Below are 72,089 nucleotides of genomic sequence, written 5' to 3'. Positions count from 1 at the left end.
GGATGAACAGTCAAGGGTTTCCATAAGTTGAAGTGCTGGTGAATTAGATGGCACATCAGTAGGCTGTACCACAGAACTGTGACTGATGTGGCATCTTGGTGATTTTTGATAAACTATTTGGCTGGCCTTAGAGTCAATTGGCCACTGTCAGAGGGTCTATTTAAAATTAAGTAGTTTTAACACTGGAAGTGAGCCATGTTTGGAGACAGTAGGTTATGAATGCTGAAACTGCAAGTAATGGATAACTGCAAGATAACTGGACACATTCTTTTGAGTGTGAGGAGACCAGAAATCTGGGGAAATGTGAGTAAGGCTGCTATTCCAATGAGTTGAGGTGAGTCCTGTTTGGATACTTGCACCCTGAGCATTTCCCATGAATAGTGACTAGCAATGCCCACTGTGAGGATGCCCAGGAGTGAACACAGTATACACTATAAAGATTCTGTCTCAGAGTGCCTGAGAATACTGGTTTGGATACCACAGGAAGAGCTAAAGACTGCTGCTGGTGATAGGAAATGACACTGGTCAGCTTGTCACTGCCACGTCTTTCTCTAGGACCAATGAATGGATTACTGACATGTACAATGGTGCCATATGATGCCTTTCTTTCAGCAATTGTTAAGATTGTGATCCATCTCTGCAGTTATAGAAATTGTATTCTTCAGCATTTCAAAGTTTACAGGTGCTTAATAGACTGGTTTGTTTTCAAGTCGATAGAGTACTGCTGCTATGGGCAGTTAGCAATGTTACTCATGTAATGGGCAGTTAGCAGTGCTACCTATGTAATTACTACTCATTCAGCAGATCTTCCACTGCTAGACATGCACACAGACACTCTGATCACACTCCAGATAATATGGTTGAAATGTGCTGTAAAATCTTTTTCTTATGAGCAGCCTCCCACATCGCATTTGCAGCCTGTGATCATTTATCCATAAACTGAAGCATGAATGTGAATAGTTATGAGAACTTGAAGGAATGTATGTCTGAACATAGAACACCAAATCTAAACATCTACTTCAGAAATCCAGTTGCAGGATCCTTTTAAAAGGTTTTCATGATTCAAAATCTTAGGGTGTGAAATGGAATTGTAATAAATGCCAAACCAAGGGTACTTCCCTCTAAACTCTTCAAACCTGTTAATATGTTTAACTCAAGAATGGTCTCCTAACTGCCATTAGAAAGGCAGTTGAAGAGGCATCTCTTGCTTTTAATGATACATGCTGAGTATGTTGTGATTGATGCTTTCATCTTAAAAGGCACTATATAAATATAATCTGACAGAGAACTATAGGTGGGGTCTTTTTCTTCCACACTTATTACACAGGACCACTGAGTACGTTGGAGTAATCCAATTTAAACAGCCCATTCTTACCCCCACTAGAGGTAACAACATCCTTGATCTGGTCATTACTAACATGGGCGACCTTTGCTCTACACCAGTAGTCAACTCCTCCCTGGTTAGATCTGACCACAAACTAATCACCTTGGAAATCCACATCCCTCCCACCCTCCTCACAAAGGTAGCGACCATGAAAAACTTCTCTAAAATTAACTTTGGGCTCTTGAAAACAGAGGTGGCTAACTTTACTGCACCCATGCAAATGAGAATAGTTGCATGACAGCCGAATCATACACCAATGCACTGTATGAACACATACACAAATGCATGGATCTCGCAATACCCAATAGAACCAAGATGCTCTCCTCAAATAAAGGAAGCCAGTCTGGTGGTCCCCTGCCATAAATAACTCTACAACAGAAGGAGGAAACTGATGCAAATAAGGTGAAGTCTCATGACTGGAAAAACTCCCTTATCAGCCTCAACAAAAAGTTGAGATCTCTCATCAAATCCTCTAAAGCTAGCTATGAAAATAGAATTGCAGCAGATAGTAAAGACAACCACAATGCCTTCTATAGTTATGTAAAGAATCTCCACGGCAATACCCAGATTTTCTCTGAGCTACTGCACAATGGTACCTCCTATACTGAGCCAACAGATATTGCCAATATAATGGCAGACAGATTCAGTGTCAACTTTACCCCTCCCCCCAAGGCCCAATCATAATATCAGTATATTGCCAGGCACCCAGTATTCCTGCTGCACAGATTAAAACAGCACTGCCCAAGGCCAAGAATACAGCTTCTATGGGACCTGACAATATCTCTGTCTGTGTTCTACATGAACTACAGAGTGAACTGGCAACTCACCTGTGTGCCCTGTTTAATCACAACCTCACCTCAGACTTTGTCCCTACCGAATGGCACACTGCTATAGTCATCCCTCTCCACAAAGGAGGAGCAACTACAGACCCTGGGAACTATCGCCCCATTAGCCTGACAAGTCTGATATGCAAAGCTATGGAATGCATCATCATGGACCTAATAAACAAGGATATAGGGAATCTCCAAACTCTGCATCCCACATAGTTCAGTTTTGTGAAGGGTAGTTCAAGCTTGCTCAACTTGGTCGACTTCTTTGAGTCAATCACCAGAGCTGTGGATTAATGCAAGGTGGTTCATACAGCCTACCTTGATCTGGCCAAGGCCTTTGATACCATTCCTCACTCAGGAATCATAAAAAAACTCACTAAGCTAGGCATCAACCCCTATATGACTAAGTGGGTTGCAAACTGGCTCACAGATAGAACCCACAGTGTGAAAGTAGCTGACTCCAAATCAGACTGCTGACCAGTCATGAGTGAAGTCACACAGGGATTGGTCCTGGGTCCTCTCCTGTTTGGTATCTACTTCTCAGAAGTCCAGGCCAACACAAAGGGACTCCGGCTGACAAAGTTCACAGACAATTGCAAGTTGGCAGCCATTATTAACTCCCCAAGGAATGTTGACATCCTACAGAAAGGACTCACTGAGACCAACGACTGTTGTCAGAACCATGGCCTTAAGCTCAATGCCAAAAAATGTGTTGTCATCCCCTTTGGAAAAAAAACAGTTCCTATGAATTACCACATCAATGGTAGTCCACTGAACACAGAAGGCGTTATAAGAGATCTGGGAACACAGGTTGACAGCAACCTCTCTTTTGACCACCACATTGCCACTGTGGTCAGAAAGTCCTTTTTTGTGGCACATCTCATTACTAAGGATTTTGCATCCAGGAAGAAAAAGGTCATTGTCTCACTCTACTCTTTCCTCGTTAGGCCAATCAACCTGCAACAACTGGAGAGGCCACAAAAGTACCTCACAAAGAGGATCCTAGGCTTTAAACACTTGTCCTATATGGACAGACTCAAAAACCTCCAACTATTCTCTGTCTCATATTACCTACTTAGAGGTGTTCGCTGCTTGACATAGAAAGCCATGTCTGACCCAGCTCTGTTAGAAACGTTACATCTAAAGAAATCCCAATCCCTCCCCATCACGCACTCCAGAGACCTCAACCTCATTATCACAATCTCCAGAACATGCTGGAGGGACAGGTTCATAACCCAGAGACTGCTCATGCTATGGAATAGACTTCCCATACATGTCAAACAGAGCACCTCACTGGCCCTCTTCAAGAGAAATCTTGATGAGTGGATGGGAAATAGAAAATTCACCCCAGGGATCACTCCATTGGCTCTACTCAACAGAGGCACTGGGAACTAAGGTCAGGTGTCACAATGCCAGGGTAATCCTATGGGCTATGCTTGTAAAGTCTCCAGGGCCATTAGCCTAGTACACACCTATGAACCTATGAACCTATGAGAGACAATGTCAAAGGCTTCAGCAAAGTCCAAATTAGCAGACTGGACTGTATGCCAATTATCCATGGCCTCAATAACCCTTACATAGAACTCAGTCAGGTTGAGTAAGCAAGCTCTGCCTTTTACAAAGCTAAACTGCATTACTAAAAGTATGAGATACAAACTAAGTATGTTATTTCAGCTTCAAAAGAATACCACTTGGGACAAAAGAGGACTTGTGATAAGTGCCATTAAAACTCTGAAGTGCATAAAAGACTTCAAATACGGAATAATGGCTTACTCAAAGTTAATTCCTAAATTACCATATTAGGCTTAGACATGCACGCAAATACTTTAATAAAATTAACACTTAGTTTCTTTTGCTTATTTATATCAAGTGAAGAAAGCATTTCGTACCTAAAGCAGCTCAGCTACTGTGGCTGTATAGATTAAGGATAGGACTTTACTGATGCTTGTAGAAGAATAATTTCTAAACAAATAAATTCTGATGAAAAAGTGCATATACTGTTTTCTAGTTTCTGTATATTAATTTGGTATTAAACAAAGTGAAATATACAGGTACAAGCTGCAATGAACTGCATAATTCATGTTACAGAAAAGTTATCCTAAAATTATTTGATAAGTTCAACAACAACAAAAACAACCTTATTGTGTATTATATCCGAGAATTTCATACATAGCAGATTAACTGAATTCTTTATATGTTAAGGGGATTTATAACTTTAGTGTTTTTGTTTGTGGATTATTTCTTAAAAGTGCAAAATATGTAATATGCATGCATGTATGTATGATATTGCCAGTTACTAAATGTGTCAAAATTACATAAGTCATATTTCAAGTACAATGTTTACAATGTAATCGTGCTGACTAAATGCAAATAACTAATCTATGTGTCTTAACCATTTTGCATACTCATGATATTAATGGGGAATATAAGTGGATAGTTATATGCCATTTACCATGAGAACGTCTACGCTTTGTCAAGTCAAAAAAGGGGTAATCTTGAGAAATCTTTGCAGATACAATAAGTTTAAGTTATAAAGCAGTTAAATAAACAGTTAAAAGTCTGAACAACACAGCAGGAAGCAAAGCAGTAAAACAGTCCTTTATATCCATGCACCAATGGTTTAGATGGTCAAAGCTCTGACTATGTCCCTAGTGACCTGAGTTCAAATTGCAGCTCAGACACTTGACAGCATAGACAGAGATGATGGGCGTGCCTGTCCTGGTGTGTACACATACTCAAACTCATCCTTGTGTAGGTTGGAGACATGCAGAGGCAGTGTCTTCAGGGGCAGGCCTGAGGCTGAGTCACACACAAAAGTGTGGATAATATGCCTGTGTGTCCCATTCCATGCCTTTTCCTAGGACAGCATGTGTACACAGAGGGAGTAGGTCCTTAGGAAGAAAACACTCTTCGGCATCAGTATGACACTATCCCATGACACTCTTTGGCATCAGTATGACACTATCCCATGATGAGTCAATCAGCTGGCAGGCCTTAACTATAGCTTGATGTTACTCCAGAGGAAGCTAGTTAGGTTCTATAGACCTGGTGAATGAGGACAAACCCTGGCAACATCCCATCATCAGTTGCTAGGAGCCAAAAGTGATGCAAAAAATGTCCTTTGCAAGGGATCAAGTCATGTTTCTGTATGTAAAGCAGATAGCACCCAGTTTTGTTCACCCCTGATACTTTTGCCTGTATTTAATATAGGATGATAAATCATTTGAGGCACTAGTTTCAAGTTACATTTTTCACCTTATAGCCCATTTCTTACCACAGAATAACCAAGAAGCATATAACTAAATTGATTTCAGGAGATTAGGACTCTAAAGACTAAATCTTATCCCAATACACTTTCATTTTCCAAAAAGTGAAAATTCCATAGATGGTTGCTAAATGTTCCTTAAAGTGGCAACTTTTGATCAATGACATGTAAACGCCTGCTGGCAGAGGAGGCTTACACACTAAAAATATGATTAGAATCCTGTGTGAGAAACCTCTTATCTTAAAACAACTATGCATGCCGATGCTCCCTTGTATTGCATGAAGATCCAGCAGAATTCCATATGTAACGGAAGATCACATGTGTTAATGCCTCAGGTTTTTCAAAATGGTGTGCCTGCAAATCAACTAAAAGTAATGAAAAAATTCTTGAGTATTTTAAACATGGCTGACATGAGGTGACTGGAAATTTGAAAACCTAGCAGTCTGCATATAGTCTTAATAAATGTTATTACTGTAACAGTTTATGTAAAAACTGTAACTGTTTAACATGGCAAAACTATCAAAATGTTGAAATTCATATGGTCGATGATCATAACATCAAAATCATTACATCGAACATTCAAAATACTGAAAATAAAAATGCCAAAGTTCAAATGGTCGACAAATACCTGCAAACTAACACTAGTGTTTTTGTAGGGGGGCTGCACCCCCCTGCAACCCCGACACCCCCTGCTACTTATATATTGCAACTCTGAGATCACACAACAGTGCTGACAAGGGTAAATCCTTGCCTGTTGTCAACATAATGTCGACAGGTAATTTGCATGCACTTTCTGTCGACCAAATGAACTACTTAATATTCGTGTCGACCATATGTGTCGATGAAATGAACGTTAGACCATATGAATTTCAACATTTTGATAGTAAACTGGCAAAACAACATAATGAAGGACCATACCAAAAATCTGTGAAGAAGATGTGGTAAAGTTTTATTGGTGCTAATTCAGCCTAAAATCTCCCTTACGAGCCTCAGTAAGAAGCTGAGATCCCTCATAAAATCTTCCAAAGCTAGTTACAAAAATAAAATTGCCAAAGATTCCAAAGGCAACCACAAGGCATTCTATAACTATGTCAAGAATCTAAATGGCAATGCTCAGATCTGCACTGAGCTGTAACAGAATGGCATTAAATATACTGATCCCAAGGATATTGCCAATATCCTGGCAGATCAATTCAGTGCCAACTTCACCCCCCCACCCCCTAAATGGCCCATCTCAATACCAGAAGATTGACAAATTCCAGTAATAACGGCCACACAGGTAAAAAACACACTCTCCAAAGCTAAGAATACAGCATCCATGGGACCAGATGACATCCCAGACTGTGTACTACATGAACTACAAAATGAACTGGCACCTCACCTAAGTGTCATGTTTAATCATACCCTCACCTCAGGCTTCGTGCCCACTGAGTGGAGCACAGCTACAGTTATCCCACTCTACAAGGGGGATCGACCTTGGATCCCGGGAACTACCGCCACATCAGTCTGACGAGCCTTATCTGCAAGGCCATGGAACGTATTATCATGGAACTTATAAATAAAGACATTGACAACCTTAAAACACTGGACCCCACCCAGTTTGGGTTCGTGAAGGGCCAATCTTGTCTGCTGAACCTGACTGACTTTGTCGAATGAGTCTCCAGAGCCGTGGACGAGGGTAAGGCAGTCCACACAGCCAATCTGGACCTCACTAAAGCCTTTGACACCATCCCCCCACTCCGGAATCATAGATAAACTTACTAAGCTGGGCATTAATCCCTACATCACTCGATGGGTTGCCAACTGGCTTACTGACAGAACCCACGTGTAAAAGTAGCTAACTCCAAATCCAGCTCCAGACAAGTGACAAGTGAAGTACCTCAGGGTTCAGTCCTGGGACCTCTCTTGTTTGGCATCTACTTCTCTGAAGTACAGGCCAACACTAAGGGACTCTGGCTAACAAAGTTCACATATGACTGCAAACTGGGAGCCATTATTGAATCCTCAAATGATGTGGATACGCTACAAAAGGGCCTTACAGAAACAGATGCTTGGTGTAAGAGCCTTGGGTTCAAGCTCAATGCCAAGAAATGTATAGTTATCCCCTTTGTGAAAAAACATGTACCCATGAATTACCACATAGGTGGCAGTACACTAAACACTGAAAGTGTGATAAGAGACTTAGGGACACAGGTGGACAGTGGTCTCACCTTCAATAACCACATTGCCACAACAGTCAGGAAATCCTAATATGTGGCACACCTCAAAACTAAGGGCTTTTCATCCAGAAAAAAATAGGTAATTGTCCCACTGTACTCATCCCTCATTAGACCCATTCTATCCCACTGTACTCATCCCTCATTAGACCCATTATAGAATACAACACCTCATTAGGTATGTACCTCTCTAGACATCTGCAATAACTGGAAAGGCCGCAGAAATACCTCACTAAAAGAATTACAGACCTAAAGCAGATGCCCTATGCTGACCGCCTTAAAAAACTCCAGCTATACTCTGTTGCATATCGTCTATTCTGAGGCGATCTTTGCTTAGCATACAAGGCCATGTCAAACCCAGAGCTGTTGGACATTCTACACTTAAAGAAATCCCAATCCCTCAGAGCCACATGCTCCAGGGATCTAAACCTTGTCATCACAATAAACAAAACATGCTGGAGGGATAGGTTCCTGACCCAGGGACTCCCCAGACTCTGGAATAGACTGCCCTATGTCAAGCAGAGCACCTCTCTGGCCCTCTTCAAAAGGAACCTTGATGACTGGATGGTAGAAAAGAAATTCACCCCAGGGATCATGTCAGTTGCCCTGCTAGACAGGGGTCCAGGGAAGTAAAATGTGTGGGAAGAAATAGCCAGGGAATTGTTATGGCTAGGCTTGTATAGGCCCTAGGGCCGATAGCCTAGTATCAACCTATGAACCTATGAACCTATGAATCTATTAATACTATTACCTTATGACATAAGAGACGACATTCGAAATACTGTGAAGGGTGAAAAAATGTTATGACAAAAATGATTGACTATTCTTTATATACAGTTGTGCTAAATTTATTTTTTATGGATATTAGCTAAAAATACTACTGTAAGACTTTATGCTATTATGCTGGCAAGTTTAAATTATATAAGTAAGACCACAAACTGATAAATTAATAAAAATAGCAATAGCTGGTGTGTCGACTTTAATAAAACATACTCCTTGTGCCTCAACCAAAGTTTTGAAGGGAGAAAGAACTAAACCAAATGATCATTATGCAACACAGACAATTAACACCATAAAGCAATTAATTAATAAATTAATCAATAAAATAACATTGCTTAAAGAAATATTTTCCAATCTCATCTTTGATTTAAATGTAATATAAGCTACGTTTGTATTTCAATACATAATTAAGAAAGAAACCTCCCATATTATCACTTCTATAGAGAAGTCTGCATGCTGTAACTTGTGAAGAAGCATACGATGGTTAACCGACTCAAAAGTCCTTCGAAAGTCTACAAAATGGTACTATTAAAAGACCATTGTCCTTGTTGGCAAAATATAACTGGTTTGGGAGTCTAGAGCACTAGCTGTACCACAATGAGGTCTAAAATCATGCTGTTCTTTGAAAGTGGATCATATTTCTGTCTACTTTAATAGTTGATTGTAGTTGTAAAAGTACAAATGTATGTTGCTGTCTTGTTCACTTCAGTCCTTGACAAAGTAAGTGTGGTAGGCTAGGTACATGGCATTTGGCTAAGACAGTAACAGCAGAGAAACAGGTTATTTAAAACTCTATTTGTGGGTTATTTTCACTTATCAGTCAAAGATAAGATGTAGGGACAATGCACAATGTAAATGCCCAGTATGTAGTGGATATGATTGCGTCCAACAAAGCCTTCTGTGTTTTTTTTTTTTTATGCAGTGAAATTGTAAATCTAGCTATCATTTACTGGAGCCTTTCACCCTGGGCTTCCATGGAAGATGTGCCTTGCCTAGTTAGACTCTCTTGGCAAAAAAAAGACAAAATAAAAAATAAATGTGAAAAATGTCATTGCAAAAAAACAATGACCTGCCTATTCCCATAACCAAAATGCCATTCTTGATAAAATTATACATGGAAAAACTAGCTACTTCATTCTACTCCTCAGTAAATGGTTTGTGTAAAGTACATAGTACTAAATCAGCCTTAAAGGTCACCGTGTGTTTTTTCAAAACTTTGTTTTTCAACAGAAGAGTGTTTTATATATATATATATATATATATATATATATATATATATATATATATATGATGTTTATGCATAAAAACACTCTTTTCTTGCAAAAACAAATATTTCTTTTATTAGTATACAGTAAAAAATATTTACAAAACCTGCACTGAATGTAGAAATCTGGAAAGCACACTTAGTGGGCCGGAGTTCCGCTGTGGCGACCCCTAACCGGGAAAAGCTGAAAGAAAAACAGCAACAACACATCCTGACATTTTGTTAGCATTCGATGGCAGGTGGCATGTAGTTTATCACTGGGTAGTTAGCTAGTTCTTCTTTCGACTTTTCCTAGTTAGGGGTTGCTACAGCAGAACTCCGGTCTGCTAATGATTGGCAGTAGATTTTTACGGTGCCGAGATGCCAGCTCAACGTTCAACCTTCAATGAAGGCACACCCATTCACGCATGTCCTCCGAATGCCACTCGACTGTGGAGAGGACATGCAGACTCCACACAGAAGGCGCTCCAGCCGAGAATCAAATGAGAGAACCTCTTGCTGTGAGGTGACAATGCTACCGCTGCACCACCGCGGCTTCACTGGGCAGTTAGCTAGTAATTATTTATATTATTTGTACTGCCAACACATTTGTAATATAATTAGGCAATTGCCAGCTTGTTTCACTAACAGTTTGATAAAAAAATATGTGGTAGTATGTGGTAGCTATTTTAACTGTTAATATAACAGGTTGACAATTACATAATTACTTGATAACTGTGTTGGCATTGCAATTAACATCACTTAGCAGCTACCTACCCAACCATGTAATTACATCCTGCCTGCACATCTAGTTAATGTAAGACAGCAGGAGGTCTGCTTCTATATTTGAGGGTTGGTTGTTAAAGTTATTTTTTTACATTAAATATTTAAAAATGTCTTTGTTGAACAGGAAAGTGTCAGCATGCATGAGGAAGTATATGAATACAGGCTTTCTGGAAAACAAACATTCAGAAAATACATTTGTAGATGAACTCATCATATCATTTTTAACACTTACAAACAGACTACTATTTTTTAGAAACTAGTCAGTGTTTCTTTGTGGGAAAGGCATTATGTATGAAATAGTTGCAGTGTCACTTCTATTAACTTTATTCAGAATATCATCTGCTGGCTCACAATTTATTTCAATTCATACTTAGGCTGTGAGAATAATGTTTAAATTATATACTATGCAATACACACACACATATATATATATATATATATATATATATATATATATATATATTCTGATAAAAGGGAATAACTCTGGGATAGGAAGATAATGTTTCTGACACTGAGACTGAATACCTGAAAAAATTCTAGGTTAATAATATATTCTAACCCAAAACATTACAAAACACACGTATATAATTCTGAACTTTAATATAGATAAGCTGCAAGCTTATTTCTGCAGTTAAATGGTTTTGGTAATATTGAATGCAGACAATATATATTTTATTTTAGCTAAAGATAGATTTCTAACTAACAACACTCTGTTTAATATAGCACAATAACACATTTGCGTAAACATCCATTGTATATTATTTGTAAAAGTAAGCACTTAGTTACAAATATCAAACCACAAGGCTTATCTTTTGCAAACACTCTGCCAAATAGATTCCTTATCATCACTACTGGCATAATTTTGGTGACTACTGTTATCCTCAAAATCTGATCCTTGAAAGGGGAACTTGTTGAAAGCATAACCATTTGAAATGTTGGGACCTGCATGAGCGAATCCCGAAATACGGATGCTTCATGAAAAATGGACTTATATATATCAAGTCTGAGAGGGCTATTTCTCAGAATATTCCCTTTTCTCCAAGGTATGGCAATCCTGAAGTTGGTATATATAAGTGCAAGGTGTGTGAGGCCCCCCCCCCCCACGCACACACTGGAGAGGGAAGGGGACTTGAACCCTGGAAAAACAAGTTTAAAGGAGAAGAGGCATGTCTGAGTTTTGGTCTTCTTGAGCTGTTTCTGTCTTTTTTTCTGTCTGTTGATACTTGGTATTACAAGTGTTGGCATTTCAATAGAATACTTGTTCCAAGAGTGTAGAAAAAGCCAGCTTTCGTCCCTCACCACAGGAAAAGGTACATTCTGTCACTCAGCGTCCATGCAAAACTATTTGAAAAGTTGATAACAGATAGCTCCTATGTTTTCTGGAATAGTTTGGTGTACTTATTTATACCAGGTGCAGTATCCATGCTGATGTGGAACAGGCACCACCCTTCCATGTATCCATTCTCATCAGTCATATTGCTTCTTAGTTTTACAAATAAACCCATTTTATGTGAAATGGTGGGAATGGATGTTTGCACAAATATGCTACATTAGACAAATGGATGGTGTTATTTAAAACTCTGTCTAACCCAGAGTGACATTGTGGACAGCCCCTGACCTCCATGGAGTTTACTAGATAAGGAGGGGAACAGAAGTAAATGCCAGACCTGTCTTTTTCTTCAAGTATCCTTTATAAACATTACCAAGGGATCTTTTACTAATACAGACAAGAGTCTTCCCACATAAATTTTATTTGAGGATTATCGGTGACATTGATAATGTGAGCTGTGCTCTTCCCATTAATAACCTTATTCATCTTGTTCCATATGACCACTATATCTCTTGGTTAAACATCGGTATGCAGAAACCAAAGAGTTAATGAAGCCAGTATTGCACTGTACCTCAACTCTGTGGTACAGAAATATGACACGTGTTTTAAGCTGTTGCAGTTTACAAGCTGTGACTTCTCTTTCTACCTAAGACTGCTTGATTCAAATACCATCTTAGGGCTCAGGACTATAAATGCTGACATCCTATATCCAGTCCTCAACCACTTCCTTCAGGGGGTCAGTATGGATGAATCAGATGCCTTGTTAGTAGTTTATAATCATGCCATTACAGGAACCCTGAATCAGGCTGTACTATTTAGTGTGCACCCTAGAACTGCAGTTTGCTGCAAACCATGAACTGATCATGACCCGAGATGAATGCACAGGATGGGATGGAGGCTGCAATGACCATGTAGTCCAACACACTTTCTTGATGATGAACTTGTCCTTGATGAGCATTATATAGAGATCTCTCAAAAGAGAGATCTGTTTTTGATCAACAAGATCTCCATTATCTTCTTTTCATGGTCAAAAAGCTGTCCAGCCAAGTATGTCTGGCTGAGAATAGAGTTATTTCCTTGGATGACAGTAATGAGTTACACAATTTATTTCAAACAAGATTTCCAAGCTAAGTTGATCATCTTCCAGGGATTTGTCCAATGAGTATTGCAATTGGTCTGAGACAAGTGATTCGGGTTTAGGCTGTCTAGAGTTTGATTATGTTAATTATAACAGGTTTATAGATATTGTCTCAACTATGTGACCAATTGTGCTTTTGACCTTGGTCATATGAGGTTAGTAAAAGCTTCCTTCAAATTATTAAGCTCATTTTTTCCAGATTGTTCACACTTCTTTGAGGTCTAGTATTTTTCCATCTTTACAAACTGGTGAAAAACTGCTAATAAACCACAAAAGAAAAATCGGAGAGCAGCAGAACGTAGTACAGCCAGGAAATTGCTCAGTGAACAGGTGCTTGAAGAAAAACAGGACGTGGATTTTTAACGCAGGTTTATTATTTAAAATAATAGCGTTTTCGCTGACAAAACAAACGCAGCTTCTTCAGAAAAGAGAATAAACAGTTTGGCGCCAAGGCTTCCATTTAAAAATAAAACATGTCATAATGACATCACTGCTACATCCACATTCTGATTTAAAGGCACACTGATAATTTTTCCATCTTTGTTAGAAGGGGATTTGACTACACTTCAGTCTGGTACAAAATCACCAAATTAAATGATGCAGTTTTTTATGTACAATTAATCCCTTTCCTAGATGAGAAAAACACACTTTGGACATTATATTCACACATCTTAATCTGTCATTAGACCCTGAGTTCTGGTATTCCCTCTATTCCTTCAGATTGTATCTGCTTTTATGGCACACTACTGGTAGCTAGAAAGAGTTAAACTAGCAAGGTATCTTTCAAACAATTTTAAGTCTAATTATAACATTTTCAAACAAAATTTGAGACTGGCACTATACACACACACACACACACATGTGTACATACATACATATATATATATATATATATATATATATATATATATATATATATATATATACATATACATACACACACATACATACAAATATTACAGGAATAGGCAATAATGCCCTTCTAACCTGTCAGCATACAAAAATGGTCATTCCTATAATAAGTATCCATGTTGTTTTTAAAAACATTTAAACTACTGCTTGCTTTAATATAATTTGGTAGTCTATTTCAAACATCAGTTACCCTCTGAAAAGAAAGTGACACTGGACTCACAAAACAGCTGATCAGAACTTAGAAACTGTTGGTTCCTTCATGAAGATTTAGATAATTTTTATGTTGATTATACACTGTCTATTGCTATAAAAATGTAATACACCAACAAAACTTGCTGGTGAAATAAGAAAATCAAAAAAACTTTCACTAAGAAAAGCGTACACTACTGAAGGGTTTATAAAATGTACACCACAGCAATTAAATTATGGTAGATTTATTGCTTCTCGGCAATATTAAAATGAGTACCAATTTTCAAAAGGCTTGAAATGGCAGGCATTTGTCTAAGCAGGTTGGCAGCAAGACCACAGCCTTATAGTCTTACTAGACTAACACTGTGAAGGAATTTGCGATCTTTGGGAGATCGCAGATATACCCCAGGGATTACCTCAGTGTCACTGCTCAACAGAGGCACAGCAAAATAATGGGTATAGTTCCCCATACTAAAGGGGTAAAACTATGGGCTAGGTTTGTAAATGCCCTCGGGCAGATAGCCTAGTATGAACCTATGAACCTATGAACCTATAACAACTTCCTAACATAATAAATCTGGACAAAGCCATAAATAATGGGGAGACAAAGACCCAAAAACAGGGACAGAATTTAAATATTGCTCTTATAAACTTAGAATGTTGCCAGAATGACAGGTTATGTGTTAGCTTGCATTTTTCTGAAGGATAAGAAGTCTGAAACTCAAGTGTATGTCATTAATTACTTCAATCCTCTGATGCTTGATAGAAAAACACAATTTTAAGAGGAGCAGACCAAAAATATAAGGCAAAAATCTGGACATTCTGTGGAAATCTGGACAATCGAGAGATATGCCTGCTAACAGTATAGCACTTAAAATGAATGATTAGCTTATTTAAGATGATAATCAGGCAAACTGAATGGCAAAAACATTTATGTTACGTGCTTTGGTATATAAAATATAGACAAACTTTTTCAGAAAAATGTATGCATTCACGCCAGGACTTTAAGTAACCCTTACTGGTCACATGACACATTACATGATGATAGTGCACTGATCCCTTGGACTCTTCAGGCATAGCCTGAGCCATATCAACAAGAGACGAGTCATGCACTTCTTACAATGTTGATGCAGGACTTCTTACATTAGAATAGCTCAGAGTTAAATTATACAAATGTCTGCAGTGTACCAAGTGGTCTTATAAATTTGTTGCCTTGGTTTTGGTGGATAACACTGACAGACCTTTTTGTGTCATGAAATTATACAATTATGTTATGGTATTCTCAGTGTATTTCAGGTGATGTGCTGCTTTATGAGATACATGTTATTCTGTTACTGCTTCCTCTTGGCATTGTAAGTAGACCAGGTGAAAGTAATCCTTTAGAGAAACTAGTAGGTAGAATGGGCATAGTAGCAGTCAGGCCATACCTCTCAACTGTCTAGATTTTCACAGAATGTCCAGATTTTTGTCTCATATTTTGGTCATATAATTTCCTCATAAAACTTGTGGTTTCCTGACAAATCACTGAGGATTACAGTCATTAAATTATGACATACATTTGAGTTTCAGACTTCATGCCCTGCAGAAAAATGCATATTAATACAAAACCTATTATTTTAGCAACTAAGTTTATGATAGCAATATTTAAGATATGTTCCTGAGCTGGCTTCTTTGTCCCACCATTATTTCTGGTCTCTTTCAGATTTCTTGTGCTTAGAAGTTGAGAAGTATAAGTCAGGCTTTGATGAGCAGACAATTTGTCTCCTACCCTGAGATGGCATTTCTCTGGTATGGATTGTGATGAGATATTCAAGATTAGGGACCATACAAAAGCGACAAAAGGAAAGGAGCAAACAAATAAACATGCATTTCCTCCCAGATGACTAAAAAGGCACTAGTGCTGCTCCCTCTTGATTCTGGTAATGGAGCAAAAGTGATGGAGAGCTACATTCCCTTGGTCAACAAATAGAGCTCCCTCCGGACAGACTCATTTAACAAGCATCACTGCATTGCCAGGTCAAAGTCTAGGATCCAAAAGAAGATTTCAGTGTTAGCTGAAGTTATCTGCTGGGCAGCAGTACCTACTAGAATGTATCTCAGAATAGCGAGGAGAGTTTGCTTCACATTTTAGGTATTAACTGGCAACTCTGGGTTTATTCTACATAGTTACTGCATTTTACCATCTTACAGGAATGGTTAAAAAAAGTAATTAGAAATGTAATCAAAACCTACTTGCATTCCACATGGACTTGTTCTTGTGTTTCACTGATACAGTAATCTGTTGTAATGAGCTTCAAATCAACCTAATAATCTCACCTGAGTTATTTCTGACAACTATCATCTATACGTGTCACTTTACCGTGTTCCTCCCCATACCTCTTAAACTCCAACTACAAGAAATATGGACACAGCTAAAACTGTAGAGGTACAAAGGCCTAAAATCAGGGACAAGTTTTAAATACTGATTTTATAAAGTAAAAAAGTTGTTAGAATAATAGGTGTTGCATTTTTTTTCTCTGTCTCTTCAAAGCACACTCAAGCAAATCTGCAGTCTGCGGCTACCACTCCAGCCATACAGTATAAGAAGGAATCAGTACTGCAAAACTACACAAAGATATACATTTTGAGCCTCAAGAGCAGGGTCAGTCCACCCAGGCATTCTACTTGTATGTTTATGAGAGTGAAGCTATTACTGTAGCAGCATTTCTTAGTAGTTCTCAGCATGCTAATAAAACTGACTGTTGTAGCCTTGTGTCCCCCCCCCAGCTAGTGCAGTAATCCTAACTGTCCAATAGACAGTATACATTTAATTCAAATCCCTGTGACTAAATTAACCATTAAGCAGCCCCCTCAGTGCTTTCTGCCTTAGTTTGTATGACTTGGAGGCCCACATGTTTATTTGCATCTCTATACATTCCCCTTCATTGCTAATGTATTTCCCTACTCTAATCTGTGCACAGACTGGTTACTAATCAGCAAGTCAATGTGAAGACACACTCCCAGCCTTAATAAAGTTTGCTGTCTCTTCTCTCCTTCACTTTACAGGTAGTTTGAATTTTTACTTATCCCCTCTGAGGCCTTCACTGATAGTTTTCCACTGATTGCCTCTCTGTTTTATTTGCATTCCTCCTGGTTTACACCCCTTGTGCTATCTCCCTCCCCACAATACTAAGTCTATATTAGAATCCTGCTGAGCATGGAGCCATCTTTAAATTTCTGGTCTCCCACCAGGACACAAGTGCTCTTCAGCAATTGCATTCTGCTTGCTGGTAAGCCATTAGACCTCAGGAATTTGTTTAAAGTGTTCAGAATTGTAAAGTTATACTTACTTTTTACTCTTGTCTTGGTGGGCTCTACCCCGGTCCTTTCACCCTCACTAACATTTGGGCTCTCTCCGCTCCCCTGCCCTGCCCCCTATTTCCTCCCACCCCCACTACCTCTACATTTATAGTAATCATAGCCACACCCACAACTCACCCTCGCATCACCTCCAAAAATCACAGCTCCTCGAGTCAGATCAAATTATACCACACCAACTTACTCCACACAAAATACTCCCAATCTCTCTCATTCCCACTAGGCATTTTTTACATCACCCACACTCCTTACCCATCCACATATAGTGCAACCCTATAATTCCTATTCAGGTCCCCACCTAGTACCAACTTAAACTTTATAACCATGACTATCACACAACTAAGTCTAGTCTGTCTTCTCATAATTCTTTATAACACCACAAGTTATCACTCTAGCAATATCCCTAAACTTAATAGCACAACACTACATTATGCACTCTCATATACAGACACCACACATTATAATAATATCTGCCCACAATTGTTCAAGAACTACATAACAGACCAAATCAGAACTAAACACATATGCTCTCATTCCTACTCCAAAAAAACACAATACTTTCTCACACTCCTCACCAAACTCCAACATCTGTATCACCATTTTAACACCAGGCTCACCATAAGTGGGGATATCCACCCCAACCCAGGCCCAAATCCATCCTGTCCAACACAAACTTCTCCTACACAAATGTCAGAACATAACACCCCCACTATCTTCATCCCTGGGCAAATCAACAACAGCAGCAAAGCCAACCATCTTTCAATGCTAAATATTAATATTAAAAGTATTAAAAATAAAATACCTGAACTTCAGGCCACAATAGCACACTACTCCCCAGACATAGTTGCTTTAACAGAAACCTGGCTAAATAAAAACATAGCTAACTCAGAAGTTCTCCCTACCGGCTACAATATCATTAGACAAGACAGACCACTTCGTAAAGGGGGTGGAACTGCCTTACTGTATAAGTCCAACTTAACTGTACGTCAATTACCAAGCTCCCGCCTCTCCCCCAATAATTGGGACATACTTATCTCACAACTTCAACTTCACCCTAAAAAGGTCATGACCACAGTTGTGATCTATATTCCACCTGGTAATACACCTGCTAGCCTTGAAGACTTATCCTGATGATATTCCACATACTCACAAGAAACCCTTATTCTAGGGGATTTCAACCTAGATTGGTTCACCTGCATATCAGAACCACCAAGTAATCTAATAAATCTCCATGGCTACCAGCAGCTAGCCCAAATTCCAACTAGATGTGATAAAAATCTAAAAGGGAATCTATCCTTGACTGTGTCCTAACTAACAACCCCACATTGTACCCCCCACACAGGCAGTCTCCCAGATACCTTAAGTGACCACAACATAATATACTTTATACTTAGTAGAACAAGCATATGCAAAACCACTAACTATATATCCACTAGAAACACAAAAAAATTATCTCCTGAGGTCCTCAATACTTTACTCTGTAACTGTGACTGGACCCCCCCCTAAAAACCCTCCTACTTGACCAGGCTGTAACATATTTCAACAAAACATTTCTACAACACCTAGACACTGTCGCTCCATTGCACAAAATCAAGGTTAGAACCTCTACAAACCTCTGGCTCAGTAAAGAAACCAAACAAATCCTCAAGTCCAGAGACACTGCCTGGCTTTACTATCAAAAAACAAAGAAACACAAAGCCTAACTAAGTAACAAGAACTGCGCAACCATGCAAAAAATGCATTAGGCTGGACAAAAAATCCTAATACACAACATTACAAACTAAATACCAACACAACCCCCAAAAATTTTGGAAAAATGTAAACCATCTACTAAAACCCGCCCCAAACCAACTACCCCTGATACTAAAGTTCCCATTGAAACACAATTCAACTCCCACTTTGTGAACTCAATTCTATCCTTAGTATCACAGGACAGTTCCTTCCTCACTATCCCCCCCAACACAAATAACTCTAATACTAGCTTTACCCTCAAAACAGTTTCCACCACTTCAATCAAAAGCATGCTCTCCAAACTAAAAACCTCATCAACAGCAGCCGACCTACTCCCCAGCTATTTCTTGAAACTCACAGCAGATGTTATTGCTATCCCAGTCTCCACTCTCATAAACAGATCAATTGTTAAAAACTATGTGCCCAAACTCTGGAAAATATCCTATGTTACACCTATACACAAAGGAGGGACCTCCACTGAACTTAATAACTACAGACCCATTGCTTTACTCTCTCCCCTGGCCAAAATCCTAGAAAAATGCATCCATACCCAGATGCTAAAATATCTCCTAGACAGCAACATCCTGTCACCTACTCAGCATGGTTTCAGACCTGCCCACAGTACCATTACAGCCCTCCTCTGCTTCACAGACACAGTAAACTGTCTCAAAAATGATGGCCTGCAGGTGTCAACTCTTTTTTTTGGATATGTCCAAAGCATTTGACACAGTCTCGCACCAAATCCTGCTAAACAAACTAAACCAATATCACCTATCAAATTCCACTCTTACCTGATTCCAAAGCTACTTAACTGACAGATACAAAGCTGTGAAATGGGAAAATTCTCTCTCTCCTCAGCTGCCCATAACTATAGGAGTCCCACAGGATTCTATCTTAGGACCACTACTATTCACAATCTTCACAAATGACCTCCATACTTACACACAGCATGCATCTATCATTCAGTATGCAGAAGACACTACCTTAATCTGTGCTGCACAAAACATTCCCACCCTCCTGCAAACAACTAACTAGCATTTTCTGATGTTGAAAACTACCTTACCAAAGCCCAATTTATCCTCAGTCCAAAGAAAACTCAGCTTATGATTATAACCAGTTCTAACAAAAACACTGAAAACAGTAAATTCACTATCTACTCCACAAATGCTACTCCAATCGATCCAGTGGCACAGGTTAAGCTATTGGGAATAACCATAGACTCCCACCTAAAATTTGATAGTCATCTCAACTTAACTATTAAAAAAGTACATGCCAAACTGGGATCGCTCTACCGTATCAAACCATTTCTTACCAACAACACAAGATCAGCCATTGCTCAGTCCCAACTTCTATCTACCCTAGTCTATGCAGCTCCCATTCTGACTAATCTCAACAAAACTGAACTAAGCAAAATGGAAGCCTGCTTTAACAGAATTGCCCGCTTTGCTGCAAATTGCTCATATAGAACTCATCACTGTACTGCTTTGAGACAGCTTCACTGGCTTGATCTGCCCAACCTCCTAACCAACAATCAGCTCTGCCTCTGTCATTCAATTTATTACCTCCCCAATAAGTGTCCTGCTCTCAAAAACCTAGTGCAACATCACTCAGCCAAAAGTCCTCTTAGATCATCAAGCAAACTGCTACTAGAAGTCACCAACTGCTACAATAGCTTTGGAGATGCACTATATAGTAATTCAGTGGCTAAGAAATGGAACTCTGTCCCAACTAGCATTCAAAACACATCATCCAAAGCCTCCTTTAAAGACCTCATCAGGCAATATCTCAAGCAAAGTTGGCAGTGCCATGATTGCTCCCCAGGCTAGTGAAAGCAGATAAGGTACACATACTAAACCTAGAGGACTTGATAATAGTTTTCAGTCTTACTCACAAACACTGGCTAATCTACAATGTATGTACTGTACCTGTGTACTATGTATGTATTCTACTTATGTTCCAAATGTCAGCCACAAATCTATTCTTCTTCTGGCTTTTCCCGGTTAGGGGTCACCACAGCGAATCACTTTGTCTGCTCATGATTGGCAGTGGAGTTTTACGGTGTCGAGTTGCCAGCCCAGTGCCCAACCTTCCACAGAAGGCACACACATGCACACACTCACACCTAGGGTCAATTTAGAGTGTCTTTGGGATGTGGGAGGAAACCAGAACACCCGGAGGAAACCCACGTGACCACAGAGAAGGCATGCAGACTCTGCACCGAAGGCACCCCAGCCGAGGATCGAACTGGAGAACATCTTGCTGTGAGGTGGCAATGCTAACCACTGCACCACTGTGGCCGCCCGTCAGCCACAAATCTATTAATTACCTTTATTTTTAAATTAATATTTTTTTGTTTGTTCTCTCCATTGTAACTGTTGATGTGCTGCATACCACTGTAAAAACATATCTTTTGTAATTTGTGTGTATACTGATCATGTCTAAATAACTAAATGTATCTGTAATTTTTTTATGTGGAGCTTTTCTCCCCGGGCCTCTGCTGAAAAAGGGCCTTTTCGGCTCAGTCAGACACCCCCGGTTAACAAATGTAAAATAAAATAAATAATTAGCATGCATTTTTCTGAATGATATGAAGTCCTCAATGATTTGCCAGAAAACAACACACTTTTTGTGGAACAGACCAAGAATATGTGGCAAAATCTTGGACAATCTGTGAAAATCTGGGCAGTTGAGAGGTATGTTCTTCCACAAGCTATTCCATATTTTTCATCTATGTCTCCCTCTAGGTTATTCTAATACTCCAAATCACTACTATAATTTTGCCCTTTCTTTTGCAATTATTTCTTTCTGCACTTTATTAATACTGTACATTTCCTAGTTTTCTTACTCTTTACCCTTTCCTCTTTTCTCCATAATGTGTGCATTCTATATATAAATCTTCTGCCAATTTGAGGTCTGTTATCTTTGAAAACTTTTGTTAATATTTTATTAATACTATGATGTGCACTTAACTGAGCTTTTCTCCCTCAGACTCCACTGAAAAAGGAGCTTCTAGCTTAGCCAGACTTTCCTAATCAATAAACAGAAACAAACAAACAAAGAAATAAACAAGCAGGCAAATACAGTAGCAGATAAATAAGTAAACAAATAAATAAAGCATGCCAGAGATCACAGCTAGGTCCTGCAAACCTTCCTTCTTTGATCAATGTTTATTCTTCCATGTTTATCCATGTATCTTACTGTCATCTAGTGGGCCATATTGACCAAAATAAAGTCTTCACAGACATGAGATTTAACAAACTGAAGTACACAGGGAGAGTATACAGGACTGCCTTTTTCTGATGGGCTGCAGATGTCCTCTAAAGTGATCTTCTCTAGGGATACTGCCCAGTTCTAATACAAGATTCTAATTTCAAAAATTCCTTTGGACAGGAGAGGAAACAAAATGTACTCCCTTCGAATATTGATAGGAAGCTCTGCAAGTGCAGAAAATGAGAGTATGGAAATAAAAGCAGTATGGTGTCCTCTAGACTTTGTTAAATGAGCAGCAACTAGCAGTACATCATCCAATGAAACACTTGTAAATGTATTTGTAAAAGTTAATACACCTGCTACAAACAGGCTCAGGACAGAAAGAAAGATGTGCACACACTGTTTTGCTAGCCTCCCAGGCTACTTGATACTGACATTGCTGGCCTTATTCTGGAATCCAGAAAACCCTTGAATACACAGAGTGCTGCATAGTTCCAGGGAAAGGGATGCTCTTAAGTGGGTCAGATATTGTTTTTTCACCTGACTGAGACAGTTAATGACTACAATCATAGCAGGGCTAACAAGAAATCTAAATTCAAGGAAGTGAGTTGAGACACTGGCATACAATCGTATGGCTATGAAAACACAAACATGTTAAAGTATAAGGCCTCCAGTGTTACAGCTGGATGTTTTCTTAGTAATAGTACAGTATAACATAGGCTTAGAGCAGGACAATGGTAGTGGTCTGTGTGTTTATGAGATACAGAGGAAAGGTTTTGCACTCTACTTTATTTCCTACTTACCAAGTACTTGCCAAGTAAACTGTAATAACAAGTAAGTAGATGGTGGTGGCTGTTCACAGTGCTGCTATAGGAACTGGGTGAGACTCAACAGCATTGGATGATGGAATCCAGGCAAAGCAGGAACTTCCTTTGTTGCATGAGGACTTTTATGCACAAGCAGGTGATTAACATGTCTATCAGAATCACCCAACACATGCATAGAAACTGCTGTATTATTTTAATGGAAATTATGCAAACTCTCTGGTACTTCACCTAAAAACTGAAGACACACAGACCTCAAACTTCCCAGAACTTTGTTGGTCTTTGAGACACTACACACAACCAAGAGCAGGATGTTAGAAGTGTTCTCTTGAGGCACTTTTTCAGTACCTCTTCTGCAGAGCAGAGGTCATGCCTATTAGGCTAACCCTGCAAAAAACATTGGACCTTCAAGAAGAAGATGTGATGGAGGAGAACCTGCTTCCCTCGGAAGTAACTAAACTTTATGGTCTCTGTGGAATGTGAATCCCTATCCTTCCTCCAGTTTTCTGATCTATGGAAGCAGGTGAGAGGCTGGCATAGTTAGGAATGTTGAAGAATATAATTCATGACCAACAAACTCTTGTATTATTTAGAAAGAGGACAAGAAGACTGAAGAGTGGTCTGATGTTTGTGGAGCTTTCATTGTCTCTATGTTGCCTTCATATTGCAAAAAAACTGAACCTGTCGCAATGTAGAAAAAGGGGCTCATTTCTAAATATCTTCCAGAATATCAAGAGTGTCAAACATAAACAATGCGTGCTGTTTGAAAATGCATACAAATTCATTGCCTTATCTCTACATGGCAAGAAGACAGCTGAAGTAAAGTCATTTTATTCACAATGATGCCATCTGTCCATGATGCCAGGATGCCCTACCCGAAAAAACATTGGCACCAAAAATGCAGTGTTCATGTTCATATTAGTCAGCATGACCTTTCTGGCATGGAAACTGTCAAATGACTGAAAGTAACAATGGCTTTTCCAGAGCTTATGAAATGAAGAAATCCTGGAACTACTTTAACTGAAATTAAATGTCTTTAATAATCTGTTATGACACCGGTCATCCCAGTATATTCTAATACTCGTGTATATGATTCTTTAGTACAATTGTTACCTAATATTCTCAAAAAGCTATATTAGTCCTATATTTGGTTGTACATTTCAGTCTTTTATGGCCCTTGTTGCATATGTGCTTGATGTATACTGTTATTGTATAGATGTTTCTTTGAATGTTCTAAATGAATTAAATGTTTTCAATGTCATGGTACTGGCACTGAATACAGTCACTGTTGGAAAGGGTCCATTGGATTATTCCATTTACCCAGGTAGCAAATGAGCAAATACATTTGTAAATTAGGCTGTGAAGGAGAAGTAACTAATAATACTGATGCAATGGTTAGTAGCAGAATAAGCCTGTTTCCTATACATATCTAAAGCTCTGGAGTTCTTTTATAGAGAGCAAAAGTTAGATGGTGCAAACTTTGTGACCTGCATTAAGCTAAAGAAAGGATAAAAAAACTATTTATTTTGTTTTTTTCCAATAAATATTTTATTAAATTTTCACGTATGAAATATGGAGATGCTGTTTGGTGTGTAAACTATTAATGTCATTCCACCTCGGGAAGCCTAATGTAATTTTGAAAAGTAAACAAATGAAAGCTGTGAGATAAGAACTGGTTCTTTGTCTGCAAGACATAGCTGGATGATAAAAATAAAGAAAAAAGGGCAGATAGGATCTGCATAGTCAGATAAAAATATTCTACCCCAGCAGCTGTGGTACAGCATGAGCAATCTATCCAGGAATTATCCTTACAGCCCCATCAAGAGAATGATCGGGACATGGCTCTGCTGGAGGAGAAATGAACAGAATGTAGTCTGAATCTGTGATTCTTGGAGATACACTGATTAATGTATTAAGTCTAATGACAAGCACACTGAAACCTTGGAAGTAATATTATTAAAGCACTCTGATGATATATCTGTACTACAAAAAGACAGCCACATGGTAAAGAAAAGAGTAACTGAGAATGGAGACAGCACATGAGGAGTTGCAGAAAAAGATGACAGAGTTTGAAAACCACTCCAGAAGAGAGAATATGTAACTCACAAATATCCCTGAAAGGAGTGAAAGACAGAATTGTACCCAATTTATTCATTGCTATTAAGTTTCTGGACAGAGATACCCAGAAAAAACATTCTGATTGATAGATGATATAGGATATATATGGCATCCTCGCAAGCAAAGAGATTACCAAGACTGATAATAAGTTTCAGAATTATGTACTCCCTGAAAGAGGAAAGCTTAGCCAAACTATAAAGGAAATGAGTACACTTAACGTTACAGGAGAAACAAATGTATGCAAATAATAATTACACCACAGCCATGAGGCAGAAAAGAAATAGATTTGTTCCAGCCTTTAAAATATCCAAAAGAGCAGACCTGAGGTTTAAGCTGCTGTACCTAGATACACCGAACGTATTCTTTATCACTGATACAAGGACATTTTTATACGCAGAACAAGCAGGGAAAGAGCTGAGTAATTACATAAAGCAAAAAGACACTGAAGTACCCAGGCTAGTTATGTACACCAGGCAACAAAGGAAGGGTCTCACAAGATGCGACGGAAGGAGAGGTACCCAGTGAAAACATTCCTGGTCTTTAAAAAGAAAATAGAAGACAAACAAAGGGAAACACAGATAGCATCTAAAATAATAAGGGAAACGTTAACAAGGATGCAGTCAATGCCATCAGAGGTACAAGAGTAGGGTGCAAGAAAGTATCCAACACCAAAATTGCTGAACATTTTACCTTTTCAGAGATTTAAAGGAAAATATAAGACTGATTACTAATCGCATTGTTGTTAAACTAATCTGAATGTGGCTTGCCTATTAAGATGAGTGATTTCAACCCGGATAGTAAATTAACTAAGTACAAGACAGTTAAGAGCTGTTCTAATCACTTTTATTTGGGATGGCCTTAACGAGGCAAAAGATCATAATGGGTTGCCAATGTCTTTAAATGAGGTGGGGTTGGCATAACGGTTAAGGTCTTTACCTCACAAATAGAGGGTGCAGAGTTTTATTCTGACCTCTAATTATTTGGCTAGGTTTGTAATAGTTTGTAGATAGCTTAGTATTTACCTATGAATTACCTGATTGAGTTTTACCCATGAGGTAATGTGATGAATAAGGTAAAGCATCCAGTAACTATTTAAAGATAAGTCATTCACCTTTCCATACTGAAGATGACAGACTAACATTGCACACTGAAAATGTTGACATAAGAGTTGAAGCAAAATGTGACATGTTGTGACTAAAGCTCTTTAACATATGAACTGTCTCTTTTGAGCAATCCTGGAGATAGTAATAGGCAATGTTTTGATAAAAGTTGTAACAAAACCTGTATAAATATCATATGGATGACAAATCATAAATAACAGAAATAGGCTGTCCAAGGAAGACTCATTTCAAGCGTCTCGGGAATGGGGGGGGGGGGGCTGATGACTATACTCTGCCTTATCCTGCACTAATAGTGTCTGTGCAGTGTGTTTGCTCATTTGCCTGCAAAAGAAGGAAAAGGGAGGATGCAGAATGTTGTCTATAATTTGTTTTCATTTGTTGACAGTTATTTTTTTTTTGCAAGAATGTTGCTATAGATTGAAAAAACTGAGGATAAATTACACTATGAAAATGTCAGGCATCAGGTAGATAAACACAATTTTAAGAGTCATCATGGTCGAAAACATAAAACAAATGAGATCCTAAAGGGAAGATGTTTATCTAAATCAGTATATATAATCAGTATAAATGGATCTTAATGTTATATCATTGAATGTATATAGTATCACCAACAGGTAGAAACAAGAAAAGACTACAACTTACTTTAGGCACACCCAGACACAAAATACTTTTATTGCAAGATGCACATTTGACAAAGGCATAACATAAAGCTTAGTAAAAAAAGGATTTCAAGTGGGTTTTAGTGCATAATATATTGGGGCAAGGAAGAGAGGGGTATTGATTTTCCTAGAGAGGAACTCGGACATATCTACAGAAAAATCACAAAGTTGATTCCCAGGGCAGAGTTGTGATTACTAGAGGCTATTGGCAAGGGAATGGGATCACGCTGCCAAAAGTATACATTGCAAAAGCCAGTAAATCTGAATCCAAGCACATAATGGGGGACATGATCAACTACCAACTGGGCATATTATTGGTGCAGTTAACTGGAATTTGATCTTGGATAAAGCATATGCATCTACTGGACCCAGATTGGGGTAGGTCTCTCTAGTAGGAAAAATACTAAAAAATTATGTTAAAAGTATGGATGGGCAGATGTGAAGAAGGAATTGTAGAGAGGCTTGGAATGTACCTACTTTTCACATAAGGAGAAATCTGGCCTAGGCTAGACAAGATTTACTTAAAACAGGAATAAGCAAACTTAGTGGGAGGCATTAAAGTGCATTCAGTTTTACTGTCAGACCATGCCTTTGTCCAGCTGCAGCTGACAGCGGGAAAGACACTGGCACTTTCAAATGCCTTGCTTGAAAGTGACCAACACAAATATTTCATAGAAGAGTATTGGTATGCAGGAATTAAGGAACCTGAAAGACAACAAGAGAATCTAGAGACACAATGTGATTTACTTAAAGATTGCTTAAGAAGGTGGTAGTGGAGTGGAAAAGAGCAATTGCTAGAATATGGGGGGGTCTAGTTCTACAATGGAAAGGATATGCAAAACTGGGGCAATAGTAGAAACACCCAAGAGTAGCAGGAATTAGAGGACCTAGAGATAAGATGGCATATGTCCATAAGAAACTTCTATTCTGAGAATACATCTAGAATGCAGAAAGTCTTGGCATAAAGGCTAAAAGAACAAAAAGTTGCAAGAAATATAATTAAATTGAAAAATGTTCATACAGAGATGATTATAATAAAACCCAGATGAAACAGTGCATCTCCTAAAGAAGTATTTTGGAAGACTGTACTCACAGAAGTCACATGGAGAGGAGTATCAATCATATCTAGAAAGGTTTCTGAGAGGCTTAGACTTCCCCTAAATTAATTGAGTGGTAAGTGAGTATACCAAAATTCCCCAATTATGCAACAAGAAGTAATGGAAACTATACGTGAGCAGAAGGCACATAAGTCTGCAGGTCCAGATGATATGTCATTGGAGATCTGGAGGAAAGAAGGTAACCAGTTAATAAGGGTATGACATATTCTTTTCTATAAGGTAATATCTAAAAGATAAGTACCCTGCTCTTAGAAACAATCTGTAATAACTCATATATAAAGAAGGTAAGGACCTTACCAATCTGGAATTGTATTATCCAGTTTCCATAGTAAATCATGATTATAAACTATGTATAACAATTATTGCCAATAGACTGGCTAAAATCCTACTAGGGTTAATAAATCCTGTTCAGTGTGGATTTACTGCAGGTAGACAAACTTTTGACACCATAGGCAAAACATGCATCATACAGCAAAAGGCCATGATATCCCTTTATTATTAATTAGTCTAGATGCAGAAAGAGTATTCAACCAGGTGCATTGAGATTACTTATGGGCTCTGTTAATTAAAATGGGATTCCATAAGGAATTTGTGCAACTGATCAAAGAACTCTATCAGGGCTCCTAGGCAAAGACCAAGTTGTGAAGTCACTTAGCACAAGATATTAGGCTGAAAAAAAGTACAAGGCAATGATGTCGGCTATCCACTCTGCTGTTGGCCCTCTATCTCAAGCCGTTTGCTATAAAGATAAGAACAAGTAACATATGGAGACTAAACTGGTATAGGCACACAAGGAAACAGAATGGATGTTTGTCGATGATGTAATGTCATAACTTTCCAACAACGAAGAAGGAATGCCTCATATGTTTGATCACTTACACCAGCTCCCCAGGATAGCAGCATACAAGGTGAATGAAGGCAAGACAAATATATCAACAATAAATTATGCCCCAACATTTGAATTAGTTCAGAGATATTCCTTTTTATGGGGACATTATAAACTAAAATACTTGTGGGTCTGGTTCACCAAAGACTCAAAAGAGGCTCCTAGTGAGGCCTGCAAAAAGTTTAAAAATAAAATAATGAAATGGATAACAAAGTAGTCTGTTGTCTTCCTAGATTCAGATAGATCAATTCAGGATAAAGCTTGTAGTCCCTGTTGTATTATATCCGAGTCAAGATTTCTTAACTGATCCAAGAAACAAGGTGTGGGATAAGCTATGTAAACAACTGAGAAATTTTAATATGGTACAAGGGTTGCCTTGGATAAAACAATTCTGTCTGGTGATTGGACGGACTCACACTCCCAGCTATGCAAGGTTATCATGTGGCTACACAGCTGAGAATGACTTGTGCCATACAGCATAGCACCTATAGTGCAAAATGGAAACAGATGTCTCTAAATCAAGGAGGAAAGTTTGAAGATAGTATCAAAGTTTTGCTATGGTCCCCAACATTAAAACACTGTTGGTCTAAAGTGTATGTGAATAAATTATATGAGATAGCAAGCAATACTTTGAATCAGAAAGAGTATACTTTCTGGAGTTTGAACTGTGGCCAAAAAGATTGAATATACCCCCAGAACAGGAGGTTTAAATGTTCTGGATTTGAAATATGAGAGTGATAGAAAGGTGACATAATGGGAATAGTTAGATCACTTGGAAGAATTCAAGGTTAAGTCATAATATCTAACTACAATTTTGCATTATATGGGACTTTATTTGGTCCAATAGAATAAAATTAAAATAATAAAACATAGGGGAATTCAGATGATAAAGTCGGTACATATTTTAATTTACACTAGAATCTAAGAAGGGAGAAATTCTCACATGGTTAGAAAAATTTATCAAAGCGGTGTACTATAATTATAAAAATCTGAAATTTAAATTAATGCAAGACTGGCAAAAAAAAAAAAAACAGGGACTGAAGCACTACAATAACAATGGCAAGAAATATGTCGTTCTTGTTTTGGCTTTTCCCGGTTAGGGGTTGCCACAGCGGAACTCTGGTCCACTAATGATTGGCAGTAGATTTTTACGGTGCCGAGGTGCCAGCTCGACAACCAACCTTCAACGAAGGCACACCCATTTATGCATGTCTTTCGAACGCCACTCGACTGTGGGTAGGACATGCAGACTCCACACAGAAGGTGCTCCAGCCAAGAATCGAACGGGAAAACCTCTTGCTGTGAGGCAACAATGCTACTGCTGCACCACAATGCATCTAAAAAGATCACCAAATCAAGAAAGTTCAGAATCTTTGTATGGAAGTACCTCCACAGATATTTTCTACCCCAGAAAGGCTTAGTAAATTATTCACTGTGGGGTGGACAATAAATGTTGGAGTTGTCCTGCACCGTGTACAGCAGATTGGGAATACATTTTTTTGGTTATGCTCAAAGTTAACACAGTTTGGAATTCAGCTTCAGGAAATGACTGGGAAACTCATACAGCAAACCAGAGAGTTAATGATTGACCATGGTTTAACTAACTAGATTATGTATTGGTGCCAAATTATTTGAGAATAATGGTGGGGTTAATAATGCCTGCAGCTAAAAAATGGTAACCAGGAAATGGAAGTTCAGCAAACCCAAAACAATACAAGTAATACATGTAATTGATTACTTAAAATGCCTAGAAAGTAGAAAGATACTGGACAATTTAAATAATAACCATTTCAGGAAGTGAGAAGCCTAGACAAGATTAGAAGGGGTGAGGGAAGTGCCACAAGGGGTGCAAGTACTGTAGCAAAGCAGCAGATGGAAAGGAGTAGATCAGAGTTTGCATAAGTAAAGGAGTGTTATAATGCAGAGCAGTGGGACCTTAAGATACTGTGAACTAAGAATTATTTGGCTCTCCAAGAAGAATTAGTACACTAACAGAAGTCAGGAGTATATTAAAATAACAGGACACCAGGCAAGCTGGAGGTGGGGGGGGGGGGGTTGAATCTGATACTGGTTGTGAAATTTTTGAAAAGGTTTTCTTAATACTGAATACATATCTTGATAAGAGTTGGTAAAGTTAGTATACTTGCATGTGGTAAATGAACAATAATACTTATTGTTGCTGATAAAATGTTTATATGTTCTCCACTGTTTTATAAATAGTAAAGTATGTTAATAATAAAAAAGAGAGCATTTACAGTGCATTTCCATGCATAGACAGGATCTTCCTTATGACCCAAAGCTAAGATGGTTCCAGACTCTTTACATGGCATCAGTATAGAATAGTGGGAGAGACAGCATGAGCTATGCCTCCACATTTGGCTGACCAGGTAAATGTTTGTGTATTTCCAATGGCAGGTACAGAGATACTCTAACTAGTCCATAGTGACCATCATCACCATGAGAACATCCCCTAAGGAGGGATCCTCTGGTGAGATATGCAACAAATACAATGTTTAACGCTATTAGTTTCTGACTCTGTAGTCTGTAAACCAATTCTATGAACAAAGTGAGAAAGGCAAACTCCTATTTTGGAAAATTCATTAGCCTAGGTTCTAAAACCAGCAAGTGGTGCTAGTAGAGTTGACATCATAAGTCAAAGAGATACTGCAGAACAAGTGCCAATGCACCTGGCAGCAGGGACTTGAGCACTGATGGTATTTGTACCATGCCCTTTGCTGGATGTGCATTGTAAACATTGTAACTTCAAAAGACATAATGACTTTGATGGCAGATATAGACTGCTTGAACTACCGAGTCTGAACAAGGTGCAGAACATACTTAACTAACAGCTTGTTCACCAATACACACACACACACACACACACACACACACACACACACACACACACACACACACACACACACACACACACACACACACACACACAAAACACACACACACTTACAAATACATTTGGCTGCTTGTGTTGTACAATGTGTTCTTGAAGTCTAGCACTAATGTGAAACTACTACACCCTGGGAATACTTTCAGTCCCTCACTACTCTTTCTGTGAAAAACATACTTCCTGGTGTCTTTTCTGAGCTGCTTACATTGTATTGATATACTGAGTTCGCTTTTTATTATTGTGACAATAGGAGGTACTGCCAGTCATACCAGGAGAAGTAGGGCAGTGGATGTATAACTTATGCCAGCACAGCTAGCTGGAATTTAGTAAAAAATTATATGTTATTTGAATATCAAACTGATTTGTACAGATACTTGTGTTGAAAATGTATTTGTAAAGTTGCTTGTGTTAAAAATGTATCAACCGTGTGCCTTGCTGGAAAGAAAAGAAATGTACATGCATTATTGTAACTGAATAAAATGCTTTAACAGAGGACACTGAAAGAGAAGAGGTTAATCTTAGACCAGTCAACTTTAGAATATATACAAAATTAAATTACTTTATGGGTTAGGCTATAAAGATGTTATCCCACAGTTTTGAATAGAGCCAGAGACACATCATCATGTTTGACCACCCTAGAGGTATGCTTGTTACTGATGTATGTTGAGACACCTCCTCCTTTAGCTCTTGGTATATATAATTAGTGGGGTGTGGTAGCAAGTTAGAGGTCCAGCATTTTCGGCCTTTAGGCCATTCGATATTTAGAATATTCGGTGTTCTAATATAGACCCTTGCAGGGAGTGTACTCTTTTGCTTAGGTGCCTGGCATTGAGTAGTAGCACCATGAACTGATTTTGTTATATCAATAGGTTTGTTAATTTGGCATTGCCTAATAAAGGCACTATGGGAGTGGATAAAGTTTTATCCAGTACTTGAACGCCTAAAGGGTAGAGGTGCAGACCATCTTTGACAAATCAACATGGTCTGTTAACCATGTCCTTCCAAGCTGACAAATATTGGATGTCCTTAAAATGATACCAGAAAGACAGACAGTTGTTGAAATCAATCATTTTTTGCTGATATTGTGGCATCATCCTCGATGACGGTAAAATGCTGTTCAATACTAGGCTCATACCAGCCTGAGACACAATGCTTGACAGCTCCATAATATTTCTTTTCATATAGTTCAGGGAGGTACATCTCAGGTCATTTATGCCTACATGGACAATGACCTTATACGCTGCACTGCTACTGGGTGCATTTGGTAAATATTCACTATCTTCCTTTTTTAAAATCTATGCAGTATTTTTAAATCTTTTCTGAAGGAAATGGCTACCTAGTCCTCAGCCTTTTCTTAATGCAATAGCGTGTTTATATTATAAGCACAAAGACCTTAAACCTCGAACGGTCACATGAGTGAAAATGCCGGGAATGGAAAGTGTGATTATGGGGTCGTGTTACAGTGAGGAGTGGGATATTTGCCCTTTCCTCACTGTATTGCGACCTCGGAGTTAGAATATATAGTTAGCGGAGGGTGTGGGGGGTGCAGCTTCCCACAATAGCAAGTTCGATTACCATCATTTTTGCTCATGTGAGCGTTTGCAGTTTAGGGTTTTCGTGCTTATAATATAAACTCACAATAGCTGCTTTCTTCCATTTCAGCCACATGCTTCATCTTATCCCTAATGTGCTTTCTTAAAAAGCTTTCTTTAAACCTTAACATTGATTTTTTTCATATATGAAACCCATTGTGCTTTTCCTTTCTTTTAGAATTTCACATTCCCTTTTCATGACATTTCATTATTTCTATCATGATGGTTATGATTTGTTCACACTTTTCTTTTACACCAGCCACGGCTTTTCTGAGGCCCTTCTCTACTCTGTCAGTTTGTCTTTCTGTGTCTCAGACCCTCACTTTCAAGTGGCATAGTCAAGTCATATGATGAATCATGCAGTTTGGTAATCACTTCTTTCCAGCTGAATGTTCCACCTGGTTAGACAACCTCTATGCTCTATCCCTGTCTGTCCCATTTGTGAGCATATAGCCATAGCAGAGCAGAAAATGTGAGTTTTTTTTCTGTTTTATTTATTTATTTCTTTTTTGTTTTTTGTTTCACTTTTGTTGAAGTATTTGCAGAGTTAGTATATAAAGAGATCAGGGGTGTGATGATTGGGGAGAGATGGGTGAAGGCTACAAGCCTAGTCAAATAGAATTTGAAACATAATTCTATCAACTGTATAAATAAATGTAAAATACAAGCTTGTGTTTTTTAAATGTAAGAAAACACTGTAAAATGTGGACTTCAAGATTGTTGTAACATTGCCATCTGCTGTAAGAAAAACCAAGCCAAGTATTTCAAATGTGTCTTTTTAAGTTGAAAACATTTTATGAATCTCTTTAATGTTTTACAATTCGGCTCCAGTGCGGCTGGATGAAGGTTTCATGCCCATTGTTTTAAGACTAAAGTTTATGACCAGAATTTAGATATGGAAGGTGCTTTATTGCTTTAGTTTCTGTTAGAATATACATGTGAAATGCTTTGTGTTGTAAGTTTCTGTGCAGGTGTTAGATTGCTAAATAATGCAGTTTGTTTGCCTGGGAAAACCTAAGTGTTAAAACTTATGTAATTTGGGGAGGAACCCCACAAACATGTTTGTTAGTAATGTTTAAATACTATTTCTTACAAGTGACTGGAAGCATTTTGACTTTGGACATCCATCTTATAAGCACTCTGCCTTATACTCATGTGTAAGTTTTAGCACTGTGATTTCTCGTAGGAATAGTTAAAGCTAGTAAAGATTAATTAGGTATTTTTCTTTGAAATCAGACCTGTCCTACTATATGATTTTAAATTTCTGTGTGATCTCTGGACTCTTGGCTATCTCTGTGGTGTAGTAGTTTTATCTTGTGTTTTAATTATTTATTATTAAATATTTTTAAAACTTTTTACCTGTGGCTGCTTTGTGTAGAGATAAGTTCTAGAGTACATTGCATATTTATAGAGGTTATTGTAATAGGCCACTCTAAAGTAAGCCTTGACTGTTAGTCATACTACCATTGAATATTAATATTGCACAGTAATAATTGGACACCCTTTTAAGGGCCTTTTAATAGCTGATATTATTAACTGGGTGGTGGCAGTAATTACTTCCATATAGTCTGGGTAAAGGGGCACAGTTGGTGAATCTGTGTCAGCCTTTCCCAGGTGTGTCTGTGAAGTTGTATAAATACTTATCTCAAAGTGTGTGCATGTTGTGTCAGCTACTTGGCAGGGACACGAAGCACTGGCTGGACAGAGAGGGTACTGGAAGTTTTAGCTTGCTCAGTTAGGCTTCGACCTGGACCCTATAGCTGTGCCTTCGACCTGGACCCTATAGCTGTGCCAGTGGGGAGTCTTATTGGGGACCTGGTGAGCAACGGAGCAACCAGTCCCAGACTGACTGTGATCTCTGTGTTCACTTAAGGGAAATTGTACTTTACTGTGTGTATTAGTTATCCTTTCCTCTTCTATGAGATGACCTCCCTGGTGTTAGTGGTGAGGACTGAGGCTCCTTGATTACTGGGCCAGGGCACGGTCATCACAAGGGGTATAGCCTCTGCCACTACAGGAAATGTGCAAGTGATGTAACCTCCCTGCAGAAATGTATACGTTATGCTGTTTCACAAAGTTTTGTAGGCGACAACTGGGATCACATTTTTTAGATGTTTTAGTTATGGTATTTCATGACTCAGTTTAGTAAGATGCAATTGTTCCTAGTAAATCATTTAAGATGTGTGATGACCTGTAAAATTACATTGTACAGCAAAAATAATAATAGGAAATAATTATGAAAAACCTTCATTGCTAGCTGTTCTACATTTGTACTGCAAAAACTGCAACACATCAACAACAGTACTAATAATATATTTGGTAGTTAAAGCAGATAATTATGACTGTGAGCTGTTAACAAGCCCCTTCTTGTTTACACGGTTTGATTCCTTTCATCTCTATTTTACTTCTGTTTGCCTACTACTGTGTGACTGCATCACGTAACCATTTAGTGCACCCAGGTTAACCCTGGAAAGGCAAACTTGTGTCTAGTGGGCCTATCCAGTTAACAAAGTAAATCAAATAAAATATTTTAAAACAAGATTTCAGTGGTAAGAAATTCAGTTCTGTGGGACTCTTCCAAATACATATTATTCAGAAATACAGCCAGTTGTACATATATCAAGAGTAATATCAAACAAAATGGCCTTTACCCTTGGCAGTCATTGTTCTAATGGTAGTTTCATAGGGAAACTGTCAGAATAGCTCATTAGGTTAAATCAATAAACTACTAAGGAACTGCAGTCAAGTAACCTGAATCTGATTACCATGGAATCTACTTATGATCTCTTTGGCACTGACCAAGTAGTCTGAGTAGTAAGCCAGTGTTTCCAGCCATCCTTAAAAAGCACTTGGATCTGCTGGGTTTCAGCCAGTTAATAAAACAATAAAATAAAACAAGTTCTTGCTTAAAACGGAAGTTGTATGGCAGTTCATCTGTCTACCACATTTAAAAGACAGCTATTTAACTCAGATAAACTTACAGTAATTATATGGCTGTAAAATGAAACTACTGTTGACAATAAAACTGTTGGTATTCTTTGTGGACTCTTCTGGCATATACAATTCAGTGATTTCTATACACCTTATGGAGAGCAGTTCTTTGTTTAACATCTCTACTCCATACCTTAAAGTCTAAAAACTAAAACCCAAAGCATGGACAGGTATGCGGACAGGACATTTAACTCTGTATTCTGCTAATTATATCCCTGGGTAAGATCTACAAGATGTACTATGATCAGTTAAAATGAAATCCTAAAAAATAAAAATTAAAGCTGTAGCATAAAGTGATTAACAGAATTGCACCTGTAATTGTGACTATGGTTGCTGCCACCAAAGAAAAAGAGAAAAGAGCTGTTTGAAGACAAGAAGCTTGCTTAAAGGATGAGCAGAGAATGTTGTTTAAATTTAAAGGAGAAAAATTCACATTCATCACATTTCCTTTTATCTGATGATGCTATAACCAAAGTGGAATATGCCCATGCCAAAAATTGCACCACCTAAACTACCATCATCGAATTCCTGAGGATTTAAGCTATACACACAACTGACTGTAAACAATGCTAGGTGATTAGTAATCAAGTGTACTCTAGGCAGCAGTATATACTGTCAAGAAATTTGAATTGCAAATGCATACACTGATATAATATGTGCACCTGTGCATGCATACAGACAAATAGATAAACATTCATATAGTAGGAGGTTGGCATAATGGTTAAGGTGTTTACCTTACAGACACAAGGTGCGTGGTTTGATTCTCACATGGGGTAATTGGCTAGGCTTAAAATGGCCCAAGAGGTCAGTTAGCCTAATATTAATCTATGAACTTATAAACTGGCATATGCACACATGCACAGTTGTGTACAAACTGACAGAGTGCACACAGAGCAATATAGAGAACAAATAAACAGGTGTGTGTGTGTGTGTGTGTGTGTGTGTGTGTGTGTGTGTGTGTGTGTGTGTGTGTGTGTGTGTGTGTGTGTGTGTGTGGATACCCACATTTGTAGATGTGGGTTTGTGTGTATGGGCGTGTGTATGTCTAATCCAACATGTGTTGGTAGGTATGTGTGTGTGTTTGTGTGTCATATAATGACATATGTAGATGGATAGTCAGATTCATAAACAAACGGATACACTGATAGATGGGAGTGGGAAGATAATGCTACTGATTCAAGGGTGACAGTGTGTCAGATGTACAAGTAATGTTAATCATAACTCAACTTCTTTGCTCTAAAATCAGAGACAAAGTTAAAATATTGGGGGAAAAATGTCTGAAATCAAAGAAATTTGATATATTACTTTGAGTCATTTAAAATGTTAATATTATAATAGTTTTATGTCAACATGTATTTTTGAAATAATAAGAAATAGGAAACTTTAATGTCTGACATTACTAACTAACTAATCCTTAGTGATTTACTATAAAATTAAAATGTTATGAAAGAAGGGCAAAATGTGAGGCAAAAGCAGGAATGTTGTTTAAAAGCAGAGAGAGAGTTGAAAGACTTTGGGTGGTATTCATATCATTACATGACCGAATAAAGGAAATTTACACTGTTTGTGAATATGTGCAACAAACATGCGATTAATTGAGGCCACTTATGCTAATGCATGGTGGCCATGAATAAGTACAAGCAAATAAAGTCATAATGAGATATAAATGAGAAGTGATTTAAAATGTCCTGTGCTAATGAGGCCTTTTCCTGCCTATTTGGTTTGCATGTTTCCATGCTGTCCGCAGATTCATTATAAAAGGCGAAGTGCTGCCTGTTTTACCTACTGTGCAATCTGCAATAATGCTGTCACTTGCTGCTAACCATTTCCTGGTATGAGCTGCTTGTCTTGGTTTAGCCAAAATCACTTGATCTCAGTGGGATTTGCCAGACAAGAAGGAGGAGATATAAGGAGAAAGTAAGGAGAGTAAGTGTGTAACACCTGTGGCCAATGGGGAGGGTGGTTTTGCTCATTACTTCTATGGTGGCCCTACTATATATCATAATGACAACCATACAGGGATAACAGATGTAAATTAGCTGGGAGGCTGGGGTGCAAAGCCATACCCATACATGTGACATCAAGGCCAGCCAATCCAAATTAGCAACCCCACTATTACTCAGACCACACACTCAACTCATGTGTCATACGCACACACATGCCTAGGCAACAGCCAATATGTGGTTAGTACACTGCATATTGGCCACTCATAGTAACTATGCAGTGATAGCAGTGGGCTACAGAGCTGTCCAATATGCACGTATATGCAGACAGTGCACCTCCGCCATGTTCCCCAATGGACACCTGCACCACCTGTGGTGCCTTCACATGTGACTCACAATGGACATACCATGCCTGACAACATGTCCTGTATGGACAGATGATACTGACATCACGGAATGCTGTTGGCATGCTATCAATGTAAATGAAGGGTAAACCTGTTGCCCATTACCAGTTCCTGCCACAGGTGGGCAAGACTGGCACATCTGATGATAATCTGTGTTCACAACATGGGCCAGACACCCCAGGTACAGTTCCACATGTCACTGTATATGCATGTGGGACATGTGCACATCCCAGACACCATCCATGTCATAGACTAAGGAACACATACATGGCATGTGGTGTACAGCATTGGCCACATGCAATAGTCACCTAGCTGACTGGATGGGGGATGCAGTACCCACCTGTGTGGGTACATGCAGTAACTACAGGCTTGAGCCACAATGCAGACCATTGTCATGTGGCCTGATGCCATGGTATACCCATTTCCTACCGTTGTACAGCCTGATGGCACAGTTGACCACCACGCACCCATGTAGACAGGCACCCATGCATGTCAGAACTGGCACCCTGTGTGTTCATGTGTGTGTGTTGTATGGTGTGTATATCCACATCCACACTCACTACAACCCCCCAGGACATACTGAAGCATGCTGTCTGATGTCTGACATCTCCTCATACTCTTTGCCCATACAGTGTCCGTATGACCTGTGTGGTGCAAGAAATACCTGCACATTGATGTATTGTGGCAAATTCACTATTAATGAATTGCACTCCTGGCCCTGCCAAGTGTGTCAATGTGTGTGTATCCCTGTGTGAGTGTGTCTGTGTTGACGCTGGCACCTGTTCATGCAGACAAGCACATGTACGACACCTACCATATATCTACTGTATCCCTGCTGCAGATGTCACTCACCCTCACATATATGTTCTGACTGCTCCACATCAGGTAACCCATGTGGTGCATCCAATAACTGCATCGAACTGTGATAGCACTACATAGTTGTCAGGGGTTTGATACAATGTGCTGGTAGGTGTGTGACACAAACATGGTTCAGTTTTACTCTCCCACCCCTCCCTGACATGTATCTGCCTCTGTCTGCATCCCCCACTCCCTCTCTGGTGGATGTGGAGACCACACTTGCCTTGCTTAGACAGCAGCATGTGTATTTTACGTGATGCTCATGATAAGCTGATGGCATCTGCATGAATTGCAGCCCTACCCTAGCTGATTGCATGTGGAACAGCTGGGGTAACAATCACAAAGCCAATTGCATGGAAACACACTCCAATACCTAGGAACATCATGGTGGTGTTGGATCTTTGCAGTCATTGTGAACAGGAGCTAGATTTGATATTTGGCAAACAGCATCCCAGATGGATTGGGGATTTACCTCTAACAACATACATGGTGGAAAGAGGGCAACCAACAGGAGGGGGATGTGCCTGACCTTACTACAGAGACTGTAAGTGCTGCTATACTGCATTTGGAGTAATGTTGGTTTAACAGTGTTTGTTTGGATATGCCTGTTGTACATGTTGCAATACCTCCCATGTCAGTTCCATGTATATGAGGAATCCCCATCTGCAGGGTCATCTGCAGACTGGGCAGTGTTGTGTTTATGGTTTTATGTGTTAGCCACAGTGCATCAATCTGTGGAATGCAGAAGGTAGTGTGAGGATTGCAGTCTGTAGATGGTGAAGGCCATGACAGTTACTGACTTCATATTCTTCATAGGACATATGTTACAACAATCCCTGTTACAATGGAAAATATATGAGGTTATCACAGCAACATGTCTATACTGGCCCTGTGTATGTGCTGTCAGCCACACCTCTGTCAACCTTTGTACATATGGTGTGCATGAAGTGGTGCATATGTGCTGTACCCCATAACTACTGTCATCATATCTGAAAACAAGCCAGTGATATATCAGATTGCTACACATGTCATGTACAGTAGTGGTTATATTTCATGACATAAGCTGGATATTCTATGGATGTTTGTACAGTACTGAGGTATGTGTAGTGATGGTGAATGTCGGCAGTGTGTGTATTGTTAATATGTACTTCAGCCTGTGTACAGACTGTGGTAGATGTCATTGTTCTAGCTCCCCTTCCATCAGATGTTACATGCTGCCCCACTGTATGGTACAGTTTTGCCATACATGTTTGTAGAGCCATACACACACATGTCCCATACCACAGACAGCCATCATAACAAACTGTGTAGCAGCTCTGTATATGTAGGGTCATTCTGTGATGGCACATATGAGGATGGTGTAGAACAGATAGTCCATATACTGTAATATTATGCTAACTTACCATATGTGTCTATGGCTGTGTTCACCTTGGTTGTGGTTATGCACTCTCACACAGGTGTATCTAACCCTGTGTTGTGACATGACTGTTGAGCCTGCTATATATGCAGGTACATGTGCATTCCCTCGTACGAGATGTAGGCCAGTGTTGAGCCAGTCTGCCTGTAGCCTGCACAGTGTATTGTTACATGCCTAGCAGTTTAGTATACTTGACTAGTGGGATGTTATGTGCTGATACTTACCAGATGTGCTGCTGCTGGGCCTCCCTTAAACATCATGTATGTCAGACAGAGCAGTGGTATGCTGTACAGATGTATGTCAATATCTAGTGGATGGTATGTGTCCATGGCACCCCTGTACCAGCAGTCATTATGTGTCAGGTCAGACAGGAGTGTGTGAATCCAATACCTATGGTGTCAAATGTATACCAATCGTTATGTGTTATACCCATCTACATGGCTGTCTACATCCATATTGTCAGGCCTGGTACACATGTGGTGCATTAAAGGATTATGTGTATACCTCTGGACTGTACAGGGTGTGTCCGAAGTTCCACATATAGTGGCCAATAACTCTGCTGCACTCCACGGGGGCATTACATGCTAGCAGCAATACCTTACAATGATTTCCTTAGGATGTATGTCAGTAGCCAATGGCACACATGTTATAAGCAGATGTCAGCATCCACACACACCATGTCTGTGAAGACAATCCCAATGACAGTAGCAACAGTCTAGTAATATACCTGCTATACATACCTGTCATCCTCTTGCACTATGACTTTGGGACTGTAGGGGCTGGTGTACAGCTACACTCCATGTCCAGGACATATGATGGAAATATATGTACATATACTTATCCAGATAGCCATATATATAATTACATGTGTACTACATTGAATTACCACTGTCATGGCAACCACTCACTATAAATTCCTACAGCATGTGGGCGTGGTTCCTTTACATTTTCTGTGTGATGAACATCCATTCTGTGTGTGGGCATCAGTGATGCAGGCAGCAGGTAGCAATACCTCTTACAGGAAAACCTGCACACTCAGAGTGGACACATATTTGTAGGAGGATCATGAACTACAGATAGACTGTGATTAGAGCTGTTTAATGCTTTGCATAGTACTGGTGTTACAGGGTGTGTGTGTGTGTGTGTGTGTGTGTGTGTGTGTGTGTGTGTGTGTGTGTGTGTGTGTGTGTGTGTGTGTGTGTGTGTGTGTACATACTAGTGTACCTTGGAATACAGTCTGTCTGCATAGCTCACTACTGTGGGCCTAACCTCTTGCTGGACAGAGGTATGCCTATCATGTGTTGTCCATCCACCACACAGGTCCTGTGTCAGATATTACACTGGCAGTGTGTGTATTGCATGCTATCAGTAAATAGCTACATCCATGTCTATATCTAACCTTAATTCCCTGACAAAGGGTATGTTGCAGACTATCCTGTAATACCAGCACCTTGCTTAGGGTATGGCAACAGTGTTCCACATATGTGCCTGTGTTCCAGCCTCTGTCCTCCATCTACATACCAAGCTTTACTCATATGTCATGCTGTTGGGGGTTGTTCTGTAGTGGGCTGCACAGCATACAGTAACTAGTGGCAACACTTTTGTATTTCAGACTTTATCTCCTTCTACATATGTGTTCTAATACATATAACTGTGTAACTAGCAACATTTTAAGTGTATCAGAGCATTAGTTGACATATATCCATATTTGTACCCACAGTGTAGCATATTTTGTCCAGACTTCTTGCATTAACAGGTTATGTGGTGTGATAATAATACATTTCCTGTACTGTTGACTGATTGTGTTACATGATATGTTTGTGAAAATTTCAAGTTATGCATATTTGCCATGGTTTAGTGGTAAATCATTTTGTGTATGGAGTGCAGGCTCCTGGGTTCAAGCCTTGGAGTGGCAGTTTATTTTGTTGCTGGGCAAAGCAGGGGACATTGGCTACAGAATGATTAAGGCACTTTTAAGCAGTTGTAAGTTGGTTTGTGTGAGTTTGCAGGATGGTAAGCACTGCCAACCTCCACTTATGTTTTCTTACAGTCAGTTAGCTTCGAATTTCTCAACCTGTGTAGGCATATTTTACCCCTGCGCAAACCCACGCAAACTCACTTACCGCTGCTTAACAGTGCTTACTGCTGCTTACCCCTGCACTAATTCCTTTAAAAGAAAAGAAAAAGTGGTTGATAGGACAGTGGTGAAAAGCAGGGCACAAAGAGGGAAAGACAGTAGGGAAAATAGCTAGGCATGTGCAGGAAGGGTATAGGAAAGGTCCATAGCTGCACATTTCTTCTACAGCAACAGCTGTGCATATACACTTTATTTGTAGGTACATTTGGACCCGCAAACCCCTAGGAGAGGTGTGAAGACATCATATATTCATTGTGATGCCAATTAGACCAGATTACATGTGTCCAGTGGACATGTGTGCGAAATGGACATCTATGTATGGGGCAAGATTTTTTTGTGAGAACAGATTGCCCTTTTTTTCAGGTGAGAGTGGGATGTTGGGGAGGGGTAGTCAGTATATTTGCAGAGGTAGGTTGGGTAGGTTAACAGACAAGACACACAAGACGCATACAGGGCTGGTATATGACGCATGTGGGGGGGGGAACACTTTGGATGGGGAGGGGTGTTTGGAAGTCGCAAACCCATGAGCCCCTAACTGGAAACAGTGGGACTGGTCCCCACCCATGGGCAGTTATCACTGCATCTTCACGGCTCCAAAGGCCATGGTCTTTCCCTTACATGTATTATTACACTACAAAATGGCCTTATATTGTACACTGGTATATTTATAAATTATTATATACGTGAACTGTGTCTTACAAGCGTGACAGGCTGCAGTTGTTAATGCAACATATGTTGAGTATTGATGTCATACACTTTGGGTGAGGTGCTAGAATGACAGGTTTGTTTCCATATACATTCTCTGACTATGTACACGTTTGAATATCAGTTATATGCTATTGACAGCTGCCTACAATTCTTGGAAGATCACACTGAATTTTCAGGGGAACAGGGTACCAAGCTGGTGATATGGGCCATTTATCTGGACATGCTGGACTGATTGGAACAGTTGTGGGGTATGAATATGCATACAACTTACAATTTGAACATTTTAGCAAATTATGTACTGTTGTTGGGTGTAAGTATGCATACAGCTTTCTATCTGAACATTGTATCAAAATCTGTACAGTTGTGGAGTATGATTATGCATACAACTTAATCCATGGATGGACAAGATATGCATGTATAAGAGATTCGTTGATGATGTGATAATGGCATGGGATGGTACTGTTGAAGAGTTGAAGTGTTTCATAGATTATCTAGAAGAAACTACCACTTTTTTGAAATTCACATATGAATATTCATATAGTGAGATCAATTTTCTAGACTTAACTCTATATTATGATACGGAAGATAGGTTATCCTTTAAGCTATTCAGAAAGACATGCTGGAGGAACACAATTTTAGAATATAGCAGCATGCACCCGAGATATATGTTCTCTGGAATAATGAAAGGACAATTTTGGAGGTTAACCAGAATATGCAAGGATCCAGATGTATTACGAATAGAGGCAGATAAGATGGAAAGGTTATTTTTGGCCAGAGGCTATAACAGTAAGATGATACAAGAGACGAGACACAATATTATACCTTATGAGAATAGAGGAGATGATGCAAATGGTTACCGCCCAGTAGAATATAGAGGTAAGAAGAGATTGAGAGATGAACAACTTGTAACATACAATAGACAAAACACAAAGATCAAGTTGATCTTGAAATACACTAATGACATCAATGAAATTAAGAGGATTATAAACAAACACTGGAATATTCTTACTGTTATAGACGATACTAGGGCAATAGTAGGCGAAAAACCAGGATTTGTTTTTCGGACTTGTGACAATTTGAAAACCATCTTCTCTTCTAAATTACACAAGAACATCCATGTGAATGATGGAAATAGTTACCCCAGGGACATACCCTTGTAAGAAATGTAGCATGTGTGAATACATCACCACTATACAAGACTATCAACATCCACATGGACATTTCGATTTCTCACCTAAGATATGAACTAGTTGCAATACTAGTAATCTAATATACATGGCCAACTGCGCCCTGTGCTCAGCATTCTATATTGGTCTCACCAAGAGGAGACTGAGAGAGCGCATCTATAACCATGTTTATGACATCCGCAAACATCATGAACTGAATGCACTGGCTAAACATATAATTACGAATCCTACACATCATTTTAAATTTAGAGTGTTACAAACTCTGCACATTAGTCCTAGGATGGGTGATAACAGCAATGCCCTAGCAAAACTGGAGATGGAGTGGATTTTTAGATCAGGGGCGCATAGAGACCCAGGGATTAACAATTATGTCACTGTTAAACCATTTATAGAATAAAATAATATAGGCACATTTTTATAACAAGTATCTACAATTTGGGCCTATGATGTATAAGTAGGAGGCATTAAAATACATATGTCGGGAACCGGACAGCAATGGAGACCAATTGGCTGAATAAAGCTCCAATAAACTGGCGGTATTCAGCTCCTTACTTTTTTCGTTATTTGATATGGACAGTTTGCAAGATTTTGCATCAGAATTGATGGAAGTCCGAAACTAGTTCTATGACAGTTAGATGATATTATCCGTCTGTTGGATCCAAAACAATTTTAAGCAGGTTGACCGCAGGGCGCCATGGATATCCTATCCATCTATATCTACATTAATTTCAGCAGAGTACTAGGAATGAGACTCGAAGCACATGTTTAAAGTTATTGAAAATATGGCAGACCATTAGATTGAAAGCCATACTGTCATGTAATCTGATATGATGTTTCTACTAATATGCATATGGTTTTAAATACACGTTAATTTTTTTATACACATGTTGATTTTAATTAACAATGGGATAACAAGATGGAGATATGAGTCATTCATATCACAGGAATAAATTTATATAATCTTTGGGAGATGCTTGATATATACAACATGAATTATTGTACACGCACGACTCTTCATTTATAAAGGTTTTAATGCCTTGTAATATTAAGATATACTTAATATATATTCTATTATATTTTATATTAATTTTACTTGATAATGGTTCTTAATAATCCAACAGTAATTCCTGTTTAATATATTTATATCCATTAAGCTTGAGTTATTCATTACTACTTGATAATCAAGTTGGCAATACTTGGAATATAAATAATCTCTTAAGAGAAATATATTTCCTCGTTTTACTCGACACGTTATAAGGTAATGAGATCATAAATTCATGCACTAACATTGTCAAGATCAATTAATTTTTGTGATTTGATATTTAGTCTTTTAAGTTTTCCATGATACCTTAAAGTAAAGGATGAATTTATAATTGTAACTGTGGAATTATGAATTTGACAACTGACAGCTTTGATCAGTTGTTTGTCCAACTCTTAAGTAGATTAGCAATTTAACAGTAATTTTAGATATATTAGTGTAATGATGAGTTGTTAAAAAGTTGTTTCTAGTAGAAGCTATGAATGTTAACAATATATAGAATAGGTTAGATCTATGTAGTATCGATTCTATATATATTTTTATATATATTTTTATATATATTTTCACACAAGATATAATGATACAATCGTGATTTTATGATGGGTATTGGGGAATGAAGTCAGTGAGTAGCCATAACATAGACACTCAGATGTTTCTAACTTTAGCGGTTGTCTTATTTAAGTGCCTCACCACTGGCGTGTTTACGTGCAGACAGCGAAGGAAATATTCACGCTTTCCTTATGTTACTATTCCATCATCCTTGTATTGGTTTTTTTACACACGATATATATACATCTATTAACAGCGCATGGAACATGCTTTTGTTTTGTTTTGTTTTTATGCAGATTTTGAAGGATGCTGCATTTGATGTAAGCTATGCCTCTATGCACTCTATATGCACTAGTAGTGATTCTTAGTTGCATACCTACTAATCATTTGAAAACAAGGATAGCAAGATGTGAGTACGGTAATAGTCACCTTAGCACATGTTGTTTGTGATAGTTCTGCTAATGTTGATGTAGTTGTTATTACTTCTATACAACTTGCTTCACACTGGGTCTAATAAGACAATTTTATGTGGAGGAACTGTATTTACACATGAATGATAAAGTAGAACGTAGGATTGTTACTAAGAGACTGTGGCATGAACTGAAAGCATAGCGTTGAACTGGCAATAGGCTAAAAGTCTTCTTGTAAGTAAATTAGTTAATTAATGCTTCAATTGAGCAATTGTTTTATTGCTTGATAATAATTGCTAGCACTGATGGATATAAAAGGGACTAGGTTAGATATTTTAAATTGTATCTGAAGAAGCGTGCAAGAAACCTTGTAGCTCATTCCTGTTTTACCGTTTGAATAAAGGATATTTTGTGAAGAATCCAGTGTTCTCGTGGTGTGTCCTGTTAGTTACTTCTGTAACACTGGTATATTTATAAATTATTATATACGTGAACTGTGTCTTACATACAAGCGTGACAGGCTGCAGTTGTTTATGCAACATATGTTGAGTATTGATGTCATACACTTTGGGTGAGGTGCTAGAATGACAGGTTTGTTTCCATATACATTCTCTGACTATGTACACGTTTGAATATCAGTTATATGCTATTGACAGCTGCCTACAATTCTTGGAAGATCACACTGGATTTTCAGGGGAACAGGGTACCAAGCTGGTGATATGGGCCATTTATCTGGACATGCTGGACTGATTGGAACAGTTGTGGGGTATGAATATGCATACAACTTACAATTTGAACATTTTAGCAAATTATGTACTGTTGTTGGGTGTAAGTATGCATACAGCTTTCTATCTGAACATTGTATCAAAATCTGTACAGTTGTGGAGTATGATTATGCATACAACTTAGCATCACTCCCAGAATTCAAACCCCTGCTGTGTGTGACAAAATATTATAGCTAACATCACAGTACACTGTGCTATCAGGGAATTGATGTAAAGCTTTCAACTGTTTTCTATCTAAGTCTCCCTAACTTGTACAATATAACTGACCTCTTGCACTTCCAACATTGCTATGCAGGACTTCATGTCCATTTTATCTGTATACCACGGTGTGGATGACACTGCTTAAGATACAACAGTAGTATTTATAGTATGGAACAGATTGCCAACATATAAGAGAAGATTAAACAGAAGCACTCCGGGGGTTATACCTTTATTCACAGACTAATACACATTTATTTCTACTGGTGTAACACTTTCTAAGGATCTTATATTTATTTGTTATGATAGTACATGCAGACTGATTACTAACCTGCCTCGCGATGCAACCTTTGCAGCCTAGCATAATGGGCTTTCTGGTTCACAGCCCACTCATCTGCAGCTCTCAGAGAAATGCAGTGATATTTAGCCATACCTAGCCATAGTATACACAAGCTAGGCAATTATTTACTACTTAGTAGAATGAGTACTTACTCAGTTCTGGGGCATTGGGCATCTGCCAAGACTCCTGGATCCACTGTTCCAGTAAATCCCCCCTCTGCTGCTTCAGGTCAGCATGGTGGTGCCTGACCTGCTCACCAGTCCGGGGGACACCTGTGGCACTGGTGAGGTCACGGGCGAAACTGTCCCAGGTCTCTGTTTTATACTGCGAGCCCTGGTACTGGCCCTCTGATCATGGTGTTTTACAAGGAGCCATACCATGATTTTTTAACTCCTGGATGCCCCAGCGCTGAGCTCTAAATAGAGTGTTTTCACCCACAACAGCCATTCTGCCTGCAGTAGGAAGCTGCAACCAGTTTTGGGTAGTATTCCCACCTGTGGGGCTTAAATACCACCATTTTCCTGCACATCCCCATGATCGGCCAGTTTTGAAAAGGCTAAGCTATGGGCAGACCTGCTTACATGAGGTTGGCACTGCTTAAAGAGGTATACCACTAGGCAGATTGAATTGGCTTCCCTACATATTGCTTACACTTATTAACTTGAGCGTACCACGGTTAGCATTGCTTTATAGTTAATTAGCATTATATTTGCCATTTAGCAATGATGTATTCTTCATTACAGGTTATATAATTGTCTGGTATCTGTGATTCATATGTACACACACTGTATGGGGACCTGGGGGCTTCTACACTTTATTACAATAACACCTCAAAGCTATACTTACTGCAGTACTCTAGTTCACATATTTATGTTCTGTGGCAGGTTATCCAACATCACACTGTACATAGATTCAGTTCACATGTTTGGTTTGATTTTCCTATGGTGAGGATTAGTTTGCCAATACCTCATTCATATCTATTGCTATGATGGCTTGGTGGTTAACTACTGTGACTATGCTGTGCAGGATCCTGAGTTTGAGCCTTGCAGAGGCAATTTATTTTTTTGCTAGGCAGAACAAGGGCCGTTGGATACAGTGTGAATAAGGTGCTTTTGAGCAGTTGTAAGTGGGTTTACACAGGGGTAAGCACTGCCTACACACATTAAGCAATTTCGAGGCTTACTGGGTGTAGGACACTGTAACTGGAAATTAGCAATGCTTACCTTCGCACAAACCCATGCACACAGCCTTAAACTCACTTACTAGTGCTGACATATGCTTACTACTGCTTCTTGCTGCTTAACCTGACTACTGCTTTATGCATAATGATACTGACACCTCATATGTGCATTTCCTGCAGTACTCTAGGTCATATATGTATATATATATATATATATATATATATATATATATATATATTTATATATGTGTTCTTTCACGGCAGCTGTATTCCAGTTCATATATCTATATATATATATATATATATATATATATATATATATATATATATATATATATATGTTATTCCATGGGTTATGCGACATACATATTACTCATTACGTGCTTTGCCATGGGAAATGGTATGTCTCAGTTACCTTCCTGTCCCCCCCCTTCTCACTATCATCCATGGAATGGTCCCATTAGAAATGCTCCGTCCAACCCCGGCACACCTCGGCCCATAATGTCTTACATATCATTCCCTCCATCCCCTCCCTCCTCCACATCAATCATTCTTCCTACAGGTTCCATCTGAATCTCACCACACCACTACACATTGCCCACTCCCCACTTCTCGGGACCCATCATGTAAGTTTTCTCACCCCATGGATCTTCAGGGTTCCCACACATTCAGTCCACGAACAAACATATCCTTCTTTGCTTACCTGTAAGGCAGAGTATGTTACCCTGAGGACTCTTTTTAGCAGAATTTTTGGGGTCATCCCACTAGGGACGGACATGCATTTGTCTAAGATTAGACTTTGCAGGTTGACACTGTTTCTCTGACTGGTAGTATCCTGCTAGTAGTCTGTGTAGCAGTGCTGTGCAATGCTTAGCAGTGCTTAATATTTGATTTGCATGATATTTGCCTTTTGGCATTGATGTCTTCTTCATTACATGTTATATATGTGCCTTGTATCCTTGATTCATGTGTATGTATGCTGTATGAGGTCCTGGGAACATCAACACTTTATTGCAATAACACCTCACATCTGGCCTTACTGCAGTACTCCACTTCCCATATTTATGTTATGTAGCAGGTTATACCACTTCACACTGTACACAGATTCGGTTCACATGTTTGATTTGATTTTCCTGTGGTGAGAATTAGTTTGCTGATACCTCATGCATATCTATTGCTATGATGGCTTAGTGGTTAACTACTGTGACTATAGTGTACAGGGTCCTGAGTTTGAGCCTTGCAGAGGCAATTTATTTTGTTGCTGGGCAGAACATGGGCCATTGGATCCAGAGTGATTAAGGCACTTTAAAGCAGTTGTAAGTGGGTATGCTCAGGTTTGCACGATGGTAAGCACTGCTAACCTTCGGTTACAGTTTCTTACACTCAGTTAGCTTCTACTTTGCTTAATCTGTGTAGGCAATGCTTACCCCCACACAAACACACTTAGACATGCTTACTACTGCTTATTTGTGTTTAAACCTGCTTACTAGTGCCTTATTCATTATGACACTGACACTTCACATGTGCATTTCATGCAGTACATTTAAATGTTATGATGTAGGTTATACGGCAAAAAGATGTAAATACATGTTTATATACAGTTTTCACATGGACAATGATATATGCTGCAGTGGGACTTGAACTGAGAATGCCTGCTCGTTAGGCAGATGTTCTAACCACTACACTATTGCTGTGCTGCTTCATTTGCATATATATTCCTTGTTATCCTCTTCAGCCTTTTCAGCTGCTTTAACCATAGCTAAGTGATGGGCAAACCCGTGCACCTATGGTTAGCAGTACTCGGGGTTTTAAAAAAAATAAATACAAGGGTTTCTTTGCTTTATTTCAATGTACTGTTGCTGTTGAACACATGGGGACTGTTGGTGGGGATATGCGGACACCTATGAGTGGTTTCACTCATTTATTTACACTTTCTTCTGTTCTACTTTGCAGGGGCATCTTTATTCTGAGAGCTCTCAGACATGCCCCCTGCACTCGTCCACACTCAGTGTAGGATTTGGAGCTCAGGCAGCGCACCTTCATTAATATGCATGGCGCGCTGCCGTCCTCCTCTTAAACTGCCGCTTATGTGCAGGACTAGTTTAGTCCTGCATGGCAGATTAGTAAATCCGAGGGATTGTGATTATTTCTAAGTTAAAAATGTAGACATAAGAAGTATCAGACTAACAGGTAAGTATCATCATTATTTATTTATTCCATTTGCTGACCAGATAGATAGGCTGGTCAGACATGATCCTTTTCAGCCATGACACAGGCCACAATCTGATGACAGTTACAAATAAATGGAAAGATAAATATTTAGATTACATTACAAGTATTTATACATTTGCAGATATATACAAAAATGTATTTACAAATATTTACACTTTTGAAAATTTGTATACTCCTCAGCAGAAGTTAACAAAGTTAACAAACATAGAAATGCATTGTGACTTGTACGAAAAGAACTAGTTGAACAGATGTCAGCAGCCCTCAGCATATAGTTGCTCACTGATAGGTGATAACAATAGTTCAAGTAGGGATATAAAATGCAATAAAAGAACAGAAGGAATGTTTCAAAAAGAAGGGTGAGGTGGATAATAAAGAAAGCAGTTGCATTCGATAATACACTTTTAGATGATTCTACTATGAATTTTGAAATGCTGGCTTTCTGAAACCTGATAAGCCAAAAGGAGGAAAAAATACCAAAACACAGAAAGGTGAAAAAATCAACTTTAATATCCTCAATGTGGGTTGCAAGCTACCCCCCAAACACACAAATCTGAATATACCATCTCCACAGTCACACCAGCTGGAAGACAGAAGAAATCTCCCAAAACAACTGAATTATTGCCGCCGCTCACTAAGAAATCGTACCTGCAAAGATTTCCTATGTAAAATAGCATTCAGCTTTATGCTTTTGCCTGTTTTTATTTCATGCTACTGATGCTCAAGCAATTACACCTCAAGTAACTGTAGGGGAGCCTTTTAGACAAATTTTAAAAGGAGGTAGTGGAAGGTTCATTGTGTATAAGTATAGGGGTCTGTATCAGATTATTGAAGTTTCAAAACTTTGAAAGTTATATGGTTAGGACCACTTGACTGAAGTTTTGAAACTTCAAACGTTTTGAATGGAGATCACAGTACAGCATGAAATGGGAAACTTACCCTTTTCTGCAATGTAGTGTAATATTGGAGTTGGTATATTTAATTAGCAGAGGGTGTGGGGGTGCAGGGGGGCTTGCCACCCTGCAAAAATGTTAAAAATACATTTTTTTTGTTTTGTTTATTTTATTAATGTCTGAAGTTCAGACTCTTCAATCATATGGTCTCAGGATATGAATTTCGAAGTTTCAGAACTTCGATAATCTGACACAGACCCGGGTATAGATTATAACAGGTCCAAGTTTAGAAAACGAAAGCTCTGTAGTTTTAATTATAAACTGAGATCAATTAATTTTGGTAGTCCCAGGACAGGTCATTTATTTTAGCTTGGTCATTTATTTTAGCTTTGCTAAGTTTAGAAGCTAAAAGCAAACACGTGTCATTACAGGAAAGACTATAAAGAGCACATGCAGTCAGCTAGATATATTTTTCGATTTTGTAATGCAGGCAGCAGTGACAATGCATTAAGAAAGTGTTAACAATATTACAGCTGGCATCTCAGTTGGGATACAGTATGAGTACTGTGCTAGTTTAACAGCAATAGGGGAGAGTATCTATACTGTTAATATGCTGGCAAGTAGCTTTGGTACTTCTCATGAAACTCACTCTCTACACTTACAGTATAAGAAAATTTTGGGTATGACAGACACACAAGATCCCATTGTATAATGTAGGTCCCAAACTTGGTTTCAATATACTGATGAGAGTTGGGAGTTAATATAAGGGAGGTTAGGAGTTGGCATAATGGTTAAGGTGTTTACCTCACAATCATAAAGTACAGGGTTTAATTCTCACCTTTCTAGGGATTTAAACTTGGAGATCCAGGCATGTGTCTCAGGAAATTCCCCTTATGTGGAACAAACTTCCTGTGTGTGTGAACCAGAACTCTTCCCTAACTCTATTCATAATAAATCTATACCAGTGGATGGGAAATCAGAAATACACCCCACGTCTAGCACCTATATCTCTAATGGATAGATGAAGCATGGAAATCTAACCCTAGTTTACATACACCCCTTAAAATAACTTCTAAGGCATATTTAGACATATTACACATGCACTGAGTAATAACCCTGGTGCACACAAGGCTAATTTTTTTACAGGGTAGTAAGTCATCCCCTGCATTTCACACTAAATTATAAAAGATCTAACTCTAAAATTGCACAATACTGGGGAAAAGGTATAGTCCTCCAACACTTGAAATGATTTTGCACACCTGTCGACTAAATTGTGATGTCTAAACAGATCTATATCAAGTTCAAACGTCATATAGTTGGCACCATATGATTGAACTTTAAAAAATTCAAACATTTCAGTGGAGATCTCTGTACAGTGTGGAATGGGACGATTTCCCTTTTCTGCACTGTAGTGGGATCTCAGAGTTGGTATATTTAAAGAGCGGGGGGTGTAGGGGGTGTGGGGGGCTTATCCCCCGTTTTAGTCGTTCAGGTAGGTTTTTCTTTGGTTTATGTTTTTTATTACATTTTTGAACTTTTAAAAGTTCAATCATATGGTGTCAACCATATGATGTTCGAACTTTTAAACGTTCGATTATGTAATATAGATGCGTCTAAACAGATGTGGACTGTAACCATATTCAAACTTATTACCTTCTCTTATATATCTGTCTGTCCATATGACTTCCAAGTGGTCGATTGTGCATTTGTTACACTGAACATTTTTGGTCAATGTAGTGTATGCCACTTCACTGAGTCGGTGATGTAATATCAAATAATTCTATATATCTATATAGCTATATGTAAATGTGTGTGTGTGTATATATATATATATATATATATATATATATATATATATATATAAATATATATATGTCTATATACATACACACACACACACACACACACACACACACACACACACACACACACACACACACACACACAAGTGCCAGACACTCTGGCAAATTTGCAGTTTTTCATTGAAAGACTGAATGCATTTGTAAAGTAGTTAAGTGTTCCATTAATCAAATGTTTGAGATATCAGAAGAAGAAACATCTCCCTACCTGACATAGTACAACTAAGATTGACCTCAGACTTAAATATTTAACTTGATAATATGATTAATGCTAAAGTATTTGGTATTACAATCAAGGACAACTTAAAATTTGACATACACTTCAAAAACCTCATTAAAAAATAACTTACCAGAAATTAGGTGCCCTCTACAGAATAAAACAAGTGATACCTGAATCAGGGCACAGTAAAAGAACTACAGTCTACCTATTGCCTACTTTAGCTTACAAGTCCCAATATTCACAAAAGTCCATATCACTCAGTTGAACAAACTTTCACAATGTAATAACAAAATGTCCAGATATGCAGCTGCACTCCTGCAAAAGCCCATCACTGCATTGCCCTAACAAAACTTAATAGGATGGAATTCCCACAGCACATTAACTCTCTGCTAAATGTTGGCCACTCTACACCAAAACATCAACAGCCCATCCATAGTAATTATCTTTAATAGTACCTTCCTCCTAGACACCTCTGTTCCCAGAACAAATCCCTTCAGTGTGCACATAAATCCCATAACGCTTATCGCCAAATTGTGCAATAGTATTCCACAGAACATACTGCATAAGCTTAATTTAATTTTTCCTCACCCCAGATTAATTTGCTCTCTGCTGCACCTAGCTACTTCAGAAACATCTTTACAACCTCTAGCAAAACAACTTCAGCAGTTGCTTATCTGTTTATATCTTCTGTTTAATCTCTTAACTACTGCTATTCATCCTTTCAACTGCAACTCTAACAAGATTGTCATCCTATTTCTTACACACATAAACTCAAATGCCTACAAATTTATAATAGTTTCTAAGCACTTTACAAACTAAAACCAATTACTCATTCTTACACTGATGAATATTGTCACAACTAATATATGCACTCTGTATATCATTTGTGTGATTCAGAATCTACATGAGTCTACAAAACTGTTTAGCACTGCTTGTATATCTACAATTCGTTCTTAATGGTTCTAACATTTGACATAGTTCCCTATAGAATAACCCATTTAGCCTTGAATTTAGATTATGTTATATACATTTATGTTACATATTTTTCATAGACTGTATTTAATTTTACTTGAAGCTTTCCTCCCTTTCAGATATACTTATAGTGTTGGGATTAGGGGTGAGAGAGTGTTTGTTCAACTGTTTGTGAGTTAGGATTAGAGTAAGGAGGTACATTAAGTATTATACATGCATTTTGCTGCATGTGGTGTGCGTCTGAGTGTCTTGTGTAGTGGTAGTGTTACAGAAAGAGTTTTTCTAAGGTAAGGTGAAAAGGTAAGGTTAGGAGCAGAGGAAGGGTTAGGGTTAGCACATATTAAGGTGGTGCTGGGTGGTGAAAAGCCATCTTACTAATGCATACTCACATTCAAAGATTACTCTAAAACTAATTATTTGCTATTTACTGATCTTAATTACAAATGGCATGACTCAAATCAAACCTTGTGCATGTGACTGCTGCTTAGTCCTCTTAATTTTACTCTGTCGTAGACAGCTGCTCTGAGGCATAATAGCAAATTTAAATTTAAATGCATATAGTGAAACTACCACATCACCAGACTGTATGAGGACAAATAGATCCCTAGGCCAGCACTAAAAGATGTCTACTTAATTAATATAAAAAGGAATTAAAACTAATAAGTCTATCAAACTTAACATTAGAAAATGCAAGGCCAACTATGAATGTAGGGTTGCAACTAATTCAAAAGACAACCATATGCCTTATTCTGTTGTATTAGGACATTTAAAAGTAACCAGTAATTCTGTATTGAACTTATCTCTAATGCTGCCTCTTTCTCTGACCACAATTTATTTATTTAACATTTGTTGACCGGGAAAGTCCAACTAGGACAGAGCCTATTTTCAGAGGAGGCCCATAGAGAAACACTCCAGATGCATGCCTTTGTAATGTGGAAGGAAACACATACAAATGCAGGGTGGACATGCATACTCCACACAGAAGGCACACCAGCCAAGAATTGAACCAGACAACCTCTTGCTTTGAGGCAACAACATTAACTACACCACCCAATGACATTGCTAATATTCTTATGGGTAAATTCTCTTTCAACTTCATGTCCACACTTGAGGCATTTGCTGTAGGCAAAAAAGAAAATCCTGGGTTATGTGCCTGACAAAACTCTGTCCTCTTCCTTGATACTTTTCTGACATGAAAGCTGACATCAAGGACATTAAGGAATTTGTGTGTAATATTTTCAGTTTTTTTTTCATTTTCTTTTTTTTTTTCTTTATTACTCCTGTGCTCCGTAATTATACACCACTGTGCACAAATACTGTTTCTGATTATTGTGGTACTTGCTGTTCTCAGGTTATAATTGGACAAATTTAATTTCAAAATTATACAAAATATTGATAATATATAAAACTAACCCTAATGCAAGATATTGGAATTTCATAGCAAAAGGATGTCACACTAATCTATCAACTGAGAGTAAAACAAATCTCTCCTTAGTATGGAGAAAATTGATATATGATATATGTGCAGTACCAGAAACCTGGTTTAAAGCTCCAGAGAGCACCCCAGCACTACCAGGCTACAACTCATACCATACATTTCGGCCACAAAACCCGTATCAAAATACAAAAGGCGGGGGAGTATCTATATTCAACAAGGATACCCACACCTCCAGGTTAGTGGCACAGCACGATGCTTCAGAGATCATCCACATGCAACTAACAATGGGCAAAACTGCTATTCCAATTATAGCTTGCTACAGATCACCCACCATGTCCCAGGACCCCCACTACACATTCCTGGAAACACTGGGAAACATAAAGGTCCTACCAAACACCCTGATATTGGGTGATTTCAATTACCCAAACATTAACTGGGAGAACTACTCAAGTACAAACTCCCTTGCCCAACATTTCCTAGAATTTATAAACTCAAATGCCCTGAATCAACTGGCCAACACCCCCACCAGAGGTGACAACATATTGGACCTGGTCATCACCAACATGGGTGACATCGGAGGTCAATCCTTCACTGGTTAGATCTGACCATAAACTAATCACTCTGGATATCCACATTCCGCCACCACCCCCGGTCAAAGAAACCACCATGAAAAACTTTTCAAAAGCAAACTTCACTTTACTTAAGACAAAGGTGGGAAGTTTCAAAGCCCCCATGCTAAAGGATAACATTGTCCAAACTGCAAAATCCTTTACTAATGCACTCTACGGGCATCTACAAGAATGCATGGACCGTGCTATCCCAAATAAAACCAAGACTCACTCCTCCAAGAAAACAAAACCATCTGGTGGACCCCTGCCATAAACAAGCTAAAAAATAGAAGAAGGAAACTAGTACAGAAAAGAGTAAAATCCCAAGAAGGGAAGACAACCCTGATCAGTATCAGCAAGAAACTACATTCCCTCATAAAAACATCCAAGGCTAGCCTCAAAAGAAAAATTGCCATGGACTCCAAAGATAACCACAAGGCATTCTTTAGCTATGTCAAGAATCTAAGTGGCAATTCTCAGATCTGCTCAGAGTTACTGCAGAATGGCACAAAATACACTGAACCAATTGATATAGCCAACATCCTCGCAGACAGGTTCAGTGCAAACTTCACCCCCCCTCTCACCCCAAAAACGGCCCATAACTATACCAGAAGAACGTAGTGCCCCTGAAATCACAGACTCTCAGGTTAAAACAGTCCTCTCCAAAGCCAAAAACACAGCATCAATGGGACCGGACGGTGTCCCAGGCTACGTTCTACACAAGTTCAAAGATGAACTAACCCCTCACCTAAACACACTGTTTAAACTCAGCCTCTCCACAGGCTACATGCCCACAGATTGGCGCACAGCAACGATTATTCCACTCCACAAAGGTGGAGCCACAATGGACCCCGGGAACTATCGCCCTATAAGCCTGACTAGCTTGGTCTGCAAAGCTATGGAGAGCATCATCATGGATCTCATTAACAGAGACATTGGGAACCTCCAAACACTGGACCCTACCAAGTTTGGCTTTGTTAAGGGCAGATCATGCCTCCTAAACCTGGTGGACTTCTGTGAGACAGTTGCCAAGGCTATAGATGAGGGAAAGGTGGTCCACACAGCCTACCTGGACCTCACAAAGGCCTTCAACTCCATTCTCCACTCAGGTATTATAGACAAGTTCACCAGCCTGAACATAAACCCCTGCATCATGAGATGGGTTGCCAACTGGCTCATGGACAGAACCCACATGGTAAGAGTTGCAGGAGCTAGGTCTGACTCTAAACCGGTTACAAGTGGTGTTGTCCAGGGCTCAGTCCTAGGACCCCTCCTGTTTGGCATATACTTCTCAGAGGTACAGGCAAGCACAGAAGGACTATGGCTGACCAAGTTTGCAGATGACTGCAAACTAGGGGCCATAACTGACTCTCCGGCTGACACAGACATCCTCCAAAAGGGTCTCACTGAGACAGATACCTAGTGTCAAAACCATGGCCTCAAGCTAAATGCCAAAAAGTGCATAGTCATCCCCTTTGGAAAAAACAAAGTACCCACAAACTACCACATAGGTGGTATCCCCCTAAATACGGAAGATGTAATAAGGGATCTGGGGACCCAAGTAGATAGTAACCACTCATTTGATAATCACATTGCCAAAGTGGTTAGAAAATCCTTCTATGTGGCCCACCTAATCACAAAAGGGTTTGCATCCAGATTGAAAGAGGTCATTGGGCCCCTCTATGCATCACTCATCAAACCCATCATAGTGTACAATGCCCCATTTTTGATGTACCTTACAAAACACCTGCAACAACTGGAAAGACCACAGAAGTACCCCACCAAGAGGATCATTGGCCTCAAGCAGATGCCCTATGCAGCTCGACTGAAGAAACTCCAGCTGTACTGGGTTGCATATCGCCTACTCATAGGTGATCTCTGCCTGACATACAAGGCCATGTCCAACCCAGAATTGATGGACATGCTCCACCTAAAGAAAACTATATCCCCTTGAGCCACATGCTCCTGGGATCTAAACCTCAACACAGCAATAAATAGGACATGCTGGAGGGATAGATTCCTGTCCCAGAGACTTCCCATGCTCTGGAACAAGATTCCAATCTACATTAGGCAGAGCTCCTTGCTAACCCTCTTCAAGACAAACCTTGATGAGTGGATGGGAAACAGAAAGTTTACCCCAGGGATCACTTCAATGACTCAGCTGGACAGAGGCACAGAGAATTAATCTAAGGGGGCAGTAAAAGCCAACACATTCCAGCTAAGCTTATAAATGCCTTCGGGCAGATAGCCTAGTACCTACCTTTGAATCTATGAACCTATGTTCTGTTAACTTAACATTTAATTGACAAGTATGGAAATATTTACATGGAAATATATTCACAGGGCATTTATTACATCTGATAAACTAGCCAAATTCAATTCACTTGATAAATCCATTTGTTGGAGATGTTCTTTAAACTGTAAAGCTGATTGGTCTCATATATTTTTTGATTGAATTAATATAAAAAAATTCTGGGAAGAAATTACTATTTTTCTCCAAGCTATATTCACAGATACCTTTATTTTAACCAAATCTTTACTCCTCTTAAATGTTAATGATACTACTGGAATGAATAAAAAAGATCTATACCTACTTTGGTCCATACTAGCTGTGGCAAGGAATTGTATAACTAGAAAGTGGAAGTCTTCACAAGAATCTACTCTGGAAGAATTCTTGAGATTGATGGAAGAAACAGCGACATTAGAAATCAAGGTGAAGGAATCGGGAATTTCACCTAAAACATGGACAAACAATCCTTGGCAAAAAATTTTAACTCTTATTGAGACATTAAAATGAACCCTAAATAGTGTGTAACTTTATACTTTATTAATTGAATATTATAAATTTTTGCTGCTATTTTCATATATTTTATTATTTTTTTCCCTCCTTTGTTCAGGTCAATTGTACATAGTGTATATAAAGGTTTATAATACTTGTAACTATCAGTGCAAATCTTTATAAAGATGTCAGCACACATGAATACATTGCCATTTTTCTTGCATGAAATCATATGCCAACGTTACTAAGTAATCCATTCTCACAGTATTAGCATAATTCACCATGTCATTAACTATCACATCTGCATTGTCAATATTCACAAAGTAATATCATTGCATTTAGTAATAACCAGCCCATGTGTACTTTTCAGCCGGTATCCAAGAATCTTATGGAGTGAGTTGTAGTCTCCCCATAGCAGACTACATTTCCCAGCACAGCCTCCTCATTTCTTCTAGTTTAAGTTCTGGCTGTTACACTCTATAAGTGTACATCCTCTTACAACTCCAGCACAACTCCACAGACTTTTTCTATTACACTAAATCAGTCACAACACACTTTCATTTGATAATACCATAAAAATACACACTTTCTTCAGCTGCGTTTGATCTTAAACATTTCATGACAGCATGTTTTTCCAGGCACTAATTTTTTTTATTTTTTTCTATTCTTTAAGACATACTAGCTTCACCAGCATATGAATAACACAGAGTTGTGGAAATGTACAGCAGAAAGTAACAAGAACATATGATAAATGTACATAGGCAGAATACTGGAAAACTACAATTAAGGCATTAATCCTCCCCAAAGGAATTTCAGCCTAATAAAACAAAATATTGACAATATCAACATATCAAAACCTTTATTGTACTTCATCTACCACCTGTATACAGGAAGTTTAATCTAGAGCAGAAATCTAAAGAGAAGACAAAGGATTATCCCTACGAAATGATCTTTCAATATAATGGGTCAGACTGCAATGTCTTCAGAGAAATAGAATGTTCTCACTACTGGAAAGTAACGTATCCATCCCACTCCATGGGATGGCATCTTTTCATTCAATTCAGTACCTCACCCTCCAAGATACTAAAAGGCCAGGAGTCCCTTTACACTAGCAGGAAGTAATGAGATTCCATAACATGATATGCTAATATGCTACTGAATCTCATTACCTATGCCTAGCAGATCACAAGCTTACCAGACGACTCGGTAGGCCCACTGAATCTGGCTGAAGGTGTCCGCTTCCACAGCATCACCTATATGGTATTACACTGCTAGGTCTGCCATACAGGCAGAGCTGCACAGACATAAGGCCATCCTGCACAATAACTCCATCTGCAACATGAATGGGAGAAATGCAGACATGACAGTCGGCATAGCCATCATAACTGCATGCTCCCTGCCTATGGCAAGGGATGGAGCATGGTGGATCACTATCCCATCAGGGAATTCATTGCAAGCTGTCCCCGCATAGCCGGCCTTAGGCATAGGCCAACTAGGCAACCGCCTAGGGCGCCACTCTACTAGGGGCACTTTTCCAGTATTTATTTGGTGTAGGTAGACCAGGATGGGGGCAGCAGGTGGTGTAGTGGGGGGAGCCATGGAGCCCTTTTGCCTAGGGCACCAGTTGACCTAAGACCCTCCTGCCACTGAAATAAGGGGATGCCTCACCCACCACCCATCCATGTGTGCAGACCTTGGCTTCACCACACAGGGCTCTCAGACTGTACAACACAGCTCCTTCTGTATGTGGAATGGAATCCTGCAGATAATCTTGCTTCTTATCAGGTACTGCCTAAAGTACCAAGTCCCACATACAGGTGAAACTGTTGCTTCACTGACTTAACCCGTTGAATTCAATAAGTCACTCTATTTCTTCTGCCTTATAACGTCACCAATGTACATCACTGATGTTTTCCATTGAAGCAAGCCTGTATCCCCTTTTTTATGAACTGGGCACAGAACTTCAGCACTCCTCCATAGTATACACTGAACGGGGCAGGTGGAACCCTAGTTTTTGTAACCGCTCCATGTAGGACATTCCTCCTTACCAAAGTCTTTTTAGAATCAAGCCCAATAAGTTGCCTTTGTAGAAGCCAAAATTCTACCTTCTAGCTCTATTACAAGTACTATTATTGTAGTAGTAATTGAATGAGTGAGTGAGTGAATGTGCTTGCGTGTGTGTGTGTGTGTGTGTGTGTGTGTGTGTGTGAGTGAGTGAATGTGCTTGTGTGTTTTTGTGTATGTGTGTGTGTGTGTGTGTGTGTGTGTGTGTGTGTGTGTGTGTGTGTGTGTGTGTGTGTGTGTGTGTGTGTGCGTATGTCTGTGTGCGGTTAGGTTTACTTGAAGAATAAAATATTCCATTCTGAATCATTAAGTTACTCTTTAGTATTGATATTAAATAAAGCAGTATAAACCACAGCACTGTTAATTGCACTCTTACATAACAACATTTACATATGTAGACTTGTTAGATAAATAGCATTAAAAAAGCATACAATGCAACCAGCTATTTTAGGCTTATGGGTTTCACAGCATTGTATATTTTGCATGCTTCCAGCATATAAAGTCCCACATTTTCAATCACAATTTTTATTAACAAGAAAAACTATCTATTTACAGGGACAGCCATTTACTTATCTAATTTGTACACACTTACACTGTAAGGATATTTTTCTCATGTGATGCAAAACACTTTTTTGGTTTGTTTATTTGCAGCCTAACTATTTAACTCCCTCCAGTACTAATCCAGGATAGTATTAACAGAACACATCAGTCTGTAGGGCTGAGGGAATCTCCCCTTTCCAGAAGGAAGTATGGACATAAGACAGAAACAAAGATCTGATGTGGTGCAATATTTATGCAAAGCAGAAAACTAATCAATATAAAAAAAGCAGCATTAGAGATATATGAAGAAAAATACAAGCAAAGGCACCTGGATATGGGAAATTTCAAAATAACTTGTTGGACAGCAAAGTGGTTCACAGACAGGACTCACACAGTCAGAGTTTATACACACTGTTCTTTAAAAAGTGAGAGGGCTAACAAAAGGCATCCTCTATGACCTTTGTTGTTCAGTCACTAGAAGGGAGTACCATTGTTCTCGCTGACAACAATAGAAAGGGTGTACAGTATGTCATACATGGGGAGTTGCTGCAAGTAGTGGAGGAGCTGACAAGCCAGCTGCTAGAAACCCACATCAACCACCTGGAAAGGGTCTTCTTGTGCCTATCAGAATCACATCACTATTTGTCCGTGTTGTTACCTCTTCAGGTAGGGCCTTGTAGGGAAGATGGTCAGGGTGCAGACCGATCTCTCCCTTGGTCTAGCAGAGACAGTGTGAACAAAGGAAGGTTATACCCACCCTATCCTCCATCCTCTATTCTGTTTTCCCCTCCCTTGTGGATCACCACCCTCCCCTTGTTTGTTGTCCAATTTTCCCCATAAGCAGTGTCATCCCTTTGTATGTATATATATATATATATATATATATATATATATATATATATATATATATATATATATATATACACACACACACACACACACACACACACACACACACACACACACATATATATATATATATATATATATATATATAATTTCACTGTCCTTCCACCTTAAAGTATATCGGCATCTTCCGTAGTCTTTGTGTCTGTTTTCTGTTTGTGTGCCACTGCTTGTAGACATGATCCTTTTACCTTGCCATTGTCTCTCCATTACATCCATCCTAATCACCTTAGCATGTGGAGGAGGGTACCGCCTAGCATTTTTAAATGGTTTTATCAGGCTGTACCTTTGACAGGTTTGTTTTATTTTTCTTTTTTTTTTAATTTTAGTGTCTTTAGTCTAAATGAAACATAAGGGAAGAGTTAACACTTTCATCTTACCTTAGGTTCATAGGTTCATAGGTAGGTACTAGGCTATTGGCCCTGGGGCCTATACAAGCCCAGCCAAAAAGGTACCCTGGTTTATACCACCAAAGAAAATGATTTTCCTGTGCCACTGTCGAGCAGAGCCACAGAAGTGATCCCCGGGGTGAATTTCCTATCTTCCATCCAATCATCAAGATTTTTCTTGAAGAGTGCTAATGAGGAGCTTTGTTTGATATAGATAGGTAGTTTATTCCAGGGTATGCAAAGTCTCTGGGACAGGAATCTATCCCTCCAGCGTGTTTTGTTTATTGTGGTGACAAGGTTTAGGTCCCTAGAGTGGGTAGCTCGGAGGGACTGGGATTTCTTTAGGTGTAGCATGTCCAACAGCTCTGGGTTTGACATAGCTTTGTATGTTAGGCAGAGATCACCTCTGAGTAGGCAGTATGTGAAGGAGTAAAGCTGGAGTTTTTTGAGATGGTCTGCGTAGGACATCTGTTTGAGGCCGGTAATCCTCTTTGTGAGGTATTTCTGTTACCTTTCCAGTTGTTGTAGATGTCTTGTGAGGTACATACCAAAAGGGGCATTGTACTCTATAATGGGTCTAATGAGGGATGAGTAGAGGGGAACAATGACCTCTTTTTTCTGGATGAGAAACCTTTTGTGGTGAGGTGTGCCATGTAGAAGGATTTGCTGACTACTGTGGCAATGTGATTATCAAAGTAGGGACTACTGTCCACCTGTGTCCCAAGGGCTCTTATCACACTTTTGATGTTAAGTATACTACTGCCTATGTTGTAGTTCATGGGTACAGAGTTTTTACCAAAGGGGATGACAATGCACTTTTTGGCATTGAGCTTGAGGCCATGGCTTTGACACCAGGCATCTGTCTCAGTAAGGCCCTTTTGTAGGATGTCCAAATCATTAGGAGTTTTGATTATGGCTCCTAGTTTGCAGTCATCTGCGAACTTTGTTAGCCAAAGACCTTCTGTGTTAGCCTGTACTTCAGAGAAGTAGATACCAAACAGTAGAGGTCCCAGGACTGAACCCTGTGGTACTCCACTTGTCACTGGTTTGAAGTCGGATTTGGAGTCTGCTACTTTCACAGTGTGGGTTCTGTCAGTGAGCCAGTTGGCAACCCATCTTGTGACATAGGGATTTATACCTAGTTTATTGAATTTAGCTATAATTTCAGAGTGGGGGATGGTGTTGAAGGCCTTGGCAAGATCTAGATAGGCTGTGTGAATCACCTTACCCTCATCTACGGCTTTGGTGACTGCTTCAAAACAGTCTATCAGGTTTAGGAGACATGATCTGCCTTTTACAAATCCAAACTGGGTGGGGTTCAGAGTTTGGAGATTACCAATGTCTTTGTTTATAAGTTCCATGATGATATGTTCCATGGCTTTGCAGACCAGGCTCGTCAGGCTAATGGGGCATTAGTTCCTGGGGTCCGTGGTGGCTCCCACCTTACCTTATGGAGTGGGATAATTGTCGCTGTGCGCCATTCAGCAGGCACAAAGCCTGAGGTGAGGCTATGACTGAACATGGTACTTAGGTGGGGTGCCAGTTCGTTCTGTAGTTCATGTAGAACGCAGCCTGGGATGTTGTCTGGTCCCATGGATGCTGTGTTCTTAGATTTGGAGAGTGTGGTTTTTACCTGTGCAGCCGTGATTACAGGAACTTTGCATTCTTCCGGTATACAGATGGGCTCTTTAGGGGGTAAGAGGGGAGTAAAGTTAGCACTGAACCTATCTGCTGGGTTGTTGGCAATATCAGTTGGGTCTGTATATTTAGTGCCATTGTGCTGTAACTCAGAGCAGATCTGAGTGTTGCCATTGAGATTCTTGACATAGCTATAGAATGCTTTGTGGTTGTCTTTAGAATCAGTGGCGATTTTGTTTTCGTAACTAGCTTTGGAGGATTTTATCAGGGATCGCAGCTTCTTACTGAGGCTGACCTGGGAGCTCCTCCACTTATGGGGTTTTACTCTCTTTTGCAACAGTTTTTTCCTTCTGTTGTACAGTTTGTTTATGGCAGAGGACCATCAGACTGGCTTCCTTTTTTTGGAGGATAGCATCTTGGTTCTGTTTGGAATAGCACGATCCATGCACTCGTGTAAGTGCTTATAAAGTGCAATTGTGTAGGATTCAGTAGTTGTAACTGTATTGTCCATCTGCATGGGTGTCATGTAGTTCACCACTTCTGTCTTAAGAAACATGTAGTTGGCTTTGGAGAAATTTTTTACCATGGTTTCCTTAATGGGGGGTGGGGGCAGGATGTGGATTTCTAGGGTAATTAGCTTATGGTCAGGTCGGACCAATGAGACATTGACTTCAGGTGTGGAACACTGATCACTCATGTTGGTAATGACCAGATCTAGGATATTGTTGCCCCTGGTGGGGGTGTGGATAAGATGATCCAGGGCATTGGCGTTTATAAATTCCAGAAAGCATTGAATGAAGGAGTTGGTACATGAGTAGTTTTCCCAGTTAATGGTGGAGTAGTTGAAATCGCCCATTATTAGGGTGTTTGGTTGAACCCTAATATTTTCCAGTACATCAAGAAAAGAGGAGTGGGAATCCTGGAGCATGGTGGGGGATCTGTAGCAAGCTACAATTTGGATTACAGTTTTGCCCAGAGTTAGTTGCACTTGGATAACCTCGGCTGCATTATGCTGAGCAACTATCCTGGAGGTGTGGATATCCTTAATGAATATGGACACACCTCCACCTTTGGTGTTCCGGTCCAGGTTACATGGCCGAAAAAGTGTGGTATGAGTTATAGCCTGGTAGTGCAGGGGTGCTCTCTGGAGCCTTGAACCAGGTCTCAGTCACTATACAGATATCGATGTTCTCCATTTTAAGAAGTGCCTCGAGTGAGTGCATTTTGAGATTTAGACTTCTAGCATTGAGTAGCATCACCCTCAGTTTTTGCTTGCCTGTTCCTGTTATGGTGGTGAATTTGTCATTTGAACCTTGCCTAAAAAAGGCACTATGGGGTGGCAAGAACCTTAGCCAGTATCCGGAACCCCAGGGGTGACAGGTGCAGGCCATCACTGGCAAAGCATCGTGGTCTGTCAACCATGTCATCCCAGGCAGACAGATACTGGATCCCTTTAGAATGACACCAGAAGCTTAGCCAATTGTTAAAGTCAATCATTTTGTCCTTGTACTGTGGCATCATTCTGGGTGAAGGCAGAATGCTACTCAGGCCTAGCGTCATACCTGCCTGGGCTACAAGATTGGAGAGCTCTTCCATGTCTCTTTTCATGTAGTCCAGGGAGGTACATCTCAGGTCGTTCACACCAACATGGACAATGACAGAGTCATATGTGTACTTGTGGAGTGACCTGAGTGCGTGGGTTATGTGGTGAATCCTGGCACCCGACAGGCAGCTGACAGTAACCTTCTCCTTGTTTAGCCTGGTGAGTGGGACATCAGTGTGCCTGACTATAGAGTCACCTATGACTAGTTTATTGGGTATGTTGTTTTGCCTTATTGGCTGTGGTTGAGTGGCACACTGAATCTGCAGGCTATGTGTCATTTGGCTTGTGTTGGGGGGTGGAGGTTGCTTGCATTTCTGCTTTGGAGGTCTCTTTTGCTTGAGCAGATTATTATTGAGAGCCTCCGTGAATGTTTTTGTGTTTCTATGTGTGGATTTTGGTGGTGTAGATTTAGTGAGACTATGTGATGAGTGTGGTGTGGTGCAAGTGTTTACCTTCTCCTCTTGACTGTTAAGTTCAGTCTTGGTTGGAGAGAGCTTTACCTCCAGTTTGGCTAGATAAGTGCATCTCTCACAGGTTGTAGTGTTGGGTGGTAGGAGGAGAGGGTTGTCTGTGTACATGAGGCAATTTTACATTGCCCCAAGATGCCCAGATTCATCAGATAGACAGGAGAGAACACTGGGAGCTGACCCTTGGACAAGCCTGAATAATAAACTATTTTCCTCTGGATAAGCGAGGAAAGTGAGTACAAGAGCTGTTTTTCTCTAAGCAAGTGAGGAAAGTAAGTACCAAAATTGTTTTCATCTAGATAATGAGGAAGGTTGAGTGCTGTAGTACTTAGTAGGTTATTTAGTGCTTACACGTTCTGAACAAGTGCTGATCACGAATAAGCAAATTCAAGTGCTAAAACTAAGAATCTGTATCTGGACTAAACTAGCTACAGGAAAGGGGGGAAACAAGTGCAAATGTGGGCTTTTCAATCAGAAAGTTGAGAGAGATGGAAAAACTGGCCAAACGGCCACTAACTACAATTTCTGGGCCAGAACCACTCCTTATGTGGTAGATATGTTACCTAGTACTTACCACTGCCACTGATAAGCTAGAAGGCTTTCCTCCAAGACAGAAAGCTTGGGGGTGCTCAGAAGCTTGCATACAGTCCTGTATACAGCAAATCTGAATCTAGACTACACTAGTTACAGGAAAGGTAGGAAACAGGCTTAGATTTTATTTTTATATATACAGAAAAGTAGCTAAAACAGCAGTAAAACAATTCAAATGCAATGCAAGCTAGCACACTTGAGTATGTAGTAATGTTAGACCAAACAGTTCACAAAAATGCAATTAAATTAAAAATGACGAAAAACAAGTGCAGAAGGAGTCTATTAGGTAGAATGAGGTAAAGAGATGGGACTGGGGGGAGTTTCCCAGATCAAATCTACAGTGGGGGCAGGCAACTGCAAAAGCCTCCAAATTTAACAAGACAGGAATAGGGAGGGTGGGTAGGAGAAAACCAACACCTTCAGCAGACATCTGAAAAACTATACAGTGAAGCAAAAATAACAGTGCACAACTCTGAAGTCAGCCAGCAATGATATAAAATTAGTCAAACAACAATTAACAGTACACAACTCTGAAATGCCAGAAAAATATACTTAGCTCTGTATATCTTCAGATAGTTTGAAGAGCACTCTGTCAGGACACAAGAAGGCTCCAGCAATGATCCTTCAGCATCTATTGCAAGACCACCAGTTATTGGAGAGCCCACATTCTGCCTCTCAATAGTAATCTTGGGATTAGTGCTTCTGTTTTGTCCTGGTGAGAGAAGGAGTGCAGTTACATTATTTTCTGGCGACTGCTGATCACCAGAAAGCTTAATACCTGCTTTATAGGTGACAGCTTGGAATCTGTGCTTATATTGTGATCCTGGTGAGAGTAGGAGCAGAGTGCATTGATTCCTGACTCTTTCTGGTTAGAGAGTGAGTGTCTGTGCTTAACATATCTGATTGGTCTGGTTGCTATTCTAGGCATCTACCAGAAAAAAGCTACAAGCCTGCAGACCCTTGTATAATCTGGGACAAGACTGTGAATCACCAAACAGGCCGTGGCCTGCTTCTATTCTTGGGATTGGTGCTAACATTTTGCTTCTGGTTAGAGAAGAAGCAAAGGAGCATTGTATCCCAACAGAGTGAAGCTGTGCTGAGACCAGCATTAGTAGTAGCCAGGCAGTAGCCATTCATGTGACTCCCCTCTTTTCATCATTCTTGACAAGCTAATTCTTTATTTTTCAGTAAGTACTGCTTGATTTCTTTCTAACTTCAGAATATCTGCCTAAATACTTCATCCTTAAATTTTCAGGGTCTACGTATTAGTTTCCCCTCAAGTGTTTGGCAGTGCTCTGTACAGACTCAGACACCCTGAGTGACATTTTCCTGTAAAAAGAATATATAAGGAAACAGCTCCAGTACTTAGTAATCTGTCCTGGCATGTCTAATGTTCAGTTCCCTGTGCTTTCTCCTATTAACCTGGTGAACTTGGGTATTCTGAGGTAGTGTAGCAACTACCTCATGTACACAGACAACACTCTCCTCTTACCTCCCAACACTCAGACTTGTGAGAGATGCACTTATATTTCCAAATTGGATGCCATGCACTCTCAAGCCAAGACTGGAATACTTGGTCAAGAGAAAGTCAACACCTGCACCACACCACATGCAACACATAGCCCTCCAGAACACCCACCATCACAGCTATCACATAAAAACACAAACCACACACCCACCTTAGCGGAGGCTCTCAATAGAAATCTACCCAAACAGCAGAGACCTCCAAGACAGAAACACACTCGACCACCACAACACAGCACAAACCACAAGACACAGCTCACCTACACAGTGTGCCCCTCAACCTAAGCCCCTAAGGCAAAACAGCTTGCCCAATACACTAATCATAGGAGACTCGATAGTGAGGCACACTAATGTCCCACTCACTAGGTTGAATAAGGAGAAGGTAACAGTCAGCTGCCTATCAGGTTCCAGAATCCGACACATAACACACGTACTCAGGTCACTCCACAACAAGTACAAGTATGACTCGGTCACTGTCCATGTGTGTGTGAAAGACCTGAGACACACCTCCCTGGACTACATGAAAAGAGACATGGAGGAGCTCTTGGATTATGTTGCCTAGGAAGGTATGACCCTAGCCTTGAGCAGCATCCTACCATCGCCCAGAATGATACCACATAATAAGCAGAAAATGATTGACTTGAACAATTGGCTAAGTTTCTGGTGTCATTCTAAGGGGATCCAGTATCTGTCTGCTTGGCATGACATGATTGACAGACCTCGATGCTTTGCCAGTGATGGCTTGCATCTGTCACCCCTGGGTTTCCGGATACTGACTAAAGCTCTTACCACCCCTATAGAGCCTTTTTTAGGTGATGTTCCAAAGACCAAATTACCACTGTAACAGCTATAAATAAATGCAATCTGAGGGTCATGCTGCTCAATGCTAGAAGTCTAAATCTCAAGATGCACTTGCTTGAAGCACTCCTCAAAATGGAGAAAATCTACATTTGTGCTGTAACGGAGACCTAGTTTAAAGCATCAGAAAACACCCCTGCACTACCAGGCTATAACTCATTCCACACCTTTCAGCCCCAGAACATGGACCAAAGCCCCAAAGGCAGTGGTGTCTCCATATTCATAAAGGATATGCACACCTCCAGACTAGTAGCCCAGCATAATGCATTTGAGATACTTCAGGTACAACTAACATTGGGTAAGATGGTGATTCAGGTTGTAGCCTGCTATAGGTCCCCAACCATGTCCCAAGACTCTCACTCCACATTCCTAAGCACCCTGGAAACTATTATGGTCCAACCCAACACTCTCATACTAGGTGACTTCAACTACCCCTACATCAACTGAGAAAACTACTCATGCATCAATACACTGGCCCAACGCTTCGTGGAAGTCATCAATTCCAATGCCCTGAACCAGCTCATTCTTACCCTCACTAGAGGAAGCAATATCCTTGATCTGGTTATTACTAACATGGGCAACCGTTGCTCTACACCAATAGTCAATTCCTCCCTGGTTAGATCTGACCACAAACTAATCACCATGGAAATTCACATCTCACCCCCACACCCTGCAAAAGTCAACTCCATGAAAAACTTCTCCAAAGCTGACTTTGGACTCCTAAAAACAGAGGTGGCTAACTTCACAGTATCCATGTCAATGAAATAGATG

This window comes from Protopterus annectens, chromosome 1.part1, assembly GCF_019279795.1.
Source record: "Protopterus annectens isolate FY-2018-M chromosome 1.part1, PAN1.0, whole genome shotgun sequence".
In the NCBI taxonomy this organism is placed as follows: Eukaryota; Metazoa; Chordata; order Ceratodontiformes; family Protopteridae; genus Protopterus; species Protopterus annectens.
Note: the sequence above shows the minus strand (reverse complement) of the source record.